The sequence below is a fragment of the Coptis chinensis genome, chromosome 5 (genome assembly GCF_015680905.1).
Source record: "Coptis chinensis isolate HL-2020 chromosome 5, ASM1568090v1, whole genome shotgun sequence".
Classification (NCBI taxonomy): domain Eukaryota; kingdom Viridiplantae; phylum Streptophyta; class Magnoliopsida; order Ranunculales; family Ranunculaceae; genus Coptis; species Coptis chinensis.
The window spans coordinates 62,804,015-62,876,103 of NC_141460.1; the positions used below are offsets into that span (position 1 = coordinate 62,804,015).

Here is a 72,089-nt window from a genome sequence, read left to right on the forward strand (position 1 = left end):
ATTGTTCCCTTCTCCATGATAATATTAGTCTAGAAATCTCACATAGTACTTGAATTAGGATTTAATTTTTGAAACTTAGATTAATATATAAGTAATAGTCGTTGTATCTTTTCATGAACATCTTGCATGAGCATTTATGATTGTACTTGGTAATATTTTTCTGAGACTTAGGTTAGAGTAATTAATACATATCCTGTGAGCATCTAGCCAAAAATTCCATATAAATTAATATCTGAGTGATGACACAAGGGAGAAGTCAATTCTGAGTAGAGAAATCACACATCCACTTGCTTGATCACCATACCATATCTTAAGCGAGAATTTAGGCCCTCTTTGAATCGATATATCCAGAAATTCACACCTATATGAAATTTACTATCTGCTAATAGTCGCCCCACTGAGCCTTTCATTAGCCTTTTTAATAAACCACAAATCCTTTACCCAATAAAACAAAATAAAAAAATAAATCAGCCTACGTATCTGGATAAGTCTGAGAAATAGGATGAGTGAAGAAAATAGAAGAGAAAAACCTGTGTAAACAAAAATTAGTTAGTTACTTCGAAAGAAAAATAAATATAAAAAGAAAAGAAAAGAAAGCTTCCAAAAGGAAAGAAATATAAAAGTTAGAACTCCAAAAATAAAATCAAAATGAGTCAAAAGCCAAAACAAAAGGCTAAGGATGGAAACAAAGTGTAGAAGCAAAATAAGAACGAGGTTTTCTCTAGTTACATAATATGAATACCCTATTTTCTCAGATTTGTATTTTTGAATATCCATTTCCTTCCTTCTTTAACAAATACCTACGCCCTATATCACCTAATAAAGACATTTACCTCAATTAGGAATAGGTTAGTGTGATAGTAAGTGGTAGATGTGTTTGATCGACCTCGGCTTTCTTGGATTGTCATTGAGATTGTAAGAAAACGTGTGCCCACTGCACACTGGAGTTAGCAAACTTGAGTGGAAAAATCAGTGTTATGTGTCTTAACACATTCCTTGTGAGAACCTACTTACGCACGCTACACAAAAGTTTTAGAAAAAGATATGTCATTGCATTTTATAGCATAGTTCATTGTATAGTTGTTTATCTTAAGATGATTTGATTATTATGCATGTATTAATTTAGGAGTTAGATTGATGATCCTTGTTCAAATGCTAGTTAGATGTATAGATATCTAAGATAAAATTAGGGGACATATACTTTTATTTCTTAATCGTTGTAGTATAAATGAAGTTTGTGAGTACCTTCTCTAGAAAACTCTCACGAGGCTATAACTCGTCCACTAGAGAATTCTTAGTGGTTTAAGGCCTTATTACATATGATCAATGCAGTCGCACTCAGCGAAACGAGAGTAGTTAGAAATACGTTTTTGGCCACTTATTTTAATTTCACATATTTGCTTGAGGACAAGCAAAATACTATTTGGGGATAGTTTGATAAGAGCCCAAAACTATAGTTTCAACCCCTTCATAGTATTATATTTAGACCAATTATGTTTATAATAAATAAAAGTTAGTAATGTTTGCGTGTTTTTGTGTATTTTAGGTCTCTGAATCAATTTTGTGAAAAAATACGTCACTTTTGCAAGAGAAAGGAGTTAAATTGGTTGCTAGAGAAATTATATGATTAAAGCCCAAGTTTCAAGGAGAAAAAACATTTTTAAAGCCTAGTCAAAGTCAACGCGAGTAGAAAAAGAGCAGAAAAGTCAACAAAACTTCCGCATGCCATATCTTTGGACTCATACCTTGGAATTAGGCCTATTATATGTCAAAACGACCGTCTCGGAAAGAGCTTTCTAATGGTCTAAGGATTGACCAAATCAGAGTAGGAAAAGTGGATGAAAAAGGTATTGTAGTAATTTCCTATAGAGAAACCCTTTCTAGACTTAAGTAATTAGGTTTTGGGCTTGATTTAGTGGCCCAAAACACAGCTCCAAAGCCCATGCATGAAATTTTAAACCTAACCCTCTCCTATGTAAAGAAGATTAAGGCAAAACTCTATTCTCTCTCCCTCCCATTAGTTAGAATAATTTAGCTCTCTCTCTCTCCCCTTTCTTTAGTTTAGTTTAATTAAGTAATTAGGGTTTATAATTATAGCCTCCATAAACCTCCATTAAAATACCTTCAAGTTATTATTATTATTTAATTCAATTATTTTTCTTTCTATTATGTCTTCTTCTTATTATTTTATTCATGATAGTCCCATGAATCAAAGCTAAACCTCTATTAGAGAGGGTTTCAATGAAGCTTTGATGATGACTTGATTTGTTAGTATAGAATTGTTAGTTAGAATTTCAAGTTTAAGTTTTTCTTGACTTAGAGATAAGAAGAGTTTAACCTAAACTAGAGAATAGTGAGTTTGCTATGAGAATGGGAACAAGCTTTCTCTCATGCTAATTAGTTTATGACTAGAGATAGTATAAAGTAATTAGGGATCATTAAATATCTAGTCTTTATATTTTAACCTTGTGTGAGAATATCTAGACTAGGGTTTTCTATACAAATCTATGCTAGCATGTTAAGAAATTAAAAAGTGGATTTCAATCTCTCTCTATTCTTCTCCATATTTTATTCAAGTCATATTCAATTGTTTTAATTAAATTAGTATAAGTTAAATTCATATTTTTAGTTTCTTTGTATAAATTCACATCCATAAATATTGCTCTCACCATTGTTTCCTTGTGTTTGATTAGTTGAATTCATTTAAGTCTAGAGAGTTAAGAGTGGAACGATTTCGTACTCTATATATTGTATGAATATATATGTGAGAGTAGAAAATAAATAATTGATAACGTAAGAATAGGTTAGAGAAATCTAGTTGTGGTTTTTATGGAAGATCAGTAGCAACAACAAATATTAGTCTTGCTTGTTAGGTATTTAAAGATTTTAAACTATCTTTTTTAGTTGTACCTTAGTGATTCTTTAGCTCTATATTCAAAAAAGAGAACATACAGTAGTAACCAAACTGTGCTACTTTATTGTGCAAGAGTTTACACTTTGCATGATATGGCAAATAAAGCTCCAGTAGTCTATGATACAAAGTACTTGAAAAGCATCCCACTACAAAATCGAATGACGATGGATTCAAATTCTATCTGCAGGAACACAGTTTTGATAAATGAAGGTGTTGGCATCCAGATATAGATAATTGTAGAAAAATAAACTTTTCATTAAAGTTGTACAAGCTAGGAGTATCTATCAGTGTTGGTCAATCTGCTATAAGTCTGTAGGAATTTAGTTAGGTTCATATATATGTAGTTTGTAAGTTAGTAGCGCCTAGGAACTCTCACTCAATAGGAGTTTATGAGAACCAAGAAAGATCCTAAGAGCATCTTCAATGCTACTCTATAGTCATACATGCTGAATGGGCAGCTCAAATTTTCCACACCAACCCATGCTCTATATCAAGTTGACAACTCACCACATTCCATTTTCAAGGTCAAATATAGAGTTTGATTTGCTCTATCATCAAGTGCCACTCTATACTAGCTAGTTGCCCATGCTGCCCCAACTTGTCATATGTGCAAACAACCAATTTTATTACTTTTGTATCACTACGTTTCATTTTAGGGGTCAAATATTGAAGAAAGATTTGGGGTGTTAGCCGGCAAGTAGAGAGTGGTCACAATATTTTAGCTTAAGTGTCCAATTGGTCTATAAGATAAGTTTCATTCTATAGAGTGTGTGTGTGTTGGTGTCACTACTAAAACAATGGCTTGTTGTGTCACTTCTTAAAAGTCTAATATAAAAGTGACACAAAAAAGTCTGTTGTGTTGGTTTCGTTTAGAGAAGGGTTTGTTGTGTCATTTTTGAGATGAGTGACACAAGATAATTTGTTGTTGTGTCGCTTTTATATTAGACGACACAATATAAAGGAGTTATTATGTCGCTTCTTCCTGGTCTCGTTTGAAGTTTTTGCAAGTATTTTAGCAAACCAACACATCAAATAAAGATTATGGGCCAAGGCACAAATAAACTTAAGGGTCTTCAAGGATAAAAAACAGGGAGTAACTCTCAAGGACAAAAATGCCGAAAAAGTAACTCTCAAGGACACCTTTTTATTTTTGTAACTCTCAAGGACCGGGTAGATGAAAGGTCAAGTATACCCTTGACGCGAAAAAAAAATGGATCGGGTAGATGAAATGTCAAGTATACCCCTTACGCGAAATAATTAACGGCCTGGCCCAGACGAAACGACCTGGTGTATTTAGTATGAACATTGAATGTTCACAGTCATTGGGTATGAATATTGATTGGGTATGAACATTCAATGTTCATAGTCTTTTGGGTATTAATATTCAATGTTCATAGTGAACATTCAATGTCCATAGTCCTTTGGGTATGAACATTCAATGTTCACAGTCCTTGGGTATGAATATTGATTGGGTATGAACATTCGATATTCATAGGCCTTGGATATGAACATTCAATGTTCATCGTGAACATTCAATGTTCATAGTCCTTTGGGTATGAACATTCAATGTTCACAGTCCTTGGGTATGAATATTGATTGGGTATGAACATTCAATGTTCATAGTCTTTTAGGTATGAACATTCGATGTTCATAGTCCTTGGATAGTGAACATTCAATGTTCATAGTCTTTGGGTATGAACATTGATTGAGTATGAACATTCAATGTTCATAGTCTTTTGGGTATAAACATTCGATGTTCATAGTCCTTGGTCCTTTGGGTATGAACATTTTGGGTATGAACATTCAATGTTCATAGTCTTTGGGTATGAACATTGATTGGGTATAAACATTGAATGTTCATAGTCCTTTTGGTATGAACATTCAATGTTCATAGTCAATATATTGTATAAGGTACATTCACCTATTTGGATATGAACAATCATTGTTCATACACCAGCAGAAAGTATGAACACTCATTGTTCATAGTAAAATGACAGAAAGGGTAAAATTGGAAAATATTTATTTTAAATCCGGGCCATTTGTCCTTGAAGATTATTTTTACGAAAGGGTATAACTGGCATTTAAAAAAAATAAAATGGCCGGGCCAACTTATTTTGTCCTTGGGTTACTAAATTTGAAATCGTGGGTCTGGGAGTTACTAATTGCTAGAATTTGTCCTTGTGAGTTACTCACCTAGACTTCATTTTCTCCAAAATTGGGTGTTAGGCCCAATTTCTTGGATAAAAAAAGTGAAGTGGTCTTCTGCCTCCGACTTCAAGGATTTGCAAGTAATGTTCTTGATTTCTCTTTCTCTCTCCTCTCTTAGATTCTGCTTTCTGTATGAGGAATTCAATGTCCGGATCAATACCATGGTTAGACTATGCAGGATGGAACCCCATGGTCTGAAAATAATGTTAGAGATCACCATGGAATGATTCAGATGTACATTATCCGACTTTTGTAATTCTTGTTACAAATTTTGATTAGTTGTTCTAATATTCGTCTGAATGCACAACACTCTTCTCTGTAAAGTTGGAAATGAATTGCCTCGTCTAGTGTACGTATCTAGAGAGAAGAGGCCTGGATTCAATCATCATAAGAAGGTTAGTTTGTCTGCTAAACAATCCAAAGGTAGATTTTTTTTTTTCCTGTTTTTAAGCTTAGAGTTAAACAATTAGTTAAACAATGAATGCTATATGTTCAGTTGTTTCTTTACTTGGTGATTGACTTGGATTGGACAAATTGCGCTCATCATGCATGCAGTGAGGTAGCCCATTCCCCTTTCGTCTATATTTAGGTACCAATAGTTGGGAAGGAGTTTTTGTAATTACTGATTTTTATCTCTGTTCAGATTTATGCTGGGCACTTAAGTGGTGGTTGCGTGGATTCATGAAATTGTGGGGTCACGAACAAGTGAGTTCTGGTTCTTCTGAAACTTAAGCCAAAAAAAATTGTTCTTCCATAATGCTTGTTCATTGGAAAGTAGTCTACTGTAATTCAGTGTTCGCAAATGCGTCGACTAATTGTCATTTGAGTTTTCCTCAGTGCAATTTTGATAGCAAACGTCTTGGTGCTTACTGAAAAAAATAGTTAATTGTCATTTGAGTTTTCCTCAGTGCAATTTCGACTAATAGTTTGGCCATCCCTAATAGTTAATTGGCTGAAAAAAATTACTGAACTCATGCGACCTAAATTGACAAAGTATGTACTAAATCTTTAGTCATGCAGTTGTCTTTAAATATTCTTATTTACTGGTTTAATTTAATGGATTAGTCTTTGTTTAGGCAATGCTAGGCTCAACAGAATGTTAGAAAACCTATTATATAGTTGAGCAAATTTAAAGATTTGAAATGTACTCGGTTGAACTTGAAGAACCTACTTTGGGGTCCCTCCCTCGAACTTTTCAAGGTTAGTGGTGCTCCAATTGATTGCTTAGGTTCTAATTATATGACATATTTGTATAGTGATGCGTTTTTTGAGTATGTTATGGAAAAAAATTTCTTATCCATCAATTTTTTTCTTGACTAACTTAGGTGATGTAGCTGGCTAGAAAGTACAAGTACAAGACCAGTGAAATAGTCAAATAGGTGTACTTCATCATGACTTCAATGACTTTATTCAACAATTTGTATTATAACGAATTTTGTCGCTTTACGATATATTAAACCTAATTACTTCTTTTTTTTGTTTTTTTTTTTTTTTTTGTAAATTGAACTTAATAGAATGCGGCGATGAAGGCTAGATGGATGGCTTTCATTTTCTCACATGGTGTTAGACTAGGCTGATTAGGTTTTATTTTGTGGGTTTTGTGAACGTTTTGTATTTTGGATAGTTGGTTGGTTGGTTGTAAAGTGATGTTGGATAATGAAATTGTTTTTTAGATTGTTAGTTTTGTTATATTTATGTGGATGACAATGCTTTTATATAGGTCAATTGTTGTTCTACATTTTTTTTTTCGAAACAGGTGATCTACTAAAACTAACACAAGAAAAACTAACACAATAAGGGATCCAATTTTGTGGGGTTTAAAGAACCGACACAACAGTTTTATTTCTTGTGTCGATTTGTGTTTTCCCCAGAGCAAATTTATAGTTGTGAAATACTAAAACTGACACAAGTAGTATACCTGTTGTGTCAGTTTATACTTAAAAACCGACACAAGTATTATATCTATTGTGTCGGTTTGACAAAAACCTGTTGTGTCACCACTACTTGTGTCGCTTTATAAATCTGAAAAACCCGACACATCAGACTTGTTGTGTCACTTTTAAAAAGTGACACAACAAGCCTTTTTTTAGTAGTGTGTAGATAATTTTCAATACTTCAACTAACATCATATTTTAACTTGATGACATCACTTTGGACTTTAAATGAAGTGTATGCAAGGGGTGGGCAATGGGCCGAGCCGGGCTAGCCCGGCCCTAAACATTTAAAGCCCTTCAGATATTAAGGTCGGACCGGCCTTGCCCTAAAGTCAGCATAGGGTTGGGTCGGGCCGGGTCATAAGTCTAAATCTCAAGCCCTGACCCTACCCTAAGCCCACTTTAAAGGCTTTAGGGCCGGGCTTTAGCCCTCTTTAAAGACTTTAGGGCCGGGCTTTACGGTCGGACCTATATATTTTCTTCTTTTTACTGTACCAGTTTTAAAACTCATTTATATTACAAAAATGTACAGAAATCTACAAACTCAAAGTCCCACCAATCTAGTAATAATCCCGGATAAGTTCAACAATTTAAAATGCACATCCACAATATAAAATGTTACAATCTATATCCATTTACAAAACCGAGTCACAAAAAGTGGGAGAACCTTGTGAGATAGCTACAAAATAAATAAGTTCCAAGTCCAAAAGATTCTCCTACGCAAAAAAGGATCGCTGCACATACAAAATTACAGGTCCTGATCTTCCATTAACATGTGTGCCTCGAAGTCTTCCAAATCTTCATCTTGTAACCCTTCCTCAGTATGAAACCAGTCTTTTAAACAGTTATTTATTTATTTTTGAGTAATTAGTTTTGATGAATAAATATGATCTCCACAGTTATAACAAAGTACAAACAAATACATGAGAGAACTTGGCTTGGATGTGAACTTGTTTTCACATTAATTAAGTAGAAAGAGATAGCCATGTGAATAAAGATATAATTTATAAGAAGTAAGTGGGAAAAGAAATTGAGAATAATAAGTGAGAGAGATACCTTTTAAAGAGAGTGAAATAGTAGAGTATAAGGGATCAGGAGATTTGATGATCAAAGGAATAAAGTCTTATTTTTTATTAGGCTAGTGCTCATTGTTCTTTTTGGCTGCTATGTTAGATTGGGAGTTCTGGAGTTGTGAGATAGAAACAATTAGGTTGACAAGTTTTTGTTATATAAGACAAGTTATTGGAAGTACCCCCTCTAAGTGATAAATTACAAAGGACAATGTTATTTTAATTGAAAATATTTAACAAAGAGTTGGACAATTTAGTATGTATATTTATAGTTAAAGTGTCAAACTATAACTAGGGCTTGGTTAAGGCTAATGAGGGCTGAATTAGGGTCAGACCTATGTTTCAGAACCTTAGCCCTAGCCCTGTCTTAGAAGGAATTAGGGTCGGGCCGGCCCTGCCCTAAACTATGTGAGGGTTTTAGTTGCAAGAGCTTTATAGGGCTTAGGGCTGGGTCGATCAGGGTTGGGTTAGGTTCGTTAGGGCCAAATTCTCACCCCTAGTGTATGCATTGAAGATGATCTAAGTGCTTTAATTAATATATATACTCCAACAAGTAATTTTATGTTACAAGGAACAAGAAAATGTCAATAGAAGCTATGTTCAACATAGCTTCTTAAAGCTCGACGAGTTAAAGCAACACAAAAGCTTGTGCATTGGCGCCTGTCCCATACCTTCCGGGAGGCCAACTTTGGCGCTGATACTGTTGCAAAGAGAGGATCTTCTCTGATCCAGGATGAGACTCTTTGGAGCTCGACTAGACCGAGTTACATCAAGGCCATCGAAAGCCCATATAGGCCTTATTAACGGTTTAACTAGGCTGGATACATTAACTTAGTATCTCTCTAGCTGTATTCCTTCTCTCGATGTAACATTCTTTTTATAAGTAATAAAATATCCCTACTTGCATGCCAAAAAAAAAAAAAAAAAAAAAAGCTATGTTTTTAAGTTTCATGTGATGAATTTACTCATTTTCTTTAAAAAAACTTAATATCTTATAGATTCAACAACTATCCCTACATAAAAGAAACTTCAATTTACAACAACCCATCGTCATTCTCAAATATAAAGCCCACTGTAAAAGAGCCCGTGGAGGCACCAATGGAAGCTCCTCCTCATACCTTTGCTTCCACAAGTCACTGTCTGATGAGAGATACCTCAGCTCAGAAGAAACACAACCAACTAACCATGGCGACATCATTATCACTTGGAAGGAATTCCAATATTTTTAGTTTGAGTTCAGCTGGAAGGTGCATGAAGCATGGCAGAGGTTTAAGTCCAGTTTTCTCATATAAATCGATTAAAAGAGGCAATGCAAGTTCATCCTTTACAATTCTCCAAAATTCAAGAACTTTACTTTCATGAAAAGATTTAGAACTATGGGGGACTAATATACACAACTAATGTATATTATACACGTGTCCAGCACAACTCATCACAAAACTATATCAGGACCTCAGCCAAGTCGCTCATATCAGACCTCATCCAGGTCTTGTAACGCTCAGAGAAGGAAAGACAGTCAATTATAACAATTCTGTAACAACAGCCATGCACTCATTTAAACTCATTCAAGTCCCACATCAAAGGGGCTTAACCAAAGGTCATGGGATATAAATGAGGAGGGAAGGACTAATCAGGGAGGGGGAGAAAATTCTATGCCTCTGCTCCATCTTTCATCTTCTTTCTAGGTCACATTCTCGACCTCCAAAATCTATCCTTATGAACTACATCCGACTTGATTCGGGTTCACTAAAGAACTCAATACGTAGGCAACTCGATCTGACCGAGTTCAGTCAAATCCACAATCTAATCCCATTTCATTGATTGTAAAGCTAATCACCAAATCTAACCTTTACATTGGCGCCGTGTCTAGTTTGATTTCTTGAAGAAATCAAAATTCAGTCTTTCCAAATTGATTGTTTCCAAGCCCACGAAACAAGGTAATCGAAAAAGTTGTGGATGAAAATCAAAGTTGAAGGCGGGGTATCATATCGTCTCATTTCATTCGCAAAAGTTAAGCACGGAAACAGTAAACAACAAGTTGGGTCGAACAGATACGTTTTCTTCTTAAACACTTTCTTTTGACTTCTTGAGTCGTTTATATCTTCTGGTCTAGCTCCATAAAACTATGTTCATTGCTTGTGTTGCTGAATTTAACTTGCTATATTAAATTGCATATTTTACATTTATGATATTGCTATTTTGCCCAAGAATTACCATTTCTAAGGAGACGTATCTCCTAGTATCTCCTAGAAACTGTATTTTATTTGAATACAATCATCTTTGTTTAAAAGAACTTGGTATTACATGGATTACTTAACTTCTTATTAGTTGGTATGTGAGGTCGCAATACGTACAGTGAGGTCGCAATTACACTTGGTATGTGACGACCTGAGCCATATGCATATATTTTATACCGCATTTATCACTAGAGGTATGACATTACGACCTGATTAGATTCCGAGCAAGCAATAATTTCTATGACAAATTATAGATCACTTTAGTAAATCAGTAATACCAAAAGTTCTAGCTTTCTATGTTAAATTATCATGAACAATATGTGTGCATGTTTTATTTTTCACATAGGCACATTTTACCATTCAGTAATTGACGCACTCCAGTTAGAGAGTCATTACCAATCTTCTGCAAGGAGTATTCCATGTTAGTCCTCTCTATGATTTGTTGTAACGCCCGCATTTTTCATATTTATATAATTGTTTAAATAAAATATATATTGTTGTAATATATTTAAAAACCAGTATTTTTAGCCCATATTAATGAGAAACCCCAAACAATGTTGGTATATGAACCGTGGGCCCTTTTTGGACCATTTGGAGGTTCATAATGACAAGAAAAAGGTGTTTTAATATATTTTTTTTATTGGTAAGCCTGTTTTTAAATGAGATCAATAACTTTTTGATGCTGGTGGGGTTCGAGCCCTAGATCTCTGGTATCATCACCCTAAGGTTTTACCGACTTTGCTAGTCGGCACCTGCGTGTTTTAATATTTAGGTTTTAATTAAATTCAAAAATAGATTTTATTATTATTTTTTTCAAAAAGTTGAAAACCCTAGCCTCTAAGAACAAAAAAAGAGAGGAAGAAGAAGAAGAAGCCAATAAGGAAGAAGAAAGAAGAAAGATAAAAGATTATTTTTATTGTCTTTATTTTGTATTTTTTCAACAAGGTGAGTTAGGCTTTTGGTTTTTCATAGAAACATGATATGTTGCTCGTATATTTATTGTTTATATGAATGTAGAAGTAGGAAGCCATATTAGAATGTATGGGTTTATATGAGGAAGATAAACAGTGATAGTACACTTAAAATCTGCATAGCGCAGTCTTTTAGTACTTTTAGTACTTCTTGGATGGAGACCTTCCCGAACTCGTACTTATCTCCAATTTGATCTATAGCTTTCCAAAATACTATAGTATGACATACTGAACTTATAGGTAGACCCAACGGTTGGATTCCTATCGAGGCATGTATAAGCGTGACTGGTCGTAGTATAAACTACGCCAGAAAACTGCACTGCGCAATCATAAGGTTAGGCGTAGATGAAGAATGACGCAATCATGGATTTTCCTCACCTTTGATTTGTATATTCAGCACACATAGTAGTTGTACCCAGTACGATTGGAGGCTTATCCGACGGTGGGATGTCAGTCGAGGCATGGAAAGATGAGCCTCTTGGTATTGGTTAAGTAGTAAATGGAAAATGGTTTATTATATGAGTTTATTTTTGTTTTCAGTTATTGTGCATAATTTTATACAACCTGAAATTTGTTATGTATCTATCTCAAGTGTGATTTTGATAATATTGGCATGTTGGCATGACAATTGAGTTAGTTTGTGAAAAGCATAGTTCTCTAGAGTGAAATAAGAAATATTGCACGAGAAGACTTTTGATCTTGGAATTTTATTTTGTTTGTTGTAATTAATATATTATATAGATGTGAAATCATTAGAATAACTATGACTTTACTAGACTAAGATGGACATTTCATATACTCGTGATGATAACGTATTTCATCACTAAGAGATGTGACGTAAACCTTGGTTATGTGGATTTATGTGATATTGGTATGTTTATTGTTATCATTGAATTAACCATGTTTTTGCAGGAGGGTGGGCTATCTAATCCTTATTATATGGATTAAGCTCACTCTAGGTAGTGAAGCGCTAAGATATTGTATATATTTATTTTATTTATTATTTAGATAATTGGTTACAATGTTATATTAATTTATGTAATATATTGTTATGTATTTCAAAGATTGCAAGTTAAGAGAAACTAAATTTCTCTTGTTGGTTGGTGACAAGGGATCGATGTCTCTAACATAGCCGAATGATATGATAAAGACATGGTATATGTATCTTCAGGGTGATAATGTGTGTTATATTGCTATGAGCTATCATGAGCATTGCATTTAGGACACTCGCACTAGCATATTCAATTTGCTGACCCCATGTTTGCTTTTGTTTTGTAAAGGGGATCAGTTCTTGGGAGTGTAGTTGGTGGAGAGCAGTGAAGTGAGACATTGGACTTGGATTCGCTAAGCCTTGGAGTCATATTTGTATTTAGTTTTTCTTTATTATTACCTTTGGAAGGATTGTAATTTGGAATACTAATTTACGTTGGTCAAAATTATGTAATGGACTATTTGGATAATGGAGGTGGAGCTTTAATGGATATTTATTGGAAGTTGGTTGTTTATTTATTTGAAGTTTACATGATTGAGTTGGTTATGAGATTACATTTGTAGTTTTAAATGCTTTAATTATGTTTATCTAGACGTGGACACATATGTGTCGTTCACAGTTCACACCCTAGGTCTTGAGTGATTAGATATTAGTCGGAAATGTGAATTTTTGATTGAATATCTGATTACTCAAAATTTGGTGTGTGACACTTGTGCTAGAGACGACCATACTAAAAATTCTAAACTTGATTATTTTGCACGCCGACTAGAACATAGCACTCGACCTGATGGCACTTAGCTAGCAATCTATGACCTGGAGTTCAACTTTCATAGGCTCAATTATTATCAACTCAATGATGAAAAATCCCATGAATCATCATCTTTCATGACTATGGTGTCAATCTGAAATCAGAGCATTTTCGAGTATCAACCAAGACCTTTGACTCGACTTGACGGTACTCACAGAATACACAATGTTTATTATACACAACATCACACAAGACTGAAAGACTATAGATCAAGTGATTTAGATCGCAAGTGATAATCCAAAGCGAATTACAATTAGTGGCCTAGTAGATTGATCTTGAACAGCTTGAAAGCGAGTTGGGAGTTACCATTTTCATGTTGGAATGAGCATTCTAATTCATGACTACTACTTCTTTTTTTCTGGCATATCTAAATTGTTACAGGTTGATTACAATCCAAGCTGCCTAAATTAACTCAGATTAATGGATAAGACCTTGGTGGATTTGAACCACCGCCCATCACTTGAGATGTATTTCTATTGAACCACCATCAATTAAGTGCTCTTCCATTGAACTAAAGATCCAATTTAAGATACATAAAGTATAATATATACGACAACCAATTTAAAAATATTAGTCCTAGACAACCCTTACATAAAAAATTAAGATAGACACAATTAAAGCGCTATAGCAAACCAAAACAAATACAAAAGGCAGACAATTGACTAACTTTCTTCATTATAAGAGGAAAGAAGAAAGGGAATTACATTTTGTTAAACTAGTATAGAACTCGACTTTGCTCATTTAGATGTGGATGCTACCAATTGTATTTAAATTTAGGTAAGTAAAACTAAAACTATTAATTGCTTTAGTTCATAGTATCTCTAAATACAGCTTTATCGACAAAAGCTTCAATTGATATATCATCTAATGTGAGAACAAATAACAAAAATAAGTCTAGAATTCTAGTCTAGAGCTCAACCTTAGGATTCATTATTCATATTACAAAATGATGCTAAAAGTGAATTTTGTTGGTAAGATGTTACCTCTCAAGGTCAATACAAACAGTTGAAAAACATCATTTTCATAACCACACCTTATGTAGATTGAAATCATGGAATTATAGAGTGTCATATCCCATAGGAAATTAGAGGTGCAACCGAACGACTTAAAAGATAACACATTTAAAGGCTGTGCTAGATACAAAAGAAGAAAAATAGGAAATACATGAACAGAGATAATGCATAACTTCTGAAAGAAACCAAAATACATATATAACATCAAAAAAATACGCTTCTAAAACCAATATATATACATATATCATCGAGGAAATGTCTCTAAAGACATAAGAAAAAAAAAACTTTTGCTTGAATCAAAAGATACTGCTAGTAGATCAAAGATTTCCCTTGATAAGGAAATCTCACATATACTTCTATGCTTATGAAAAAATTATATAAAGTAACATAACACTGGTACTAAAGAACATAGAAGCATAACACAAAAATGTAGTCAAAAATTGAATTCTGTGATAATATTTCCCCTTTGCCCACTATTGTGGTTATGTACTTGGGGATTTTTGATGACACTCCTGAATGTAAGATGTTGAGGAAATCGACTTCTGAATAGCAAATGGTGTTATGATATACACAACTTATTGAGTGATGTCTCGAGGAAGCTACTCACAATTAGACTTTTGGCATGTAGTAGAGATTTAAAAAGAAATCAACATCATAGGCTGTATTGTTAACATTAAATTGCCAATTCCACAAACAATGAGCAAGCAAATCTTTTGGAGTTAAGGAAGTTGAAGCTAACCATAACATACCTTTTTATGACGATCAAGTAGATAGCATCCCGCGAAGAATCTTTAGGTGTTGAACTACAAATCTCGGACCAAAAAAATTGATAGAAAGACACCGAGAGCGAAATTAATTAGTAAAAGTGAAAATTACAACAAAAGATCACATAGAATCATATATGATCAAACAAAGAAATGGTGAATAGATGTCCCCATATTTCCATTGTACTTTCAGCTATAAAGGTTACGCATAACCCAATATATAGGTTTTGTCGCTCCTTCCACATCTTCCCTATAGGTCTACTTAGCCACAGCTATAGCTCCTCCCTGTCACTGCCAGAGAAAAAATGTGCTATATATGCTGCATGATGAGGCTCTCACGGTTGTCCCTGACTTTCCTATAACTATTTTGGACAGTTATAGGAGTCAGTAAATTATTAACCCATGAATCTATAAGAGTATGGTGGGTATTGTCCTGGTAAACAACTAAAAGTAACAATGACTAAATAAACAAAGAAAGTTGATTGAGTTAAAATTGACAACAAAAAACAATAGAAAGACTTCAACATGACACCAAATAAAACAATCTAAGAGCTGCTTAGGTTCCAATGGAATATGTCTAGAACTGGAGGTACTTTATTTTAGTAATGTTAAAGTAACAACAGTTTTTTATGGTGGTATTTAAAGGCACATAATTTTTTCATTATAACACTAATATGGTTAAGCAATATTTAACTAAATTATGTATACTAAATGAATGCGAGTGATCGTTAAAATACCATTTTAATTTAGTACTTGATCCCTTGCTTATGGCTGCAAAATTTTGGTCATTTTCATGTCAATATCATCAAAACCACATCGTTGTCTACCGTTGCTCACAAACATCTGAAAAAAAAAATCAAATTAGAAGTACATATTTGTAAACATATTTGAAAAAAGCCACATCGCTAATAGATTAATATTAAAACCCAAACCTATACCAATAATGAATCTTGAAGATAACGTTGTGTCTTATGGATTTAATATCTAAATCAATAGAAAATGACATAAAGCATACTTGCGGAGTATCTGTCTTCAGTTCCAGTAATCATTACTTGATGAAGAGGTGAATGTAATTTGCCATTACTCCATGCCAAAGAAAATTAAGCAACCGGAGTTACAATGGAAGTTAAATTACTATATGCATTTATATACCTACTTACATACATTTAAATTTAAGAAACTAATTGAAGCTTACCACGAAAGCATTGCCAGTCTTTACAATGAAAGAGTTTGGAGAGAGTTTAATTGTATCCAGTGGCCATCCTTGGTCTTGACTTCCAAACCTTGAACTTGATTCTGAGACAATATTGTCATTAAGTTCATGGCCGTCTGAGCCTTCACACCAACCTTAGTTTCATTAGGCTGATCAGGTACATAGTACTTCTGAACACGGGACCAGTAGTCACCAGATTCAATATGGTCATCATAGTACTTTTCAACACCCAAACTCTCAAAGACCATCCTCCTCAACAGTTTATCCAACTCTAGCACTTGTTTTGCATTACTGGACTTGGGGTGTTATTGTGTAAACAGAGTGCCTGGGGATAGAAGAATGCCTCTTTCATGAATAGCCTTGCATAATGACTTTATGAACATGTCTTTACTGTCTTATGAAGATTGATCGAGAACATAGTTTTTTCTGAAATCGCATGCAATTCTATGTAGTGAAACTAATAGGTGGACTCTTTTCTCTTTTTCTTTGAATTGAATGAAACACATTTATCGTTCTTTCAGTTGATGGTGTTATGAAGGATGCTTTGGTTCAGTCGGGTTTGTTGTGCAATAGAGTCTAAGATTCAAAAGATAAGCACAAAAAGTAGTAATCACAAAAGACAAAATCTTCATCAAAATCCTACTCGATGTATGCACTGTAAATTATGAGCATCCAGGGATAAGCCAAGGTTTGTACATTTACCAGATCCCCAAATAGAGCTCATGCCCAACTATCTGCTCTTCTGTTGTGGACTCAAGTCTTCAAGAGTAAAAATCTTTATATATGATCCAACTGTACTACTTGTTTTGCATAAGAATGTATTGATTTGCTGATCAACAAAAAGAAACATATAATAGTACTGGAAAATTAAATTAGGCTATAATAATGGCCGCCCTGCAGGCCAATGGAAGTGGGCGCTTACTTTGGATTGTTTCTGATCGTCATCCAGTAAATTAATCTTCATGGGGATGGGAAGTGTAACGCCCGCATTTTTAATACTGATATAAGTTTTTTTGGTAATTTAGTAATTAAATATAAAAAATAGAGTTTTCAAAATTCGATTTAGTTAAAATATGAGAAAATCGTAGAGAATAACAAACTCACGTATCTTTCTCTCCTTTCTCTCCCATGTTTCTGAAAAGGAAGAGAGAAATCCTACTGTCCAAAGAAGAAGAAAGGATTAAAAAGAGAAGAAGAATAGGAAGAGGAGGAAAGAAGAACACGTTGGCTTGCCGTAACTACTTCTATTTTCAGTTGTCTTCGTTCTTTCTTTAAAAAGGTGAGTTAGAATTTATGTTCTTAGTAGAAACATGATATGTTGTACTTTTGTGATGTTCATATGATGATAAGTAGAGACTAGATTAAGTTTATGCGTAAGTTTATGTACTAAGTTATTAGATTAAGTTACCATGCTTTCTTTTGATGATTTGGTGATGGTAGATGTTTTAAATCATGTGTAACTGTTTTTATATGAAAAAATATGACTAGGAAGCCATTATCAATTGTGGAGAATCATTAAAGAATAAGGTGAACAGTAAAAGGAAATAGAAAACTGCATTGCGCAGTCAAACGTTCTGTATTAGATGGAGGTTGATCCATTATTGGATGGATCTAAAATTTAATCGTAAGTTGTATTAGACTATGTAGTTTAACATATTCGAATTATAGACAAATCCAATGGTTGGATTTCTGTCGAGGCATGCATAAGCATGACCGATCGAAGTATAAACTACGCCAGAAAACTGCACTGCGCAGTCATACGTTTAGGCATAGATGAAGGATGATCCAGTTATGACTCGTAGTATAATAATATATTAGAATTTAAGATAGATCCACTGGTCGGATATCTATTGAGGCTTTCATTAGCCAGACTGATTGTAGTTGAAACTACAGTAGAACACTGCAGTGTGCAGTCGTATTATTTTGCTTAGATGGAGTTTTATCCATTACCGGATTGACTTGAAATTTAATTTGTAAGGTTATTATACATAGTGGTGTGACAAATTTGAATGGTAGACAGATCCAACAGTTGGTTATCTGTCGATACAGTATAGAAAGACAAGCATATTGATATTTGTTAAGTTGTAATGGAAACTGTTAGATGTTTAACTTAAGGGTTTTATATAGTATTTGTAGCCTACTTTTAGACTATGGTTTTATTTGAAACCGACATGGTTCATAAGATCGTTTTCGTTGAATCAAAAGTAAAGAAATATCTATTTTTGAGTTTTTAGATTTAAAGGTTCATAGTGTATCTCTAGGTATGAAACTTTACGTATATGATTGCAGGAGTATTTAAAACTAATTGTATGTGATTCTATATGGTATAAATTGTCGTTTTCTTTAAAGGTACATATAAAGATATTGATATTTATTAGTTAAGAGATACGTAATGCTTGATTCTAATCTTGAAAGAGTGGATACATAGGCAGCCTTATGTAAAGGTGTAGCCACCATATTATATATTATATATTAGTTTTAGTGATAACTATATGTGTACAATATTAGTATTAAATTGTATACGTGATAGTGGTTGTTTAAAAAAGGTATTCATTGAATGTGGCGGGAATGACCCAAGATATTCATTAAATGTGTCATGAATGACCTGTTGGTGTTATGATGGGTATTCCTTTAATGTGGCAGGAATGACCCAAGGTATTTATGAAATGTGCCATGAATGACCTGTTAGTGTAATGATAAATGGTATTCCCTAATATGCGGGACGAACCATGTGGTATCAATTAGGATTCAATGTATTAGATGATGTTTTGATTATGAATGGAAATTTGACTGGTTGAGATAAATCTTTTTATTGTGATGTCTAACTCTATTTTTGCAGGAGGGTAGGATCCGTTAATCTTGTATGCAGGGACGTGAATATCCTACCATAAGACGACGTGCTGGCACGTAAAGGTAAAGTGTATCAAACTCATATTTAAATAAGTTATCATATGTGCATTTAATAAGTGGAAGGTAAGTGGTATTTATATTATGAGTTAATTTAGAAAATGGGAATGATGAGTACTGTTATATGAGTTTCTTAGAAATGTATATTGAGATTGAAATCTTACTTGGGAAGAAACTACATGCCGTTTTGAGAAAATTGAACTAACTTGTCTTCTAAGTTGAAATGATTGTAATATTTTTATTTGTGAATGAAGAGTTGTTCCTTTTGGTTTCATTTGATTTTGATTTTGATTTTTTTTTTTTTATATCGTGTTTGATAACCTACAGGGTATTGGGTTTTCGTTTCATCTTGGGTTTCCAGATTATTGAATATCATTGTTTTCATTGGTTTTTTTATTGTCTTGTTTTAAGGTGATGGCTAGAGGTGACAATGACATTACTAGTATGAGAAGTAATACCATATCCGTTGATTTGGGAGCAATATTAACTTAGTTAGTGCAAACTGGTCATAGTTGTCTACATGCTAATCTAGGGGATCCTTTTGATAGAAGAAACAAGGATTTTGCAACTTTAGGAGGGCAGAAGTTAAATGGGGAGAAAGGGACCATTGATGTTGAGAAATGGGTCACTATGTGTGAGTTCGTGTTTGTTAAGATGCAACTCACTGAGGCGCAGAAACAAGAGTTGGCTTCTCACCAGTTGAAGGGGTCAGCTTTATTTTGGTGGGGGTCTATCAAGGATAGTGTGGATGTAGGAACTATGACTTGGGAGGTTTCCAAGTAAGATTTGAGGGAAGGTTTGTGCCTAATGTTGTTAAAGAGCAATTAACTGAGCAATTCTTTAATCTGACCCAAGGAGGGAAAACTGTTACGGAGTATGTGACTAAGTTTAATGAACTATCGAGGTATGCTCCTTATCTAGTGGATACCCGAGTAAGGAAGAACTAGAAGTTCATCCGTGGGCTAGAGCCATTTCTATAGAGTTATTTGATACCCTTTGGTTCAGAAACTTTCGTTCGCGTGTTAGATTTGGCATTAAAATACGAACATCTGGATAATGAATCCCATGAAAAGATATTTAAAGAGAATGAGAATGCCCCAAAACAAGCTAGCTTGCATCTTATTTCTAGTCAACCACGTGAAGGGCAGAGATAAAATCGACATCACCCTTATAATAGGCAAACATTTAAGCATGTACGAAGAAGGATGTTAGTACTTCGCTAAAGAAATTTGATGGTAATTGTCTGAACTGCGGGGAAGTTGGGCATACTATGTGAAGGTGTCCTAAACCAAATGAACTAGTAGGCAAGTGTTATAAATGTGGACAGTTGGGACACCATGTTAAGAACTGTACTAGTTAATGTTAAGGGCGTCTGAACTTATTATTTACTAGTTTCTTTATTGGTACTGTTAAATTGCCAATTTCTCCATAAGGTCGAACTTATGTGAAGGTTCAATCTATTAATATATTAGAGGCTCATATATGTTAACACTCTCTCTCAGCGGGACACGCTGGAAATACACAGGTAGAAGGACTGGACATCTTCACCTAGTAGGAGTTGAACCTGAGACCTCTCAGAAACCAGTGGTTCTGATACCATGTTAAATTGCCAATTTCTCCATAAGCTCGAACTTCTATGAATGGTCAATTCTATTAATATATTAGAGGCTCATATATGTCAACAGGTACTTAGCATGTATGAATTTATCGTTTGATTTTATGATTTTAGAAATAAATAAATAAATAAAATGCTTGTTGTTTTACTGGTTATCTTCTTATGAAATTTATACTCGAAATTGTTCAACATGTTATAGTGTTATTTTCCTAACAGAGTTTTCTATTTAAAGTAAGTATTGGCTAAAGAAGAAAATGTTATTATAAAATTTCATATTTGAGTGATTTGGAATTATTCAAGGATTAAAGAAACCCTTTTGGTAAAGGCTGGATTTGTAATTGTTGATATTGTCTAAATTATATATATCGTTGGTGTGTGATCCAATATACATAACACATCTCTGTATGCATCGTTGGTGTTTGATCCATTGTATACATGTACATCGTTAGAGTGTGATCTAGTGTGCATACCACACATCGTTGGTGTTTGAACCTATGTGATGGTAGTGGACTTGTATGTATCGTTGGTGTGTGAACCAGTATATACTTGCACATCGTTGGTGTGTGAGCCAATGTGCATGCATCACATTGTAGGTGTTTGATCTTATGTGATAGTGGACATAGTGTAGGTCGTTGATGATATGAATAAGCATATACGATTATATTTTTATTTTTGAACATGTGGTGTTCGTGAAACACTAACAGAAATGTTGATATATTTGTAAACACCAAGATGGTGGATGAACTTGTGAGTTTTGAAATGAACTTTTTGACTGAGAAGATTAATGAGAAATGATATTATTAGAAGTATATTAAATGTAGAACGTCTTGGACTAGTTGGGAAATACTAAAAAAGGAACTAACTTTCTCGGTGTGAGAGGAACTACCTTGCCTTCTTAGTATGATTTATGTTGAAAAGTATGAGTTTTGTTATATTGATCGAGAAATAATTATTCTAATTAAGTGATGGCAATTGAAGAAAACTAATTACGTTTATTCTTTTGAGTTGTGTATACTAGCGTATACACGTACTTCTTGGGTTTTATACGTTTATGGACACACTTTCAAGGTTAGTATATACACACATATGATGTTAGATATGTTACACTAATAGAGTAGGTATGTCACTTATATATTTTTTTTGTCATTTCTACTATACGACTAAGTTGCTATGATATTACTAATTGTTTGTTTGCTTCTATCTATTTCGATTCTCGGGACAAGATTCCTTTTGAGTTGTGTATATTGTAACGCCCGCATTTTTCATACTGATATAAGTTTTTTGGTAATTTAGTAAATATAGAAAATAGAGTTTTCAAAATTCGGTTTAGTTAAAATAGGAGAAAATTGTGGAGAATAACAAACTCACGTATCTCTCTCTCCTTTCTCTCCCACGTTTCTAAAAAGGGAGAGAGAAACCCTACTGTCCAAAAAAGAAGAAATGATTAAAAAGAGAAGAATAATAGGAAGAGGAAGAAAGAAGAACATGTTGGCTTGCCGTAACTACCTCTATTTTCGATTGTCTTCGGTCTTGCTTTAAAAAGGTGAGTTAGAATTTATGTTCTTAGTAGAAACATGATATGTTGTGCTTTTGTGTTGTTCATATGATGATAAGTAGAGACTAGATGTTAAAGAGATTTGAATTACGACGATTCATGCATAGGTGTATGTACTAAGTTATTAGATTAAGTTGACATGCTTTCTTATGATGATTTGGTAATGGTAGATATTTTAAATCATGTGTAACTGTTTTGATATGAAAAACTATGACTAGGAAGCCATTGTCAGTTGTGAAGAATCATTAGAGAAGAAGGTGAACAGTAAAAGAGTAAATAGAAAACTGCACTACGCAGATAAAAGTTTTGTATTAGATGGAGGTCGATCCATTATTGGATGGATCTAACATTTAATCTAAAGTTGTGTAAGACTATGTAGCTTAACCTATTCGAATTGTAGACAGATCCAACGGTTGGCGTTCTGTCGAGGCATGCATAAGCGTGACCGGTTGAAGTATAAACTACGCCAAACAACTACACTGCGCAGTCATACGTTTAGGCGTAGATGAAGGAGGAACCAGTTATGGATTTTCCTCAAATTCCATCTGTAGATATATAACTCTTATTATAATAACATAGTAGAATTTAAGACAAATCCACCGGTCGGATATCTGTCGAGTCTTTCATTTGCAAGAATGGTTGTAACTACAGGAGAACACTGCAGTGTGCAGTTATACTATTTTGCTTAGATGGAGTTTTATCCATTACCGGATTGACTTGAAATTTAATTTGTAAGGTTATCATACATAGTGGTGTGACAAATTTGAATGGTAGACAGATCCAACGGTTGGTTATCTGTCGATACAGTATAGAAAGACAAGCCTATTGATATTTGTTAAGTTGTAATGAAAACGGTTAGGTGTTTAACATAAGGGTTTTATATAGTATTTGTAGCCTACATTTAGACTGTGGTTTTATTTGGAACCGAAATGATTCATAAGATCGTTTTTGGAGAATCAAAAGTAGAGAAATATCTATTTTTGAGTTTTTAGATTTAAAGATTCATAGTGTATCTCTGGGTATGAAATTTTACGTATATAATTGTGGGAGTATTTGAAACTGATTGTATGTGATTCTATATGGTATAAATTGTTGTTTTCTTTAAAGGTACATACAAAGATATTGATATTTATTGGTTAAGAGCTAAGTAAGGCTTGATTCTAATCTTGAAAGATTGGATACGTAGGCAGCCTTATGTAAAGGTGCAGCAACCATATTATATATTATATATTAGTTTTAGTGATAACTATATGTGTATAATATTAGTATTAAATTGTATACGAGATAATGGTTGTTTAAAAAAAGGTATTCATTGAATGTGTCATAAATGACCTGTTGGTGTTATGATGGGTATTCCTTGAATGTGGCGGTAATGACCCAAGGTATTCATGAAATGTGCCATGAATGACCTGTTAGTGTAAGGATAAGTGGTATTCCCTAATATGCAGGACAAACCATGTGGTATCAATTTGGATTCAATGTATTAGATGATGTTTTGATTATGATTGGAAATTTGACTGGTTGAGATAAATCTTTTTATTGTGATGTCTAACTTTGTTTTTGCAGGAAGGTAGGATCCGTTAATCTTGTATGCAGGGACGTAAATATCCTACCCTAAGATGACGTGCTGGCATGTAAAGGTAAAGTGTATCAAACTCATATTTAAATAAGTTATCATATGTGCATTTAATAAGTGGAAGGTAAGTGGTATTTATATTATGAGTTAATTTAGAAAATGGGAATGATGAGTACTGTTATATGAGTTTCTTATAAATGTATATTGAGATTGAAATCTTACTTGGAAAGAAACTACATGCTGTTTTGAGAAAACGAAACTAACTTATCTTCCAAGTTTAAATTATTATAATATTTTTATTTGTGAATGAAGAGTTGTTCCTTTTGGTTTCATTTAATTTCGATTTTTTTTTATATCGTGTTTGATAACCTACAAGGTATTAGGTTTTCGTTTCATCCTGGGTTTCCAGATTATTGAATATCATTGTTTTTATTATCTGGAAATTTGGGGTGTGACAGGAAAATTAAGTGTTGTTTGGGTTTTGGAAAGAGGTGAGGTGGGTTTTAGATAGTATTTTGTTTGCCGTGAATTCTAAAAAAAAAAAAAGATTCTTTGTTAGATTTTTTTTTGTTGCTAAGTAAGCTAGGGTTAGGCAGACCCTCACCTGCATATATAATTAAAGTCTTTGGTACACCATGTTCTCTGTTAGATTTATTTTTTGCCAATTCATTGTTTCCTTTTTTTTTTCTCCTGATTTTCCATGAGTAAAATTTGACATGGGCACCTTGAGAGAGCTCCAAATGGATTGCATATATATATATATATATATATCGGGTTGGCTACGTCGGCATACAAAAATGACATACGAAATTGACATACGCAATCTAAAAGTGGACTTGCACATTAAACTAAAGGCTGATTTTTGTTAGAGATGACTTACCTGCCATGGGTAACATCTCCACAAAAAATCAGCTCAATTGGATGTGAGTCTTGTCAAAAAAGTGTTTAAATTTTGGACCGTCAGATAAATTTCTAACTTTAACTCAACTTTTGGTAGGGTTAGATATGTTCAAAGGAGCTGATTTTTTGTGGAGATGATCTACATGTGGTGAAGATCACATCTCCCAAAAATCAGCTTTTAGTTCATTGTGTAAGTAGGTAGAATTGCGTATGTCAATTCCGTATGTCATTTTTGTATGTCGACGTAGCCAACCCATTTCACTGGGTTACCACCAAAAAAGTTTTAATCATACCGATGATGGTAAGAAGATTGGAGTGAGGTCTTTTACACAAAAGCCAATTAAGATTATCAGCAATAGTGAGATGTGACAGAATAGTATCTTGCAACTAGAATGTCCTAAATTCGAATGATGAGTTGAGACTTCGATCAACTGAAAGAAATAAAAAAAACATGATCTTCACCACGGTTTTAATTGAGGTGGTATAATTACCTGTTTTGATGGTCACCCATGTTCTTCATTATCATTTTATTGGTGGTGGTTTTGCTACTAGTCACCATGTATATATTAGTGTTAGAAGATAGCCAAGCCAGACCTAATATGAAACAGGGACTAAGATAAGATTTCTCAAAGTATTGTTTGAAGCTTAATTTCAAAAATTTAAAAACTTTGGAAACTTAGTTTTACTTGACAGCTGACACTATTGATGGAATTTCAATAAAAAATTAAGGGTGTGTTTGTTAACTGGAAAATGGGGGTGGCAAATATGATTTTCCCACTAGAAGCACCATTTGCCAGTGTTTGGGTGTATTTAAAAGCACTGACAAATACTATTTAGAATTAGCCGGCAAATCAAATTATCCCACTAGAATTGGGAAAATAGAAAACACCTCCCCCCCCCCCCCCCCCCGAACTATTTTAACACCCGGTATTTTCTCACTATGGCAAGGAAAGATCATTCACTCATCTCCTTCTCACATTCACTCACTGTCGCCCTCTCTCACTCAACTCGCTCTCATCTCTCTTCTCTCTCAAATCATTCGCCAACATCATTTGCCACCCCCATTCGCTCTCATCTCTCGTCTCTGTCTCTCAATCTCTCTGTCTCTTTGTCTCACATTTTCTGACTGTTGTTGTTTTTTTTTTGTCTCTGTCTTTCTCATATTTTAATATTCGTTCTCACTTTAATCCCTCTCCAGCTCTCGCCGCCGTCAGGTAAGTTTTGGTTTTAATTTCATTTTTTGGGTTTTAATTAATTTAGTTAGTTTTCATTTCATTGTCATTTTTATTTGAATGTATTATTTGTTTTGCTTTGCTTTCATTTTGGTTTTAATTTTAAAATTTTAGTATGTAAATTTTTAAGTTATGGTTCTGGAAAGCTAGAATATTTATATGGTGATGAGATCTTGTTTTTAGTGAAAGAGGATACATTATCACTACTAACTTGTACTTGAATGCTAGTTTGTTTTTGTAAGTAGTTCTATATCTTAGAACAAGTTATTTGTGTATGCATCATGTATTAATATGAACAACAGTACTTCAAACTGAATAAGATTTTAGTTTGGGATAATAGAGATAGGATTTTAGTTGATTTTGTCGATAAATAATTATATACTTGTACACATTGAAATAATTAGTTTCAAAAGTACTAATGATATGGACAAGGAAAAACAGGAAATAGAATCATTTCCTCCTTTTTATATTCATTGTTGTTTTCTATTACTATTAATTAAAATCTCATTATGTAATTAATTACTATTGGTTTTGTTTTGATTTATGGTTGTAATTATTTTTAGAATGATTCATTGTTATTGCTTTGTTGGTTGAATACATTAGATGTATGGATTGTTGTTCATGCATTTATGTTTGTTTTGTTAATTGAGTACATGAATTTGTATACTTCATTATTTTTTTTTTCTTTTTGAGATATTGTAGAATGATTACCGAACGTTAGCGTAGGTTAGTGGCATTTCTACTTATAGTTATAAGTGCACATATGATGATGACATGGTGGTATAGGAGAAGGTATATGGGGAGGTATAGGCCTGGGCGTAGGGCTCCCCCCGCTCTTATTAGAGGTCCTCGTAGGAATTAGGATCAAGTGCATAGAACTATATTGGGTAGGATGTATACAACCACTGACAGATTCTGCCACGAGCAATTAAGGATGAGACTATCAATGTTTCGTTGCTTATGCACTCGTTTGCATGGTCATGGTCTACGCGAAAGCAGCCATGTTACATTGGAAGAGCAAGTTGCCCTATTTCTCAACACTATTGGGCATGACATGCATAATCAGAATGAAACATTTCAATTCTTCCGTTCAGGAGAAACAGTTCACCGTGATTTCCATCTTGTGTTGGATGCAATCCTTTGTTTATTCAAAGAGTTAGTAACAAATGCTACCGCTGATAACTCTACTCGCGAGTGTACCAACACACATCATTGGCATTGTTATTTCAAGGTCAATCAACTTTTTAGAAAATGGTTAGGATCATTATGAAACATCAAGGTTCGATAGTTCAATCAATATTTATAAAGTTTTTTATGTTAGGATGATGTGGGTGCGGTTGATGGTACACACTTTCCAATCAATTTACCACTGGTGCAACATGCTAGGTATCATAACAGGAAAGGTGTCATGACCCAAAATGTGTTAGTAGCTTGCACATTTGACATGAGGTTCACATACGTGCTAGCAGGGTGGGAGGGATCGGCACACGATGGACGATTGTTGAGGAGTGTTGTGGCTCGTCCAGGGCATAAGCTTCTTATTCCAAATGGCAAGTACTATCTTGCGAATGCTGGATTTGCTTTAATGCCAGGGTTCCTTACGCCTTACTATGGTGTACGGTACCATCTTAGAGAGATAGGTGAAGTTTAACCTCAAAATCATAAAGAATAATATAACTTTCACCATTCGTCTTTGCGTACTATTGTTGAAAGGACAATCGGTATCTTGAAGAAGTGATTTGCCTATCTAAGGCATGCAGTTTTCCACGATGTCAAAACACACACAAAGGTTATCCTTGCATGTTGTACATTGCATAACTTCTTGTGAGAAGATCCTGATAATACATTGAGTGACAAGGAAGAGGCTGACTAGTCTCTGAATGCTCCAAATATGAATATTGATATGCAACCAAGAATTTGGTAGACTAATTTTAGGGATGAGTTGTCAATTTCAATGTGGGAAGATAACGAGTGATGTAATAGATATTATGATATGAGTGATGTTTTTGTAATAGACTTATGATTTTATTAGAGTGTTTTTGTAATATACACTATTATGTTTCAACTACTTATAATGTTTTAATCATATGCAATCTTTCTTATTTGTTACCTTGATATGTTACTTTGCTATGTTCTTCATTGGTTATTGCTTCAAACTAGGTATGGCTGGAAAACGGAAAGAGGGCGTGCGAAAACTAGATCGTCCCAAATTAGATGGTATCCCAACATGGAAGCCATCTTGGTAAAGGTGTTGTTAGAGGAGTTAGCTACTGGAGGCAAGAGGGCAGATAATGGGTGGAGGAAAGAGAGCTTGAAGCGTACTGCTGATGAGATAAATACGCAACTTGGAATGAATTTGGTTTCAGACAATGTTAGGTCGAGGTTGAAAACAATGAGACTTGTTTGGCAAGTTGTGAAACATGCAGTTGAGGCTAGTGGGTTTGGTTTGTCTTTCAACAAAGAGACCAAGAGAATTGATGCAGATGATAATGCATGAGAGAGTTATGTAAAGGTAATAAAATACTCTAATTTTTTTTATTAGGATTTATTTTGGATGTCATATTAATTGGTATATTGTGGGATGTAAGGCTCATCCAGAGGCAAAAAATCTCAGGCAGAAATTGTTTCCTTACTAATAAATGTTGTCTCATTTTTAGTAATGACTATGCAACTAGAGAAGGGCGCAATAGTGGGTTCGATGATGACATGGTAGATGGAGGTTAGTTAAATAGATATAAATAGAGTTCAATTTTGTGCGTCTAACTAGTTTTGAAATTTACGTTTTGTTTCAACTACTTGTTTAGATAATTCTAGGCAAACCCAAGGAGACAGGGTGATGATTTTGATGCTGGTGAGTCCTCAGCTGCTACTGCTGCCTCAGATGCTACTAGGGATACTTCTCAAATCGAGGGTGCTCCTAGAAGTACTACACCTACTTCTAAGAAGACTAGGAAGTTTCGATTATTTGGGGATATACCCGAACCCCCTTCATTTAAGGTGTTAACTGAAGTGGTGGCGGAAATTGCCAAGGCCCTCAAACTAGAACCACGAGAAGAAGAAGTAGACCAAATAGATTTGTTGAAGGATGCTTTGCAATCTCTTCTTGATATGAATCCTGAGCTTTTCTTAAGGTCGTTTGACTTGCTAGTCGAGAATGATAGGCTTATTAAGGTCTTCTTGGGCCTTAAAGAGGATATCAAGGCTTCATGGTTGTTTAGGAGGCTAGAACAAGCAGGGCGTTGATGGGACCTTGTTTTTTGGTTTATTTCTATTTTTGAACTATATGTTTTTGTGGCATTGTTGTTAAGTGGTGGACTGATATGTTATTGTTAAGTGGCATTGCTGTTACTTTTGGATATTTTATTGTGTATGTCTGTGATATTATATGTGCTTGCTGCTGCTGGTGCATTAGGTTATGTGTGTGCTTATTGAGTCTCTGTGTGCATGTGTAGTGGGTTGGTGTAGGTGGTGTGTGTGGTGTGTGGTAGTGGTGGATTGTTGTGTGTGTAGTGTATGCAATCAGGTGGTGTGGTGGAGTGGTGGTGGTGTGATGCTGCTGCTGTGTTGCACTGCTAGTGTTGTTGTGTGTGTGTGTGTGTGTGTGTGTGTGTGTTGTTGCGTGTGTGTGTTTGTGTGTGTGTGTGTGTGTGTGTGTGTGTGTGTGTGTGTGTGTGTGTGTGTGTTGTGTGTGTAGTGTGTGCAGTCAGGTGGTGCGGTGGAGTGGTGGTGGTGTGCTGCAATGCTGGTTCTGGTGCTGCTGTGTGTGTAGTATGTATGTGTGTTATGTGTGTGGAAACTTGTGACTTTGGCCTAAGACTAAATTCAAAGCTTTACCAAAATCGGGTTGATTGTCGGGATGGGTGGACTTGTTGCTTGTCATGTTCAAACTCTAATTTAGTGAAATATATTTCATTCACATTTCACAAGTTGTTTTGGGACAAAAACCAAGCAATCCCGAGAATAAGGAGGTGAGACGGCTTCTTTGTCTGCTTTATATTTACCAGATAAAGAATGAGTGTTTATGAAGCTGGTAGTTGCTCTGCTCATTGGTTTACTTTATTTTAATATTTGCTTGATACAGAGGAAAGGCACAAATGTACAATCATTGTCGTAATCTCAAATTGGTAGGAATTTTGAAGAGCTGAAAAGTGAAAACTAGTAATTTGGAGAAAGGTTTCTAGAGCTTACTAGAATCCAATATCTATCCAAAGTTTCTAGTGTGTGTGTGTTGCTAGTTTTAAAGGTTTCTAGTGTGTGTGTGCTGCTATGTGCGGTGTTTGCATTCAGGTGGTGCGGTGGTGGTGTGTTGTTCTGCTGCTGTTGCTATTGCTGTGCTGCAATGTTGTTACTTTGCTGATGCTATGTTGCACTGCGACTGGTGCGGTGTTGTGTTGCTGCTGCTGCGGTGTTGCATATGTGTGTGTGTGTGTGTGTGTGTGCTACGTGAGTGGTGTGAGTGTGTGTGATGCGTGAGTAGTGTGTGTGCTGTTGTGGTGTGTGCTGATTTAGTGTGTGTATGTTGTCTGAATCCATATATATGTGTATCGAGTATCAATTATCTTTGTTTTATATGTAAGACATGTCCCTGACATTTGGCTAAGCTTTAATTTCCGTTGGGAAGTTAGATGATGATGGTTTTCAAAACTCGTTTGGTAATGGGGTATGGAAACTAAGCAAAGGTTCCTTTGTGGTAGCCAAAGGGAATAAGAGTCGTTTGCTTTACAAGACATAAACTAGTTTGTGTAAAACAGAGTTAAGTGCGGCACTAAAAGAAACTTCCACCGAACTATGACATAAGAGAATGTGTCATATGGGAGAGAAAAGCATGGAAGTTCTTGCCAAGCAAAAAGTCTTGCCAAATATGAAAGGTACGCATTTAAATAGATGTACTCATTGTTTGGTTGGAAAAGCAACATATGATGTCTTTCCAAAGATTCCCCTCTCACCAAAAAGAGAATATCCTTGAGCTAGTACACTCGGATTTATGTGGTCCCATGAAAGTGAAGTGTCACGGGGGAGCTTTGTACATCTTGACTTTCATTGATGATGCATCAAGATATATATGCGCATATAGTTTGAAGACCAAGGATGAAGTTCTTGGTATGTTCAAGACTTTCTATAGCATGGTGGAAAGAGACACCGGGAAACCATTGAAGTCTATCGGTACAGACAATGGGGGAGAGTACATTAGGCCGTTTGAGGAGTATTGCAAGAGTCATGGGATTCGTCATGAACAGATAGTGCCCAAGATATTGCAACATAGTAGTATAGCCGAGAGGATGTAGTGTATCAATGTAGATTGGATGAGATGCATGTTGTCTCATTCTAAGTTACTAAGAAGTTACTAGGTAGAAGCAATGTGCACAGCCGTATATGTGATCCACCTATCGCCTTCGAAACCTCTGAATAGTGATTATCCAGAGAGAGTATGGTCAGGTAGAGATGTTGGTTATGGATACTTGAGGGTATTTGGGTGCAGAGCATTTGTTCATATTCGCAAGTATAAGATATCCAAGCTTGATGACAAAGCCAAACATTGCATTTTTCTGGGTTATGGGGATGAGAGGTTTGGTTACAAACTTTATGATCCGATCAACAAGAAGGTAATCCAAAGTTGAAATGTTGTGTTCTTAGAATATCAGACAATAGAGGACTTTGAGAATGGTAAAAAGCTAGAAGCTTTTATTGATGACCTTGTTGACTTAGAACCAAAAGTTCTGGCATTGGAACAAACGATAGAATGGATTAAAAATGTAGAGAACCATGAGTTTGAGGCTCATGATGATAATCCTATTATTCATAAATAATATGATTGAACCTATTGAGATAAGACGCAGAAGATGTGCATGAACCACCACCTGAGCAAGAAGAAGTACATCCTCCAGAGCAACAAGAAGATGAGTTGAGGAGATATGATAGATAAAGACAAGCTTGTACCAGGTATCCACTACATACGTATATATTGCTATTCGATAGTGGAGAAACTATGTACTATCAAGAGGCTCTTGAAGGACAGGCGGAGAGAAATGGTTGGGAGCCATGCAAGATGAGATAGGTTCTTTACATAAGAATCACACCTACGACTTAGTTGAGAAACCAAAAGGAAGAAAATTTTTCAAGAACAAGTGGGTTCAAAGTCAAGCATGAAGAGAGTAATCCACATCCAAGGCATAAAGCTTGCCTTGTTGTGAATGAATTCGGTCAAAGGAAAGGTATTGACTTTGATGAAATTTTCTCTCCGGTGGTTAAGATGACTTCTATTAGGGTGGTATTGGGTTTGGCCACAAGTACGAATCTAGAGGTTCAGCAACTAGATGTCAAGACAACTTTTCTTGATGGTGATCTTGAGGAAGATATCTACATGAACCAGCCGGAGGGTTTTGAGGTCAAAGATAATGAGCACATATTATGCAAGCTGAGAAAGAGTTTGTATGAGTTGAAGTAGGCACCGAGATATATAGCAGTACATGAAGTTTGAGTCTTTTATGGTGAAGCATGGATACAAGAAGTCTATTTTCGATCACTGTGTGTTTGTTCAGAAGTTTCCATATGGGGATTTCATAGTGTTCATGTTGTATGTGGATGATATGTTGATAGTTGGCCAAAACATCAACAAAATATCCAAGTTGAAGAAAGACTTGAGTAAGTCCTTTGAGATGAAGGATTTGGGTAAAGCATAGCAGATACTTGGTATGTGGATCACTCGTGACAAAAAAGCTGGAAATTATGGCTTTCTCAAAAAAATTAAAGCTATATTGAGAAGTTGTTTAAGAGATTCAACATGGATCAAGCGAAGCCGGTGAATTGTCTGCTTGGTGGCCAATTCCGCATGACCAAAGCTAAGTGTCTGAAGGGTGAGCATGAGATGAAAGAAATGCAAAATATTCCTTATGCATCCGCAATGAGAAGTTTGATGTATGCAATGGTGTGTACAAGATCGGATATTGATTTCACCATTGGTGTTGTAAACTGTTTTCTGTCAAATCCAGGTAAAGAGCATTGGGAACGTGTTAAGTAGATATTGAGATATCTTAAGGGCACTTCCAAGGTATGTTTGTATTTTGGTGGGAGTAAGATCTTACTTGAAGGCTACATTGACTTGATGAAGTCCACTTCTGGTTATCTGTTTATATTTGCAGAGGGAGCAATTTCTTGGCAATCAAAGTTGCTGAAGTGTGTTTCCCTCTTTCCACTATAGAAGTAGACTATATTGCAATCACTAAGTGTTGCAAAGAAATGTTATGGATGAAGAAGTTCTTCAATAAACTAAGGCTAAACCAGAAACAGTTTATGGTACTATGCGATAATCAGAGCGCCATCCATTTGAGCAAGAATCTGAGTTTTCATTCTAGATCCAAGCACATACATGTGTGTTATCATTGGATTACAGAACTTCTCAAAGAGAAGCAATTATATGCATTGAGAAGATCCATACCGACAAGAATGGGTTGGATATGATAACCAAAGTTTTGTCGAAGGGCAAGTTCGATGTTTATTGTGCTACCGCCGGATTGGTAGCACACTCCTCTATTGATTTGGGAATGTGTGGAGGTATCCCCCCTCATGGCTCAGGAGGGGGAGAATGTTGGGTGGTCCCTCACCATGTGAATTCGGTACTAACTTGTTGAGATTACACATGGGGCGCACGCCCTTAGATTTGCATTGTGTGAGGGGTGCACGCCCTCATGAGGTGAATACGCCTAGACATGAGGTTAGTATGCCAAGACATGAGTACTGACTAATTGTTCACAAGGGGTGGACACCCTTGAATATGCCTGGCGAGAGGGGCGCACGCCCCCATGCTCTTGCACAGGTAGAGTTCCGATTTTTCGCAGATAAACTGAGATTATTCGGAATTTTATTTTACACTAAAATTTTGGAATACTATATAAAAGAAGTTGCGGTTTTGACCCATAACATGAGAGAGAGAGAAACCAAATTTGAGAGCAACTAAAATTAAGAGAAAACCCTTGCAAAGAGATAAAACTTGTAAGGAGAGAGATTAGTGAAGAGAGATCTAGTAAGTGTGGAGATATGATATTTGAGAAGAGTGATTGTAATTTTCCTTCCCACTTTTATAAAATGATTTGCTCTTGTGGAAGTAGACATCATTAGTCAAACCACGGTATATCTTGTGTCTCATTGTGCTATGTTTTTACTTTACATTGCTATTGCTTGTTTGTGATAGTTAATTCCATGGCTTAGGTTTGTCGTTATTGGTTGTAGTGAAATCTTAGATTTTGATTGGAGCTTAGAGTGTCCATATACAAACTATATCTTAGCGGGGATCGATTAGTATCGTTTTCCCCAACAAAATGTGATAATGTCAGAGGAGACAAAATTTGTGAGGATAGAAGATTGTCAATGGCCTTTCAATTAAGAAGTCTTACGAAGATCATGAGGGTTCGAAGAATTATGTTTTTTCACAACTCTTGATAGTTATGCTGTTTTGATAAAAAGCTCTCCTTCAAGCTGCTTTAGACATCCCAGAGGAATCCAACAGGGTAATACTTTATATCCTTATATTTTCAATCTTTGTGCTGAAGTTATCTACTTAAAGCTGCACCATTTGCAATCTAGCAAAAGCTACAAGGTCATCAATTTACTAATTACAGAGCATTCTTTTCACACACATTGGCAACATTCGAAATACCACTTCTCTCCTTTGATTGGAAATTGAAAGGTTTTAGCATACATTGACAACTTGAAAATATACTTTCTTATCAAAGGACAGTTGACTTACGCTTATAAATAAATTATGTTTAATCTACACTCCCCACCTAAATCATGTCTTTTGTTCGATTGCCAGTGAATATCATTGAGAAGCTTGATCAAGTTTGTAGGTCTTTTTTCTGGGGCCATGCCACTGGAAAATTAAAATTGCACTACTTTTCATGGGATCTAATATGTGGACAAATGAGTTTGGATGTTAAAGATTTGGAAATTCTGAATGTTGCAGTACTAGGAAAACAAGCCTTGTCTTTGCTACAACAACCTACTTTACTTCTTTAGAGCATTCCCAATGCAGGTGACTTTGAGGGGAAATAGCAACTTGTCACCCTTATACAATGGCCCAATGCAAGGGTGACTATGGAAGTAGTTCTTCACTAGGTAACAGTGAGGGTAGCACTTACTACTGAGATAGTTACTGAGTTGTGAACTTTGGATAGAACCTTTCCTCGCAAGTTTTTTTTTCTTTTTTTCTTCGGATGGGATGTTTCATTCCGTCCCTTGTGTTTTTCGACATTTGTTTTGGACGTGATGTTTCATTCCATCTACACACGTTTTTCTGATATTTTTTCATTTTTTACATTCAAACGGGATGTTTCATTCCATCTCGGTCTCAAAATACAGTCAGACGAAATAAAACATCTCGTCTGAATTTTAAAGTCACATTTGCATTGTGCATCGCTTGGTAGCTTTTCACTAACAAGGTAGCTATGAGGGAAAATAGTCCTATGTGGCGCCTATGTGGAGATAACAAGTTGTTTGCATTGGGAATACGCTTATGGGCTTCTACTATGAATATGAAGACAAAGTGTATGTTGCCCACATGGTACTTTCATGAACTTTAGAATTCCAACAACTGCTTCTTTGGTTTGAAAATCTTTACATAATCATTTGGCTTGCAATGGCATGGCGTGACTTGTGGGTTCTTGATATGCACCTTTATTGTCATTTGGTGCCCCATCCTCTAGATTGTCATTTGGATAGGTCTCCGCCTTTATTGTCCCTGCGGCTCGATGCTAGAATGAACTCAATGAAGATAGTATATATATCACTTCCATTAATTATAAACGCACCCCAAAATTTCATTTACTGGGCACCAAATAATTAGGTCCGCACTAATCGATTTATTAGGCTTTGCTCCTAAATCATCTTAACTAATAGTTAGGAGTGTAAAAAAAAACCGTTAACCCATCATCCAGTTGGGTACCCGGTCTTCACTCACCACCCAAATCCGCACCGACCCGAAAACAGACCCGCCCCGCCACCGTTTTTACGCGGTCGGGCTATGGGTGTAGGTTCTATGCTCAAACCCGACCCGTCAAGCCGTCCGACCCGCACCATGTCAAAAGCTGTTGACCCAACCCCGTTGACCAACACAATTTCAAGACTATAACTCTAATATTTTTGTATTTTGTTTATATTTTCTTTTAACTTTTGTAGGAATTTGAGAGATATGAATATAAACTTATGAGTTCAACATCAATTTCACGTATTCAAGTTTGAACATTGGGCGACATCAATTTCACATATTCAAGTTTGAACATTGGACAAATATCAAAAGTTCAAATTCAACTTTCGAATTTTGGAGAAGATGAATCGTTCGTCCTTGTACTAATTTCGAATTCTTTTAGTTTATATTTTATTGTTTTGTACCATAGATCATCGCTCCCATATTTATTTTATCATGCTATGAAAAATAATCAATTTACAAATGGTAAATCATGAGAAAAAAGTTTCAAATTTACATATATGGTTTTGGGTTCAAGTTAAAGTTTTTTTTTTTTTTTTTTATTGATTGATTCCATTTTTTTCTCTATGTTGTGAATTTAAAATATATATTACTTGCAGAATTAGAAAGTTTTTTTTTTTGTGAAATTGGGTTAAAATGATAATTTCCACCCGACCCGGATTACCCACCCAAAACCCGCCCTGTAAGCTAACCCAATAGGCTAGGTGATGGTACTAAGACATAACACTTCAACCCGCCCTGTCGGGGACCACTGCCCACTGGATTTGTATCTCCTAGACCGGCCCGACCCGACCCATCACTATTTGACCCACGGTTGACCCACCCCTCCCCGTATTACAGTACATCAAAGCTTAATAAGTCGATTAATATGGACCAAACTCCAAATACCCATTATTTAGGAGGACCAAAACCTAAAAAAACCCAATAATTAAGCGTTGTCTTTATGCGGTAAAGAGTGCATATTCTGCGCGCGCTATCTATTCACTTTATGCTTGAAGCAGTTGTTCCATGTCATCGTTATTAAAACGGGAATTCCTTTCCCTATTAAAAAGAGAAATTCAAGCAAAACTAAAACGGGAATTTTTCTCCTACTAAAATGAGAATCACAATTCTAAATTAGGTCAACTATTACAACGAGATCTCTTCCCAATTAAAAGCGTGGGTTTTTAAAGGACAGTTAAACGATTTTGTCACAAAATTTGTATATGTTCTTAAGCAAGTTTTCAAACCTACAAGCTAGTATAGAGTATAGGGTAGAGTGGTAGACAGTTACTGGGGTAAATCTGAATTCTGAGCACACAAACGGGTAGACAGTGCAGATCGATATCCTTTGAAAGGCAGATTATTCAATTCCAAAGTGGTTGCAAACTTGCAATGGCCGGCTCAATCAAAATTGGGGGACACCACTTCGTAATGGCTTTCACTTCGTCGTATTCAATTTTGTCCATCAAATTAAATTCAATTTTGTCCATCAAATTAAATTCAGTATTCACGAAGCCTTCGGACTCCAATAGGATAAGTGGTTCATATCGTTTGTTATCCATGTTGAAAACTCCCAATTCATGATTCATATTTCCATATCCATACGTAGAGAAGGATGCGACCAAATGGATGCAATTCGGTTTCCATCCTGGGAAGTCTGAAGCTGATAAGGAGAATGAGTAAGTATCACCAACAAACACCATACGATCGCAAAAGCTCTTCATCTCAACCCACTTAAGCTCAACGAGGTCCAGCTTGAAGACAAGAAATTCAGGAGTAAAATCACTATCGTCTCTGTTATAGTCATTGTCATCGATATTGTCATTGTTTATGCCCACATCCCTAGCCCTTTTCAATAGGAACCGATCCAAGTCACAGTAACGAAGTTCCATAGCCCTTGTAATCAGTATCAGATCCCCAGCAGACTCTGCAAGATACTTGGGGGTAAAAGTCTCACAGCTAAAAGGGCATGCTGCGACGGTTGCCAGCATGGGCTCGCTAGAATTGTTTAGGTCACAAGAAAAAACATCTCCTTTTTTATCGACAAAGTAAAACTAATCTTGATAACAAATAATGTCTTTCACTGGTTCATAATCCAAGTTTACGTGGGTCCAAGCATTGTCACCTGGCCTGCAGAAGACTAATCTGCCTTCGAGACCAGTGATTGCCATGACTAGAAAGTTGGGATCTGATGCTGGGTTGGCAGACAAAAAAGTTTTTTCAAGACAGTCTGTCATAGAAGAGAGATGGATCTCATTATCAACAGATAGGAACGGATTGATTAAACAAACATCACCGTGGTTGTCAACAGTTACCAACCATCCACGGCTAGAACCACATATGTGCAAATTACGGGGTACATGTAACTTGGAATTGTAAACTCTTTTCTCATTAATGTTGTACAAACTTTGTGTTTTAATGTCGTCGAGTTGAGTAGGAAGCATGAGCATAGGAACTTGGCGGGGTATATGGTGACGAATGTTGTGATAAACAGATTGCCATAACTTACAAACTGCACCAAACCTGATGTAATCCTTGGCATCGACCAATTTACGCCCAATTTCATAGAAAATATGGTCAGGAAGTTCCGACCAGTCAACCACTCTAACAACATCATCACATGGGTTATTGGGCAGGAAAAGAGCCGCACTTCCAAAGCATGTTGCCTCTCCATCCTTAATCTGATCCATTAAGACAGAAGATCGGAATCTATATATGTTCTGATAATACTACTAAGATATTATTATTAGAAAGGAAAGAGGACCTAAGTTCTTCTACAGTATCACAAGGCATAATATATATAGCTCGGTGAAGTTAAGAAGAAGCTCCCTAATCATGCACAGACACTAATTCCCTAATTGTACTATAGTAACAAAACTATGATACTTACATCCCGACTAAAGTGTAAGCCACATATACCGTCATACGAGAAGACAATAAGCAAGCCTACCTCAAAAGACCAAGGAAACGGATCCTCTTGAATCTTGATTGATCCCTTGGTTGGACTTAAACACACTAGGCCTTGTGGGCTTCCCATTAAGAAAATAATCCCATGGTCCATTAAAGAAAAATAGCTACAGCTCGGTCAGAACTACGTGTATTTCTAATCTCTCTATTTTAAGATTTTAGAACCACCTCTCTCTTTTTTAAACAATTTACAAAAAACTCCTCCACTTATTGAAATTAGAATTAGCTTCATATTATTTAAAATAATTTAGAAAACCTCTTTCACATCACTTGAAATTATATTCAACTCTTCATAATATTTTTATATTATTTTTTAGATTAGAACTAGAATTCAAAAAATCATACTATTTGAGAGATGTTAGAGCGACATGTTTAAAGACTTGAAAAAACACCGATGCATAGCACAGTTCTCATATTTGTTCTTATAGAATTATAAAACAAATATGAAACCGTACTGTGCATCCCCCTCTCCCCCCAGATAGGGCCCCGACCCATTCCCCCGAATGAAGTTTATGGATCAAACTATAGATATGTGTTGCCAATATACTATAGATATAAGAGAAAGGGAAAAAATGAATTTATGGGCATCAAACTAGGCTTTACTATAGAAATATGCAACGTACTTAGGTCTATTTAACACTTGTATCAACATACAATTTTTTTTAACAAACGAATCAATGTATTATGCCTGATTTCACAAAAATAGCAATTTGTTAGCATCCCTCAATTAAGTGATGATGTGTCCATTTTTTTTCAATTTCGTTTTATTTGTATTTTTCACTCGGCATATCACATCAGCATTTCTACCACTACTACACCATTTGGGTGATTTTGCAACATTTGGGATTTCTTATTTGTAACACATATTGATCCGTTAGGTAATTTGTCACACTTTTTATCCGTTAGTAATGTTTTTAACCGTGAGTAAGTATCTATCTAAATACTTGAATTATTTTGTAATATTTATTGGATATTTAGTAAGGCTCAGTAATGTGTGACAAAGTTAAAAATCAAAATCAAAATCACACTGGAATTAAAAACAAAAACTTAAGCGGGGGAGGGTTTTCAGTTCTCGTGCACATCTTAATTCTAATCTAACTGGAGAAACATAACATGTGCCCTCAAAAAGAAAAATAGAAACGAGTTGTTATGCCGCCGCCGCCGCCGCCGCCGCTCCTAGGGTTTTGATTTTGTTACCATTTTCTTGGGTTCTAGGCACAATATTCCAGCAATCTTGATCGGAGTGTAGCTTATCTTGCTATAAATTACCTTGACCGGTTCATTTCGAAACAGAAATTACGGTAACTAGCTTAAAGTTTCGGTTTTTCTTTACTTTGACTTATTTGCATATACATTTCGATATATTTTCTTATTTGCTTTTGTTTCTTGCAGGAAGGAAAGCAGTGGATCTTGTAGCTAGTTAGCTTATCATGTATTTCACTAGCTTCAAAAAATGAAACAAATGGACTTCTCACTTAACGATGTTCAAGTAAGATTTTTTTTTTCTCTATCAACGATTTCTTGTGAAAATGCAGCATTGTTTGATGACTTGGTTTAAAACACAGGGAGAGGAACAGTTCATATTCGATTCACAAACGATTGAACAAGCAGAACTAATGATACTTGGAGCATTGAAATGGTGAATGTGATCAAGTACTCTTTCTTTCTTTCTTTATTCAAACTTCAAGATCCACTATTACAGCATGATCTTAAAGCTCGAGCTTCAGATATCATCTATAAATCTCAACATGGTACATTAAACTAATTCTTCATTCCCATTTCTTTAAAGTACTTTCAATAGCTAATCTTTTTGTTCATATATTTGTCACAGAAATCAAACTCCTAAAGTCCACACCATCGATTGTCATGGCATCGACACTTCTAGAAGCTTCTCATGAACTATTTCCATTGCAATTTTCCAATTTCAGAAATACCATTTGTTCTCCCTCCTTTCTCTTCTCATATGGTCGGTACAAGTTTCATGGTTCCTTGCTGGAGATTGTGAGATTTGATTGAATTAGGCTTGAATGCTGATAGAATATTGTCCATTCGTTCAAATCTAGATCGATGGAAATCGCAAAGCTTTGAATGGATCCATAAGATTTTCGATTCTCAAAAGAGTTCAATTTGCTCAAGGTAACAACTTTATATACCGATTTATTGAAATTGGGTTTTTAGCTTATGGGGGTGGTTACACTTCAAATTATCAGATCAAAGAAGTATCTTTTATGGTTATGGTTATTAGTTGTTTTATTTGAAAACAAATTTAGATTTGTGTTTGCCTTTTCTTGCCTTTTCACCGTTTAGTTAGCATTTTATGAAAGTTTTCTTCTAAACAAGAAATGCCAGGAGCATGGTCTTTTAAGGCCTCACCACATTTTAATCCTTGTGCTTGCAAATATGGCTTTTCCTTTCTTTTTTGTTTTTTTACTGCTCCTTGGTCATTGCTAAAGTTTTAAAATACAAAATCCTTTTTATCTGATGCTAGGTTATTAGTCTTAGAAGATAAAGTGGCTTCTCTTATAAAAAGCATTTTCTTAGTTTCCAATTTACCCTTAAAAGCCTTCTATCTTACCCTTGATACTCATTTAGTCTTCCATCCTCGCCCGAGAAAGTAAGAAACCTGATTTTAGGTTATTATATGGTAATCTATAATTAACAATAAAATTTCAAATATGGTGAAATTAGTTTAGCACTCTTCCATGTTTGTATATATATATATATTAGGCAGGGGGAGGGAGGGGCGATATGTGAGGGATTTATTATACCCAAAATGAACATAACACTCGAAAAGTAGTAATTCTAAAAATTGGATGGACTTGGCTGGGTGGTGCTGCCTGCTGGGTGTTACTGCCTGCCTACTGCTTGTTGTTGCTGCTGGGTGTTGCTGGTGCCGCTGCTGCTGCGTGCCTGCTTGTTGTTGCTACTGCTGCTGCTGGGTGTTGCTACTGCTGCTGCTGGGTGTTGCTAGTGTCGCTGCTGCTGTGTGTCTGCCTACTGCTTGCTGCTGTTGGGTGTTGCTGCTGCTGCTGGTGTGAGAATTAAGAGTATTGAGAGTTACATGGTTTTGAAGTGAGTTATAAGCCACGACTTGATGCTTGGGAAAAACCACGATTTAAACCAGCAATTGTTGCATGCGGCCTTGGGCATTTAGGGCAAACTACTCATGAGCATGGTTTGGGTTTAGGGCAGACAAGGGTGTTATTAGAACTGGGCATGATCTGCTAAAAGTCTGCACATGTTTAGTTGTTGCTTGAATATATTCAGAAGTGACATCTCATTCTATTCATGTTTTTGAATCTATAGATAAGTATGTAGTTGATCATGTTGTGTAGTATGTTCATATTATGTAAATCGAGATTATTCCTAAAGGTAATCACTTAGAACTTATATAATTTGGTATTGAGATGACGTAAATGGCATAAATTTGGTATTGAGGTAATAGGCACAAATTGTATATTGTTATTGGATGGTTTCAAGTTTAGTTGTTTCATTGACGATACTTAGTGTAGTGGGTGTTTGTGGTTGGCTATGTTTACGGATTTCAAGCTTTGGTTTTACTTGATTTTGGTTTTGTTAGATATTGTTCTTCTAATCCTTTATTTTTTGGTCAGGATGCTAAAGGAGATAATGTGTATCTAAGCTTTTGGAAGGGATACGTGTTACTGATTGTCAATGTTGTTTCTCAAGGTATTTCATATTCTTATTTATTTATGTATTAAGAAATTTACAAGTATGCAACTTGATTCTACCAATACTTTGGATGACATCCGTGAAAGTTCTATATTTTAAAATCGAGTTGTGTTTGTAAATTCAGACATTTGGTGACACACCTCTACTAAGGAAGTCCCGACAGATCTAGTGGCTACAATGTGTTGATTGGGTTTGGTTAGTTGTACAAGGTATATATTTCTTATTGCAAAATTCAGGTTCAGTTCGGGGCTTACCACTCCAATCTGTAGATTAGTTTGTCATTGAATGTTCACTACTGAAAATGTTTTTATTGTAATTTGAAGGGTTCTTCTATTCTTCAAGGCAACATGCCAATTAATTGAAATGGTTCAAGTGCAGTAGTTCTCTCATCTATACTAGGCCCAATTCTTCGCTTATAATCTGTTTTAATATCTCATCCTTAATATTATGTTGTGTTTGTTTGTTTACTGATATTTTTGTCATCTTTATTTGTACCGTGTCAGCAACTTTTTGGGTTAGTCCTTGTAACTAGTTTATCCCTTTTCACGCTAAGGGCTTTACCTACCCTTTTTGCTAGAGTGGTAAGTAATTTTTTGAATCATTGTACTTGCAGTTGGTTTGTGTTATCAATTTTCTTAACTTATGGTTTAGCTGGTCCCCCCACCACTTAGGTAATTGGGAATTTAATAGCTTTGTCATTGGTACTGGTGAAACATTATCAATCCTAGGCATAGCTACTTAGAAGTTTGGAGTTACTTTGTAAGAATTTGATAGTAAAGGAATAAATGTTTGTTTCTTGAATGTGAAAAACTGTGTATTTTGTGTTAACAATATGAGTTTTGATCTTTGGCTTGGTTAGCATCTTTAAGTTAGCTATTCTTTGTGATAAGTCTTATTCTTTTTACCTATTGTTTATTTTTTTCATTGTACTTTGTTTTGTTATCCTTCCAACCTTGTTGATGATTATTTATGAATAATGAGCTTCATATGATTTTTGTAAACCTTGTTTTTCTTCACTGACCACTTATTTATACAATGTTTTCTTTAATGAAATAATGAGCTTTTGTGAAAATACAAGGTTTGATGTCTACTTTTGTTGTTTTATTATGTTTTGTGTGACTTTGTTTGCAAGCATGACCTATGTTAGAAGTTGTTTTTCTTCACTAGTTACCACTCGGTACGATATGAATATATATACAATGTTTTCTTTAATGACTAGAATTTTTGGAACCCAAGTGTATGGGTGTCAAGATTTTGTGAAAATACAAGGTGTACTTGATTCGCACATGAGTCTAGAGTATTTTGTTGTGTTCTTTTTATTATGTTTTACTATTGATGAATGGAATGATTTGATTATTAAAGTCCACTATTTTATTTGGTTGGCACGGCGGGCGTTTAGAACATTATTGTTGTTTTCCATTTTGTTTTGTTGTGTGGATGAATGGAATAATTTAATTGCTAGAGTTATAAGTGAATGGAAGAATTCAGTTGATATATTGTGGAGTAAAAAAAGTGCAAGTGCAGGTACATGCAACAGTACAGGTGGCCCTACATAAATGGGTTAGAAAAACCAATTTTTTTTATATAATGAAAATTTATTAGTAACGGATGCAAAACCGTTAGCAATTGAAAATTAGTAACGATTTTAAAATGTTAGAAAGGGAATATTACCAACACTTTATCAATTGCAAACAAATTATGTACAAAATTAATAACCGTTCCTAATAAATTGTAATGGTTTTTATGCGTTGCTGAAATTAATTTAAGTAACACTTTTTAATCGTTAGTAAATTTTCTAACGGATATGAAGCGTTACTAATACTTGTCAAGCATTTGTATCAACGCAAGATAACTGTTACTAATATTTTTTGTAACGGATATATGTCCGTTACAAATAAGCTATTATGGTGTAGTGCGGCCTCAGTGCCCGAAACTAACCCATATAACCCATTTTTATCATCTCTTTCACTCATTTTCGAACCCATTTACCTAAAAAAAACTAAACTTGCCTTCATTTGTTAGCACCATAGCCGTCTTTAATTGAAATACTTCAGTAAAAAGCAACTTCAACTATTCTTATCGGTCCTTGCTTTCAGTGTGATTATTATTCTAACACGTCTTATATAAATTATCGGTGTTCACAAGTTAGAGGGTGATTGCAATCACACGGTTTCTTTTGAGTTTGGGGGGGGGATTGTTCAAGGAGCGCTTTAAATAGCCAGCCCCTTTTTAAGACAATATCAATAAATTTGTGCACATAATACATCAAGACCAGAGCAAGAAGCATTAAAAGAACGAGAGAGAGAGAGAGTGTTACACGTAAAGTGAATGCAAGTGTGCACGTTGATGATTTCTTGTTTTGCATTCGTGAATATCTACTATTGCTTCTTGCCATTGTTTGATTTTTTTTTTAGATCTGGTTAAGTGGTGTGTGCGTGTTAGAAAAAAAGAGAGGAAGGAAGTAACGTTTACATTTCTCATAGAAATATATTCTTTGGCTTGGCTAAGGATACGGCGACACGGCAAAGTATGTGGGAATTCAGTTTACGTGAACGGTTGCACAGACAAATAATGATGGCTACGGTGCCAACAAATGAGGGCAAGTTTAGTTTTTTTTGGGTAAATGGGTTCGAAAATGGGTGAAAGATATCATGAAAACGGGTTATATGGGTGAGGTGCTAGAAATGCTGAGGTGGTATGCCGAGTGGAAAATACAAATAAAACGAAATTGAAAAAAAATGGACACATCATTACTTAACTGACAAATGCTAACAGATTGCTATTTTTGTGAAATCGGACATAGTACATTGATACGTTTGTTAAAATAAATTGTATGTTGATACAAGTGTTAAATGGACCTAAGTACATTACATATTTCTGTAATTAAGCCCATCAAACTATGGCCAATTTCACATAGTAGGCAACCAACTTTTTTTGTTAACACTTTGGGTATCCAACTTTTCAATTTTAACAATGTGGGGATTCCATTAGTTTTCCATCCAAATTAACTTAACAGTTGCATTTTTTTTAAATCATCAAAAATTAAGAAATTAATCTACGTGGCAAAATTATAATGATGTGGCAAATGTGGGAAAACAGAAGTGAACACCTTTACGTGGGAAAACACCCAATTTTTTGTTCCTTCGTAATCTTTTATCCCCAATTTGGAATTCCCCCCAATTTTGCAAAACTTAAAACCCTAAAAAACGAAAATCTCAATATTTTATCTCTAATTAGGGAAACCGCACACAATTTGCTATGACTTCAAGTAAGTGGTTATTCTTTTGCTCTCTCCTTTTATGTTAGTTTATTGTGATACTATTTAAACTATTAGTTTTAATTGAATTCTTTATATTAGGTGATGAGTTTGTGTTAACACTGTGGCATGGGTAGATTTGGTATTTATACCAAAGAATTCTATAATGGCAACAAGTTTGTGAAGAAACATGTCTAATGCTATAAGCATGGAAAAATTGAATTCTACACAGAAATACACCTTGATAAGATGTCTTACTTTGAGCTAAAAGGTATGGTTGATGACTTGAAAATAAAGAACATGACTAATATGTACTATTGTGATCCTTTATTACTTTTGTTGCCTGGTCTTACATTGATTGGAGATGACACACAGAAAAATGAGATGATGAATATTGCCAAACTTAGAGGAAGAGTTTGGGTGGACATTGAACACTACATAGAAGAGGATGATTTGAATGAAGACGATTGTGTGGGAAGTGTATTGGAGGGTCAAACTGAATCTGAAAGTGAACCTGAAAGTGAGGCTACAAGTTTGGATAATGTTTCTTTTGATGATGAGGAGTTGATTGAATGTTGGATAAAAAACCAATCAAGGAAAAAAAAAAGGAAAAGAAAGATAAAGGGGTGGTGACTGATGATGGTAATGAGGTTGGTAATGATGGTGTGGTGGGAACTATGGATTCAGGACCATGCATTGACAGTCAAAGATATGAAGATGCCCTGGGGAGACCAATTGCAAATTTGCAACTGGATTGGAGTATGAGTCAGACTATCTAGCGTCAGATGATTATGATACCCTTGAATTTGATTCAAGTGATGAAGATGAAGATGGTGTTCAAGTACGGGGTGAACTCAAGGAAGAGCTATCCTACATTTAATCCCAAGACTGACATGAAAAAAATTGAACTAGAGGTAGGGTTGAAGTTTGCAGATTGTGAACAACTAAAACAGTGTATTAGGAATTTTGCTGTGGCATTTGGATATCCACGTAGATTTAAGAAGAACAATTGCAATAAACTATTAGTTAGATGTGCACCTAACTGTGGATTCAGGTTGTGGGATTCATACATGAAAGATGAACACACTTTTCAGATTAAGACACTCAAGACTACACATGCATGTGTGAGACATTGGAATATCACAATTGCTATATAATTCAGTATGGTTGGCAACAATGTATTTTGAGAGAATACTTGATAATCCCAAGTGGAAGTTAGCAGATTTCCAAAGAGATGTGTTACACAACTATTTTTTGCATGTGAATTTAATGACATGTTCTAGGGCTAAGAATAAGGCATTATGTGAGGTTAAGAGCACTTTGAAAGAAGTTTATGCTAAATTGAGGAGTTATGCAGCAGAGATCTTAAGGTCAAATCCTGGAACAACATGCAAATTTGAAGTAGAATCTAATCCTAGAAATGATGCTGAGGTAAGGTTTTAGAGGATGTATTTGTGTTTTGATACAATCAATAAGGGGTATAAATTTGGTTGCAGACCTGTGATAGGTCTTGATGGGTGTTTTTTGAAAGGATTTTGCAAAGGTCAGTTGTTAACTGTAGTAGGAAGAGATGGGAACAATCAAATGTTCCTAATTGCTTGGGCAATTGTAGAAACTGAAAGCAAGGATAGTTGGAAGTGGTTCTTTGGGTTTCTACTGAGTGAGCTTAACATTACTGATGGGCTTGACTTGACAATTATTTCAGATCAATAGAAATGACTTATCATTGGAGTGGAAGACCTTTTGCCTCATGTTGAGCATAGAATATGTGCAAGACACATTTATGCAAATTTCAGAAAAAAAAAATATATAGGTATAGTTTAATTTTTTTGTTCCATTAGTTTTTAATTGAAAATGACATTGTTTCTTCATTCCACTATATTATATATTGTATAGGCACCCAACTAAAATGCTTGTTCTGGAGAGCTAGTAAGAGTTCTATACCTCAAGAGTTTGAAACAGTCATGAACGAGGTAGAAGTATTGTGTCCTGAGGCTGCTGACCTTCTAAAGAACAAACAAAATCCTATGTGGTGGTGTAGGGTTTTTTTAGTTTTTGGAGTAGGTGTGATGTTGTCGAGAACAATATGTGTGAGACTTTTAACTCTACCATTGTTAAAGCAAGGCATAAGTCAATTATTGGAATGCTAGAAGAAATAAGGGTGAAAAACATGGTTAGAATGCAGAAGAAAAGGGAGTTGTTCACAACTTGGGTTAACACCATAACTCCTTATGCTAGGAAGAAGTTGGAGGAAAACAAATATGAAGCAAGGTTCTGGCAACCCCTATTTGTTGGTGATGGACAATTTGAAGTGAGAAAGAGTAATGGTGATGGTTATGTTGTTTATATAGAGAAGAGGAGTTGCACCTGTAGAATGTGGGAACTTAGTGGTATTCCATGTGCCCATGCCATATCAGCTATGTTTCTTTCAAAAGAGAATCCTGATACTTTTGTTTCGAGTTACTTTCAGACAGAGGAATACAAGAAATCATATGGACATTTCCTACAGCCTATGAATGGAGAGAGGTTGTGGCCTACAACTTCTTATTCAACAATTCTACCTCCTAAGGCCAGGAGGATGCCAGGGAGGCCCAAAAAGAATAGAAGGATGGAGATGCATGAGGAGAAAAGGAAGACTAGTCATATGGTCAGTAGAAAGGGGACTCAAATCAGGTGTGGGAGATGTCAAGTACTTGGTCATAACAAAAAGAATTGTACAGCTGAACCTATTGCACCCAATCGAAATGTGAGTAATCTAATTCCTAATGGATTCCTAATCTAATAGGTAGTTATATTTATTTAAGACTATCATACATAATTAATTTTTTTTGGCTGTCTATATTTATATTGTGGTTGTTTTACTTTGTTATGAAGGAAAAAAGAAGAAACTATGCAAAACCATCAAAGACAGGAGGTAATCAACAAAGCAGAAAAGGAATTCTAAGATGAAGAAAATTAAAAGCACTAGCTGAAGAGCCTAGCAATACAACACCAGCAGAACCTGACAATGCTCTACTACCAATTGACAATGCACCCCCAGCTGACAATGCACCACCACCACCAGACACTGCACCACCTCCTAAAAGATCAAGGAAACGTAAGAGACCTACAAGTCCACCACCACCAGACAATGCACCACCACCACTAGTAGACACTGCACCACCTCCTAAAAGATCAAGGAAAGGTAAGAAACCTACAAGTGCACCACCAGTTGACAATGCACCCCCAGCTGCCAATGCACCACCATCTAGAAGAGGTGGTGGGAGAGAGGTGATTCCATAAGGATATGGGTACTACACATCTCTTTTCACCGGTTCCTCATTTATAAGGGTATGTATATTAGTTTATTTTCCTATCTTATGTGTTTATTAAGTTATTATTTTAGATTTTTTTTTGTTGTTGTCTTAGTGTCAATTCTTTGCAATGCTATTCCACAAATGCCAGACTAGAAAGAACTTGTCATGTTAGAAAAGGGAAACAAGTACAAACCAAAAGGAAAAGCATCTTCCACAAAACTGAGTTCAACACCATCTTTGTCTATCTCAAGTTCTGCACCAACATTGTCTATTTCAAGTTCTGCACCACTAGCTCCAATTGTCAATCCTCCAAATGAAGCAACTACAAATGAACAATTGGCTAAGAAGAGTAAGACTAAAACAGTTGGGTTGAAGACTAGAACAAGCCCTAGAATAATGACAAAACCTGCTTGGAAATGAAGACAATGTGTTATTTGGATACTTTGTGCTCTATTTTTTTAATTAATATATGTTTGTTCCTTTTGGATTTCTAGTAGGGTACTTAGTCTATATTTTGAATTGTCAAATAATATTTCCTTTTGGATTTCCTTTTGAATTGTCAGATAATATTTTGCCTCTATTTTGTTCCTATTTTGTCAGATAAATAATATTTTGTACCTATTTTGTCTATATTTTGCTCCTATCAGGTAATATATTGTTCCTGTCAGATAATATGTTTTGTCTATATTTTGCTCTTGTCAGAAGAAAGAACAATATTTCAAAGCTCAAGGATAATGATGGTAGCTGGAAAGACACTAGGAAAGCTAGCCTATTTCACAGAACTCTTCACCTTTGACCATCCCAACCCTGACACAATACCCTGTTAGTCTTGGCAAATAGACTAAATCCCTTTCTTCATAGAATCATCTCCCCTCCCAAAAATCTTTCCTTTTAGAGGCATTAACTAGACAAGGGGATCCTCTATCCAATTATCTTTTTATCTTAGCTTCTGAAACTATATCATGACTCTTAGTTGAAGCTGAATCTGTTTGGACACCTTCATGGTATTAAGATTAAGAGAAACACCACTCCCATAACAAAATTACTCTATGCAGATGATATGATAGTATTTTGTACGGCTATTGCATGTTGAGGAATCAATAACAATGAAACAACTTTTACTGAAGTACTCTGAGATGTCAGAGCAAGCAATTAATTCTGACAAACACATAGTTGATATTCCAATAGAAAACTAAGACAAAAAATTGGTACAATACATAAACATCCACAATCACAATCATAAAACATAAACAAAAGACTCTTAAAAAAAAAAAAATAGACTAAACAACAACAATACTAAACACCATCACTTCTTGGAATTCCTCACTTCTTAGACACCATCACTTTTTCTGCAGAGTTTTCATGCACACACCTGCAGCTACCAGTGATAAAACAATTTCTTTCATTTTCTTTTTAGATGTCCCTGCTTCTGCTGCTGGGGCTGGTGTGCTTAAGGTGCTTGCTTGAAGCCTAGTCGATCTCCTCTATGACACAGTAGACTTCTGGAATCCTGGTGGTGGCTCATCATCATCATCTGGAACAACATCTTTCGCTTTCACTACACAGTAGGGAAGACATTTTTCTGCTTTTCCTTCTTCCCCAAACACCTCAATGTAGCACAACTTCTCACACTTATGACAGACTCCAATATGTACGTCTCCATCTTGGTACACCATCTCCATGAACACTTTCCTTCACTGTGTTGTTTTCATCATTTCACATAGTTTATCATAGGACTCCTTTAACTTGTATGTGTCCATCTGAACAGTCTTCAAGGCTCCTTTCACCATTTCAAAAAAAGAGTGATCAACTAATTTCAAATAATGGTGAGAGTAGAGGCTGGTGTGAGTAAAGACTAGTGTGAGTTGAGAGCGAGCTGGTCTTATGTAGGAGATGAGCATTGGCATTGGTACAAGTAAAGAAATGGCCTAAAGAAATTAATACATACTACTACTCAACAACACATTTATTAAGCACAACTTACAATGTAACAAATATCAGATACAATCTATCCAAAACAGATCTAAGTCTTAACTCAACAATATCAGATTTCTAACATTAATTGTTGCAGTTCTCTTATCACATCATATCCGAATCAATATTCAAATATAACCTAACAAAAAACCAAAAAATGTAACCCAAAAGAAAAGCCTTGGACTTACATTCAATTGATGTTGGTTTACTAGCTGCCTTGGTCTTATTTCCAGCTTGAGTTCCATCTTGAATTGGCCTTGCTTATGTATTGTCAGATAGAAAATGGAAAAAATGAATTTATGGGCATCAAACTATGGCCAATTTCATATCGTGGCAACCAACTTTTTTTGTTAACACTTTAGGCATCTAACTTTTCAATTTTAACAATGTGGGGATTCCGTCAGTTTTCCATCCAAATACACTTAACAGCTGCATATTTTTTTTAAATCAGCAAAAATTATAAAATCATCAAAAAAAAGAAAAAGAAAAATTATGGCTGCAAGTTTGGATTTTTTATGATTGTTTGATGATTTCTTAATTTTTGTTGATTTTTTTAAAAAAAAATGCAACTGTTAAGTGTATTTGGATGGAAAACTGACGAAATCCCCACATTGTTAAAATTGAAAAGTTGGATTCCCAAAGTGTTAACAAAAAAAGTTGGTTGCCACTATGTGAAATTGGCCATAGTTTGATGCAAAGAAATTCATTTTTTCCAATAGAAAATCAAGCACCTATGCATCACTCCATTACAATCACTTAAAAAAATAAAAGAATATGAAACAAGTAAGAATAACAATGATCATTTTCTTCATTTCATTCGCCTTCTTCAGCTCAGAAACTTGGCTCTACAGTCTTTCCTTTTTTGTCTCAAGTGCTTTGATCTTTTCTTTCTCCAGATCATCCTCCCAAGTGAAGAATTCACACCTTTTTGGATAGTATCTACACCTGATGAATTTTCTTCCTAGATTTTTCAGTGTATTTGACGTTCTTATTTTTGTCTCAACCCCATAGAAACAAGAACCTACTGAATTCACCGATGCAGTTGACATCTTTGCAAAAAACTTGAAATTGAAAACAAAATGGAAGAGATTTTGAATTAGTGATAGAATTGATAAGTGATAAACGGTAATTTAGGGTTTTGATTCTTTTGAGTTCGAAGTTCGAAGTTCAAGTCCAAAGTCCAAAGTCCGTAATCGTCAAATTAGTCAAGTTACCTTACTCACGTGGGTTGGTAGGATAGGTCGAGTAAGGAATCGTCCATACCTTAGGGCTAGGCAAGGTTCACAACTAGATTTACAACTTTAAGTGAGTAGGATTTTAGGTTATTTCTTATTTAAAACTTGGAATGCAAGTATCATAAAATAACAACGATTGATTTGTACGTAAAATAAATAGGGATAAAGATACAGGTAAAGGGTTAACCATACTCATGCAAAATCCAATTTCAACAGTTATAGTACCATATCACTACAACTCTAATCCGTCTCGAGTTTATAGACAAACCCGTAACGGCGTTGAGCAACGATCCCTAGTGAGATGCACTCATCTCTGAGCTCATCTCACTAGCATAAGGAGTTCAACTAATATTCCATCTCTGGAATATCATTTCAGCTCCTAGCTTGATTACACATCAACTGAATAAACAAGAGTGATATTTGCCACCATAGGGTCTCGCACGAGACTGGACCTAGTGTAAATTGGGTCTCACGTGAGACTGCACTGGAGCATCAGCACTCCAAACTTGGCTAGTCTCAATTATTTTGGGACTGGATGCATAATCTACACCTAATTCCTAAGTAGTGGTTCTGGAACATTAAAGTGTCAATCATGATCCTCACTTGAGCATCATTAACCCTCCCTTTGGGAGGATTTAGCTCATGGTCATTGGATTCTTAATTGATCTTACTGTATACAATAATTAAGTAAATACAGAACAAAAATTTAACTTGAAAAGAAATGAATTTTATTAAGGTAAAGACTTACAATACTTGATGCTTGAATGAAAAGCTACTAGAAGGAGAAAGCAAAACAACAGAATGAAACTAATGCAAGAATATAAGTCTAAGTCCTCAAGTCTAACCAAGGTCCCCTTCCTATATATCTAGTATATAGCCCCTCCTACGTGAAGCCTTCTTTAATTCCATTTCGTCCTTTCTTTACTTTGTTTTTTTCTTACTTTGTATAAACTTCCAAAACTTTGTATACAAAACAAAACTTGCATTTAATGTTTTGTTTGTTCCTATAAGCAAGGTGCCACCAAGGTGTATGTGCCCCTAACTTGCCACCTGTGCCTGGTGACTCATCATTTCTTGTGGGCCCACAGAGTGGGTCCACGTGCTGTGTCCAGTGGCGGCTCAGATTTTGGCATTTTTACAACTTTTTGTCTTTGCGTAGAGCTCGTCGCCCTGGATGCTATGGCAGTTCACTTGCCGAAATCGGCATCCAGGTTTGAAAGATGTGAGCTTCGGAAGTTTGCTGCTTCTTTACACGTGGACCCGTTCTGCACTGGTTTTGTCCCTTTGGAAACTTAGGCTCTAGTCAGGCTTTGTTGGGCTTCACTGGGGTTGAGTGGGAAGGCTTCAAGTATGCACAATATTCCCGTACTTTGATGCAGGTTTTATCATCATATTCACGTTAGTTAACTGCGAAAACATGCACAAATATAAAAATATAATTATTTCATGATTATTAAATACATAATTAACCAAAATGCTATGTCTCTCGGGGTTTAGTATTATAGTTTTGGGTGCTTATCAATAAGAAAGATAACTGGTGGTGATAGAATTGTGTTGAAGAGAAGATGATGGCTAAGGTTGGAGTCAGAGAAGAGAGTGTTGGAGATTATGACCGTTGTTGGGTTTAATGGGTTTAATGCCAGCTTATGACTGTTGTTTAATTTCTTTTTCTTTCTGTGTTGAAAAACTTGTTTCCACGTAAGTAATTTAGTGTTCACATAAGCAACTATTAAGTTAATTTGGATGGAAAACTGACAGAATCCCCACATTGTTAAAATTGAAAAGTTGGATGCCCAAAGTGTTAACAAAAAAAGTTGGTTGCCCACTATGTGAAATTGGCCATAGTTTGATGCCCAAAAATTCATTTTTTCCTAAGAGAAAGGGACCAATCTAAATTATGCATGGTTAACCAAACTTTGTTTAACTGTGTATAATTTGGATTGGGCATCAAACTAGAGATCCACTTAGTTCTATTTTTTCCGGCCCTGTGATTACTCCAAGACTCTAATCTAATTAATTTAAGCTTAACGTAAAAATAAGATAAATTTGCAATAAATACTATTACTTTGTGGTGCCTATTTTTCTTCATAAAAGAAATGCACATGAATTTGCAAACCATAATGTAATTAAGTCCTTTTTACATATTGAGCCAATACTAATTTAAATTTTTACATTTAAGTTTTCATATTTTATTCAGAATTGTTCTATTTCATTTCACTATCATTTATAAAGTTTTATGTATGACAAAAGAAATTGATATAGTGCACACAAAATTTAATTTATTGATATGAGAAGGCCCATTTTTAACTTTTGCTTAGGGCCCCGGAATGGCTTGAGCCACCCATGGTAGCCTGGTTTCTTTGGATTCTAATGTTAGGGGCTAATTATATATCTTCAGTGACATAAGGACATAAGGAAGACTCTTGTATTTTTTAAAAAAAATTGGGGGTGTTTATATAATTTCAGTCACTTGAGAGAGGTTATTTTAAATAATTAATAAAAGGGGAGTTTGTTATAATTTCAGTGAGGGAGGTACTTTTAAATTGGACAAATAGGGAGATCCAAAATTGCCTACTCGATAGTGAGGAGGGTGTTGCGGGAAAGTCGGGTATCATATAGTGTAGTCGCGTAGAGATTAGTTATATAAACTGACTAGTCATGACTCATGCCTACGACACTCTGCTTTTACAAAAGTACATACAATATATTTTTGCACTATTCAATTTCGTGCTAAATAACTATTTTAAGCATCTCGAAAAAAAGATCATCATCAGCATCTCCTTTCACCAAATGATGTTCTTTAATAAGGGAGTTCAAAAGTTCCAGTTTAATATCACTTGCAACCAAGACCCGCTACTCAACACAAAAAGTTTTACCAAATATATATGTTCTCCAACCTTGTTATAGTGCAAGAGAATTCATCACAGTTCCAATAATACATAATAATGTTGCAACTAAGGGCTAGGGCGACTGAGTATCAAAGCAATTATATTGGAAATGCATGCATCAACAGTGGAAATAATTAATTATTCTAAAGCCTTTACCCATCATAAAGTAACAAACTGAACTATTCATGCTGTACTTGATGGAAGGAATGTACATATGTAGATAGATGGGTGAGTGTCAAAATTCAAGAAAACTTACTCAAGAGAAAGAGTAGGTAAAGGATGTGAGAACCCTGACACACAAAGGAAGCCTATAACCGCCATAAAAGTTTAACACATTATGAGTTGTGTTTCTAACTTTAGCACTTTGACTATGAAGGAGGGGGTGAGGGAGCAATGGTACAACTAATCAATTGAGTCTCTTTTTTCTCTAGTTGCTTTGTTTTTTATATGGGGAAATGATATTGAAGCACCTGTGAACCTTGACAGACCAATTGCAAATATCCATTATGGCTTTTTATACATGACTTTCTATACTAATAGGATTGTAATTAAGTAGTGTTAGAGAATGTTGTTCTAACATAAGTAGTTCATTACTGCATTATCCATGGAATTCTTGAGAAATACTGAGATCATATGCCTATACGTACAAATCCAAATAGGAATGAATAAAGGCACAAACAACTACCTATTACTGTGAATGGAGAAATTGGACGTAATGGATAACAATTGAAGAAGTTAGCAATGGACTAATACATTTTCCAAAATTAAGAACTATCTTTGTTTCAATTAAATAGGTTTCTACACTTAACCCCTTGTAGAATGCGTAGTCTCTACATAAATCTACCACTTAAATTACTAAGTAGATGTTTCACAATGAAACTTGGTAGATATTCACTCATAGGTTCACGACAGTTCTTTTTGCAAATGCTTCACCAAAGCCTTGTCAAACATGATTACATTGACATGTATATTAGTAGCCACTTCCTTCGCACAACTTGCAAACAAAAAGGTGTGTGTTTCTTGATTGCTCTGGGTGACTTCTTGCAGGACTGATTATGCAAATTATGGTAGTTCTTGCATGGCCTCCCAAGGAACTCTGCAGAATGCGTGGAAGCTTAAAATCTCTGTAAGGATGTACATTTCATCCTTTGCTACATGCAATAATAGAATTGCACAACTAATTACATCATATTCGTATCATTTTCTTTGAGATCAGATTTCCATTAAAACTAAAGTGAAGCAAACAAGACAGGTTAAACAACTAAAATAATTTCCTAAACAAAGTCATACACTTAAACTCTCTTCAGACTAGCTAGAATGTCACATAAAGAGATGAGAAAAATGAAATATGACTTGCGCAATGACTGAGGTAAGAACCTTTTGACAATCAGAATAGGGACAAATTAAAAACTAGGAATGTTACAACATTAAGTTCCTTATGTGAACGTGGCTCAAGGCACCTATGAGACTTGGCAACAACCTTAGCAATCAGTGATCGAGTTGGGTATTAGGCAATTAATTGTCGCTTTGGGTATCAATTAGTTTTAGTTTGGGTAGTCCAACACGTCTACTAACATTAAAGAAACATATTCACTGCAGCAATGTTCTCATATTGGCTTTCCTCATAGTTCTACCATTTGTTTGGTATACGAATATGTAAAAAATTATCATTCTTTTGAAACTAACAATTTCATATTGTCCAGCAGATTTACCATCAACTATCAAAAAAAGTTAATGCCTTATAAATAGCGTGTAACAGATTCCCATGTGTAAAAGAAAATGCATAATCCACATATTAACACCTTATAAATAGCGTGTACACAAAACAATATCTACTGAATTTACTTGGAATAGCAGCAGTCCTCACACATTTCAATCATCACCAAACACATTAGTTTTAACCGTTACAGCACATTAAAGAGCTTGAACATGAAGTACCTTAATGATTGGATTGAAGGGGGCCTAATCGGAAAGAGCGGCAAATGAAGAGATTGGCAAGGCAGAGTAAAAGTTAGTACAAAGACTTCATTTCCAAAATGAAAACTATTTCTAAAGGAATGCAATGTAGAAATGAATGGCATGCATAAACTCTTAGTCAGATTCTATAGAAAGCAAAGATGGTTTAATATGAAGAAATTCCATATTGACTATTACTGCAATATGAGCAATTTACATAAATATTAAAAATATCAAACAAATCATTCCATCATCACACAACCAATTAAATAATGACCAAATTAAAATTTATCAATGTTCAAGTTGTACCCCCACATAAACAGGAGTGCTTAGTCTTCACTGATCATGCACACTCCTTAACTTTCTAGTGCATACACCTTTGGATACCAACACTCAGGAAAATTATATGATAGACTTGTTTTCACATATAGCGAGAGTGTGAGTATCTAACACCATGAATTAGAGTCAAAGATTAAACATCAATACCTTAGTGTGCATTAGTTTGTCATCTTAGAAGCAACAATAACTTGTGACCAATAATTAATAATGTGACCAAGTAAATTGCAGAGTTAGTAAACAATTGTGTAAGCTTAATTGCATAGTGACCAAGTAAACGAAATGTAAAGTAACACTGAAAAATTGATAACATTACCTTTAGAGCAACTAAAGTAGCACTTCCGGATAGACAACGTTGGTTGTTTCGTCTAAAAGATCTGGTGGAAGGATGACACTGATTCTGTTTGAAGAAGTACATCTAGAAAAAGGCGATGTATAGCTGGCCATGACTAAACATAGGGTTCAGCAAATCAATTCCGACATACTTAGCAGATTGTTCTTGCGATTTGTTTAATGTCATTGCATATGAAAGGCGAATTTGAAATTAAAGTCTGCTAATTTAAAATGGCAATTTTTTTGATGACGAAGTCAAAGCTATTCTGGGGATGGAGCAAAAGTTCCTCGCCTTTTCTCCAGTTAGAATTCAGACTTGGATGACAAGTGGCTTGCAACTCACAACCATCAAGCGGGTGCCATTACAGAGACCATCTCTCGGTGCGATGTTCCTTAGCAACATTATCGGGCATCCTTCCTTGATTTGAAGCTAAAATGGTGGCAACCTTGAAGGATCAAGAGAGTTGAGGTACTCATTTGGATAATGGTTCACAGTAGCACAGTCGCTTAAGCTTTCAGCTTTCAGCCCCTAACTTGTCAGCAGCCAAATAAACAATAAGTTCTCCACGAAATAAATCTAATGCAGCATAATTAATTACTGCAACATCATCATTGTGTGTAGAAAAAAATGTTCACTCAGTAAGAAAATTTTGGTAAGTTTTAGTCATGGATAAACTGAAGATATCAATTCTTGAATATCCCTGCATTTATGAATTGTTGAGGGCAATTGAGCAACTTCTTGCGAGCCTGTCCCAACCTAAAAAGTCATAATAAAATGGAAACTCTCAGGTTGATGAATGTTTGAAAAAGAACATTTATAATGTACAGTATATAATGGACAATTAAAAATAATTGGAGGAGTTTATGCTGCTTTACCTCTATTAAATAATTGGCAAACGCCACATTTTCAGGTAATGAATTATCTAATCTCATATTCTGCACCAATGTCAAAACCTTTACATGTTTCCAGAGCGATCTCAAACATTCATCACCAAATATTACCAGGGATCACAGTCGTACTGGGTGGTGACCTTTACATGTTTGCTGATTCCAAAAGATATTGTTCCAAAAGATGCAACCCATAATCTCTACTTGCTTCTCGATCTGTCGGTTTGGGATATTGATTGGGGAAGATAGTGCATATCTTCTGCGCCAAATCGTCACATATACTTGCTAAGAATTTTGCCCATAACTCATGAGGTTGTGTTGGGTGGCACTCTAGCAAAATAATACTGAATAATCTTCTCAACTAGTGTCCTATAGTCATTATAGATGCTTCCTCTAAACATTGTATCCACTCCTTATCATCTTCAAGAAGTCCACGTGCGACACATGTTGACTTGAAAGTAGAGTGGGGAATACCATTAACCGTTCACAGATTTTCAAATGATGTTGGCCCATTCACAACAGATAAGAGTAAATGTAGATAGAACCTCTCCCCTTCATTAGGCTTAGCAAAATACATTCGGTCAATTGCATATCCCTTGTTTTGTTTCCGTTTGGTCCATATCCTTGTCTTGTTTCTGCCAAACAAAGTGCTGAGGAAATTCCTGGTAAGTATAAAGCTGGGCTTCAAGATCTAAAGCACAACACTCAAAGAATGCAGTTAGACTTGACTTTTGGTTTTTTGCTCTAGCGCGAATCTTCTCAAGTGGATCTTTTGGGTTATACACAACATGATGCATTCCTTCTAAATGAAGGGGTACCCGTACAACAGTGGGGAACTCTTCATGTAATGAATATCCATATATCTTCCAAGCAACTTCGGATGGTCTGATATATCTAGCATCAATGTACTACTGAATCTCACCTCCACCAGCCAACACTAATGTTGTTCGATCATGATGTTTGTATATGTACTTCAGTACTTGTGGATATACCTCACCTCACACAATGCAAACTAACACAAACTTCAACATTGATATGACAGTTAAACATTCTTGCTAATTGAGGATTATATGGAACGATGACCCCATTGTCAACTTTTTTATCATTCACGTAGTAGAAACACTTGTCATCACGACATATATAGAGGGGATATCTATTTTCAGCTATAGTTGTCACATCGTCAAAGCGCCAAATCTCTCGTAAATTTGTTTTCTGATTAAAAGAGCTGTAATTAGAGCACACTCTCATTCAAAGGGCAACATGAACAACTCTGTGGTGGAGCTCAAAATCCTAAGTAAGTTGCGACTTCAACATAAACTGAAAACAGCACCACAAATTTTAGAATGTTATTCGGGAACACCTCCATCTGACATAATCAAAGCTAATACTGATAGATGCTATAAGGGCAACCTTGGAAGCTCAGGTTGGGGCTTGTACTAAGAGACCATAATGGACATTTCCTGGGTGCTTCTGCTGGTGGTCTTTGAGTAACAACTAACTACATAGTAGAAATAATGGAAATTATTCATGCCACTCAAAAAGCATTGGAGTTGGGATGGTTGGGAATATGGATAGAAATTGATTCCACAGCAGTAGCAATGGCTTCCCAAGGAAACACAGCGCATTGGAGGGCTCGGGCAGCATGACTATCACTTAAGTCGAGAGTCACTTGGATCAATATCACTATGGCATGGAGAGAAGTAAATATAGGGGCAGACAAGTGTGCGAGACATGACGCAACTTTGGACAATGGAATGAGTGTGTGGTGGGATGCGAGGCCAAGATTTTTGGGCAATATCGAAAATCAACATAGCACCTATTTCCGTTTTGTTAACTAATGCATAAGGCCAGCCTGTTGGCCTTTTGCTTGTCAGAACTATTCTTCTTTCCTGTAATCCTCTTTCTTTCTTTTTAATCAAATCAATTACCTTCAAGCTAAAAAAAAGGTCATGTCAGCAAAGTCATGGGGGTAATGCTTTTTGCATTTGCCGTTTTCCATACACGGTGAGCTCAGCTCATGTTTCTCTCACCACATGGATCGTGTATCATGCAAGTTATTATCGTTTCAAAAAGCATTGGATTTGCATTTGGATCAGGAAGTTCCGCAGACAGGACATTATCAATCTGAGCTGGAGTACGTATTTTGTCTTCATGGTGAAGGAAAAGGATTGCAAGCTAATAAGTGTTGGTTTTGATGTTACTCTAACTCACACTTAAGTCAAGTTCTTTACTCTCGATTCATGTTAAAATTTAGTTCGAGTAAGGGAATCAACCCATGCCTAAACACTAGAGCACTTGTTCACACCTTTGCTAGATCGACTACTTAAGAGAGAACTTAAATGAGAGAAAGATTTTGTTTGGACTAAATTACTAAGCTTAATTAAAATGCTAGTTAAAATATCATAGAAGATTAATATACTAGATATAATAACATATAAGATCTAATTTAAAGAGATTGAGAGAAAAAGAGATTGTGGAGAGTTAAATCCACTCATGTAGGTTACTCGTACACTACTTACAACTTGTCTTGCATCTCTAATCTCTCCTTTAATTCATAGACAAATCAAATGCGAGTGTCGAGTCGTGATCCCTAACATGATGAACCCATCTCTGAGAACATCCTGTTAGCATGAGGAGTTGAACAAATACCTCATATTCAAGAGTACTTTTCAACTCCTAGCTTAACCTTACACCTATAGTTCAAAGATGGGAGTCTGATCTTGCAAAACCCGCTACTGAATTCCGAATCGAGGACCTCAAATTTGGCCGGTTGCTACCATTTTTTGATAGGATGTAAGATCAAGCTTGAACGCCCTGAGCAAATGACCAGAAGATAGAAACATAGTCGGATTCCTCACATGAGCTTCATTAGCCTTCCATAAGGGAGCGTTATACCTTATGATCTTAGGAAATCAAGAACTAAAGAAGAAAGAAGATGAAGAAGAAACAGAGACATAAACATAAATTTCTTTTTACACTATGGAGAAGACTCCATTGATGAGTTACAAGCTATTCTAAAAACTAAAACATAAAAACCAAAAAACATATGTTTGGAAAAAACTAATTTATGAATCAAAGAATGGAATGAGTGAAAATCACAAGTGCTCCACTTTGGTATTGCTCCACTTGGTAGTGATCTATTTTGGTAGTGATCCACTTTGGTAGTACTCTAATAATGGAGAAACCACTAAGTGATGGGCCCACGTGTTTTGACCAATGGTGGGTCCATGTGGGCCTCGGTGATTTTTACAATTTTACGTTTTTGCGTAGATCTCGCTGCACTGATCATTTTAACAGTTCACATGCCAAATTCGAGTCCAGAATTAGAAGATATGATCGTCAGAAGTTCCACGACTTTTTTGCATCATTGTCTTGATTTGACCCGGAAATGGTCAGTGTTGAGTGCATGGGATTTATTTTGGTTTTTTTGAGCTTCAAATGGGTAGGGAGAGAAAACTTCAAGTTCAAGCACTATTCTGTACAACTTTTTCATGCTAAAACGCAGGTTTTGCTACAATTTTGTCGTTAATTGCCAAAACCAGTGAAAACATGAAAATACAATTAATTTATATTCATTAAACACATAATCAATCAATATGTAGTGTCTTTACGGGGTTTATAACACAATTTTAAGTGCTTATCACATGCATTTGTGGAAGGCCACATTTCTAAAATTCAATCGTATAAACATGTGCTACTTCATGACCAAACTCATTTTTATCTTTGATGAATTTCATTAAGGTTCTTCTCTTTAATTCAAACACACGGGTGCGGAAACCACCTAAGTTCTGTCTATTGCATTTTGATGTTTGTTAAGAGCATCTTGTATCTCGAGCCGACTAGGATTTGTCGTCATTGTAAGGAATATATATGGATGCTTGTTGTAAGGTGTTATTGATAAGTGCTCAAAAAGTGCTATTAAACCCTCGATTATGCCTCTTGTTTAGCCATCTTAGTGGACTAATAGTGTTTGTAAGTTATGTTTTATGATTTTACAGGTGAAAGAGAGAGTTTTGTGGAATATTAGAGAAAAAGGGGTAAAATGGAGCAATTCAGAACATTAAGGATCACATGGGAAGCCCGTGGACAATCATGGAGAAGGCCAAGGAATTGGAGCTATTAAAGATGTGACTTGGACCTATTTTAAAGCCTATTTGGATGACCAAGGCCAAAGGATTCGTTGCTTGGACCAAAGCCCACAAAAGAGGATAGAAGGATAGAGCAGAAGAGACAAAATATGTTAATGCGTCTGGGACGCATGTATCGAGCGTCCAGACGCATTGATCGTGTCTGAGACACATGAATAGTGCATCCAAACGCATGAATAGACACTGTAGCCAATTCCTTCTCAGTTTTGGAGACGAAGTTGGACTCTGAAAGAAGTGTATTTGTATTAGGAAACAAATGACGGTTTGGAATGCTTCTAGAGCTCATTGTAACCTTTATAAATAGAGGACCTAAGTGCCTCATGTAAATTGCCAATTCACTTATATTCTTGTCTCCAGAACTTGAGGCAGAGAGAGATTAATAATAAAAGATCGGTTTTAACTAGCTGAGTCTTAATAAATTAGTCTTTCTAGTCTTATGTTCTTCGACTCTTCTTCTTATTGTTCTTCCTTCTCTATGGAAAGCTAATCTTCTCCTTTAAGGGAGGAGATGAAGCCAGTGCTTAAGGTTTAATGATTCTTCTGGTTCATGGTGTTCTTCAATCAGGTTAGTTCTTTATGTTTTTAGTTATTAGTTTCATTGCCCACACCAGGGGATGGAAGTATAGAATAAGGTTTATGTTTTGCAATATTAATATCATGCTAGTGTTCTTTACTTTTCTTCTAGTAATATAATTCTTTAGAGTTAGGGAAGTATTCTTTGTGTTGCCTTAGAAGGGGTAGCTCAGGGAGTGGCTGCCTAGGGGAAGTATTCTTTGTGTTTTCTTTAAGTGGTGATTCATTGAATGGCCGCCCTATTAGGAAGTACTCCTTGATGTTGCTCTTGGTAATACATTGAATGGCTGCCCGAGCTTACATAAAAGGAAAGAAGATATTAATAGCATAAACATTAGGAACAACCTTAAGTAGAGTTAATTGTTAACGATGTTTCGTCCAAGAGGGCATCGGCACTCGCTCGATTGCCTAATTGTAGTCTACTTGTAAGAACAACCATGAAGCAGAAGGTCATATATTAAAAGTATTGGCGGATTCTAATCTCTTGAATTCCCTCTCTTATAAATTCTCAATAGTTTAGTTACTTTAGTTTAGTTTAGCATTAGAATCTAAAATCTCTACAATCATAGTTTTTAATCCCTTAAACCCCCTTTCCAGTCCTGTCCTTCACATAACATACACTTAAAAGTGGAACGATACCCTACTCATCCTTTACTTATTGAGGGATAATTAGGTTTTGACACGCTTCTGTTTTGTTCAACGACCATACACCATCTACATACACAAAAAAGAGGCAAGGTCAAATGGCGCCGCTGCCGGTTTAAGTTGTTTATGTTTAACATTTTCTTTCAAGATTAGAATTTTGGATCTTGAGGTAATTTTAGCCGCATCATCCATCCTTTTAAGAAAGAAGCTTGAAGGACATCTCGGAGACAAGATCTACCATCCAGGTTAGTCGAATCTTCATTCTTAGTATAGCTGCATCGTAGTTTAGTTTTATTGCTTTCTTAGTATAGTTGCATCATATTTTAGTTTTATTGCTTTCTAGTATAATTGCATTTAGGACCTTTTCAACAATTGAAGTTGTAAGCCAACACAGTGAAACATCAAACTTTAGTGTTTCTTGTATGAATCTTGACAAACGGACTATCGTCTGTGGGCAGTGGTATTTAAGCAATCCAAGTGATTCACCATAACCCTAGAAGAGACAGCTTTAGACAACGGGCGAGATACTAGTTGCAAAGCCCAACCCAGTTGAAGGAAAGTAGTTTTACATTTTAGTATAACTTAGAATAATTGCATACTATTCAAGCATAGTAGGATAGTTTTTTGTTATTTTCGCATAACATTTTATAGTGTATGCCCCGTCGTCCATATCATCGTCCGGTAAGAACACAACAATAGATAAGGTTTAACAACCGACTCACAAGAATACTAGACGAGATTGATACAATGGCCGCACGCAATGATGGAGGTGTTGTGGACACCAATAATCCTGAAGCTATCCCACCCATGCAAGCACAACAGAAGAAGAAGCTGAGTGATTTCTATTCACCAATCATTGGAGACCCACCATGCAGTATTGTTTTTCCAGAGACAGAAGCAAACCAGTTTGAACTTAGAACATCAGTAATCTCCATGCTTCCAAAGTTCAATGGTTCAGACAATATTCAGCCTTATGTTCACATGAACAAATTTCTATCAGTCCTCAGACCTTTCAAGAACCAGAATATTAGGGATGAGAGTATCAAGTTAATTCTTTTTCCACTCTCACTCGAAGGTAAAGCATCTGAATGGTTAACCTGCCATGACCGATCAAATTCAATCAACAACCGGAGAAGTTGAGAACAAAGTTTATGAACAAGTTTTACCCACCCCAGAAGACAGATGCCATGCAGCAAGCCATCAGCAATTTCAAAGGGAAGGTGACTGAAGAATATCATCAAAGCTGGGAGAAATTCAATAATTTGCTAGTCTCATGTCCACATCATGGTTATGATAATAGCACACTGGCTCATTTTTTCTTTCGAGGATTTTCTACTATGAACAAGCAGATGATACAGTCAATGCATCAAGGTAAGTTTACATCATTGGATGGAGAGGAAGCCTACAACTTTCTCGAGAATTTAGCTGAAGACACTCAACAATGGAGTCCTAGCAATGAGGGCATAACTAGAGTGGAGGGGGTGCCGAAGCAATTTGGCAACCAAATTCAAGAAGACCCAAATCAAGCGATGATATCAATTATGGCAAGCCTATCAACAGGACTTGAAACTCTGAACAAGAAGTTTGATCAGTTCTCTATGAATCCTCCAAAAGCAAACAATTTCCAAGCTAAACCTCAGCTAACCAAGCCTTGTTATGCAATTTGTGAGCTATGTTCTGATGAAGGCCACACCATTGAAGAGTGTTCGTCTATCTGGATACTAATGCAGAGACATGTAGTATCAACTCTTTAGGAAGAAATAACCAGTTCAATTAGGGAAAGAATTATTGGAAGCCACAAAATACTAATCAGAGGAATTTTCCTCCAGGATTCCAAAATCAGTCAAATCAGTTCCAGAATAACCAGTATCAATTCCAAAACTGCCAGCAACCATACAGAAATCAACATTCATACTAGAACCAGCAATACCAAGCCAACATAAATAGAGAGTTAGTACCAGATCTTATGAGTGGATATATTGACCCTACGCCTCAGTCGAGCAAAGCAGTTATCCCACATCTGGAAGAAGCTATCACCACCATTGTCAATGAGCTGAAACAGACAAATCAAAGAACCCAGAAGTTGGAGAGTAACTTTAGTGTCATTCAAGGCCAGATAGGGCAAATCGCTGCTGCTTTGACGGAAAGATCAAAAGGAGCACTACCAAGCCAGCTGGAGCCAAATCCGAAAGGAAGAGGTGTCCTGCAGGTGGATAACCTGGAGATTACTCAGTCGAATGACCAAGTTAATGCTGTCACCACTCTGAGGTCAGGCAAGAAAGTTGATAACAAGATTGTTTATGAACCAGGAAAAGATTCTGCAGAGCCTGAGGTAACTTATGTCCCCACCATCCCACCCAGTTCTAACATTCCAGATATATCTAGTGTTGTGCCACCTGCTGAAGAAACTATTGCAAAAGAAGTTGAAGGAACTATTGTGGGCGTAAGTAAGAAGAAGCCATCTCAAGTAACTCCACTTGTCACTCCACTATCTGTTACCAAGCCAACCGAAGCCGAAAGAAGAGAACCGATATTGAAGAATCCGCTAGCACCGTTTCCTTGAAACTAGTGAATACCAGAAAAGATGACCAGTACAAGGAGATTTGCGATGCATTTCAGAATTTGCATATTAATATCCCATTTCTGACCGCCATCAAGCAAGTTCCCTCGTATGCCAAGTTCGTGAAAGATATAGTAAAGAAGAAGACCAACATTCCGAAAGAAGCTTTTCTTGCTCAAAGATGTTCATCGTACCTACAGAATCTATCGGTTGTGAAACTGAAAGATCCTGGAAGTCCAACTGTTACATGCAGAATGGGAGATTCTTTGGAGGAGCAAGCTTTATTAGATTTGGGTGCCAGTGTGAATCTTCTACCATATTTTGTCTACGAGAAGTTAGGCTTGAAGGATCTTAAACCGACTGATGTTACTTTACAGTTGGCAGATAGATCAGTGATGATACCTAGAGGACTCATTGAAAACGTCATAGTCAAGATTGAAGATTTCTATTATCCGCTTGATTTCATAGTATTAGACACAGAACCTACATCTAGTAGGGAGATACCAATCATTCTAGGCAGACCATTCTTGGCCACTACAAATGCACTCATCAACTGTCGAAACGGTAATATGACGTTATCCTTTGGTAATATGAGAGTCGAGACCAATGTTTTCCATATGTTACAGCAACCACATGAGATGTGTGCTGTGAACGAGGTATGTATGATTGAAGCGTTAGCACAGGATTATCTGACTCATTCATATCCTGCTAATGAGTTGTTGAAAGCTCTGACAGACTCAGACTGTGAGGAACTTGGTGTCGAGGTAATCAATGTGATTTTGGATTCAACACCTATCATGGATGATAGCAAGTTCAGAGAAAAGTTTGAATCGCCTATGCCTGATGGACCATCTAAAGAGCTTAAGAAGGAGCCGCCTAAGTTAGAATTGAAGCCTTTGCCGTCTACACTCAAGTATGTTTTCTTGGGAGATTTGGGAACCTACCCAGTGGTCATTGCATCAGATTTGACTGAGGAGCAGGAATCCAGGTTAGTAGCACTTTTAATGGAACACAAGTCAGCTATAGGTTGGACAATTGATGATATCAAGGGGATCAGCCCTATGATAGTTCAACATAAGATTCATTTGGAAGAGGATTCCAAGACTTCTAAGCAACCACATAGGAGGCTTAATCCAAAGATGAAGGAAGTAGTTCGAGAAGAGGTCGTCAAACTCCTTGACGCCGGCATTATCTACCCTATTTCTGATAGTCAATGGGTTAGTCCAGTTCAAGTTGTGCCGAAGAAGTCCGGAACCACAGTGATCGAGAACAAGAACAATGAGTTGATTCCAACCAGGATTCAGACTGGATGGAGAGTTTGTATCGATTACAGGAAGTTGAATAGCGCATCGAGGAAAGATCATTTTCCATTGCCTTCCATCGATCAGATGTTAGAAAGATTAGATGGACAAGCTTACTACTGCTTTCTTGATAGTTACTCAGGATATTTTCAGATCCATATTCACCCTGAGGACCAAGAGAAGACCACATTCACATGTCCTTTTGAGGATTGTCTGCACCATCTCTCCTTAGTCCTTAAACGCTGTTGCGATACCAACTTAGTTCTAAACTAGGAAAAGTGTTACTTCATGGTAAAGGAAGGGATAGTGCTGGGTCACCAAGTTTCAAAGGAAGGAATTCTAGTAGATCGAGCAAAAATGTCTACAGGAAGTAAGCATGTTGTCAAAAGATCAGTTTTGAGATGGAAACCTAAGTATTCCCCACCTGTTAGTTTATGGGATTAACTCCCTGTTGACCTTCAAACGAAGATTATTTCTATGGCTTGTGTAGGGTTCGGTAAAAGTCCATTTGCACATAAGAGGAGAGTGCGTAAGCTAGGTTGCTGTAAGAATTTCCATTCTGAAACTTGTCCTGGGGTACAGCCATTAAGAGAAAATTGTTGGTACAAGGTATACTTTTGTCAATCACATCTTTGAGAGAGATCGAAGAATTCCTACAAAGTGGAACCTAGTGGGTGGGAATATCAGTCTTGAGGATCCGACTATAAAGGACTCAAAAAGTCTTGAGGATCCGACTTTAAAAGACTCACATTACGCCTTGGGAACCCGGCGTAAAAAGACCTAAATATTTGTTTCTTGAACTAATTCTAATATTCGGCATCAATGGTAATATCCTACCTTTTTCTCATCCATTTCATTTACTTCTTTATACATTGAGGTCAATGCATGCATAAGTAGGGGGAGGGTGTACTTGAGAAATGAATTTCAAAAATTAGTTTTCAAAACAAAAATATTTTTGTTTCTATATCAAGAGTATGAGAAAAAATGAATTTTAATGATGAGTCTGGGATATATATTCTATACTGCTTAGTGTTGAGTTTGATAGATAGTTGATATTATTGATTTCATTACCGCTTAGACTATATATTATGCTCGAACATAGTTTTTCTTGATAGAATTCTTTATCAAGGCAGCACCATAATACTTGGTCAGTTTTGTGTACTTTTGCTAGAAGAGAGATTTAAACCCCTAGTAAACTGGAAATAGAATTTTTTTTACTTAACCCGTGAGACTTGAGCTTTATACCCGTTCTTTGGAGAGTTCTTACGAAAAATCCGAGTCTTAGTGACTCAACATCTTTCAGTTCTTTATGTCGTTGTAATATAGTCTCATTATTTGTTGATTTGGTTAATCACGAAGTGACATAAACTGGGGAGATAGCCATTAGGTCTTGTAGTCTATTCGAAACAGAGTATCATACTGATAAGTCAAGTAGTGAACCTATTCAGCCTTTATCCCACCTAGTAGGACCATCATGTTAAACCCTTTTGAGCCTTACAATAAGCTATTTTCTTTTATAAAACCCTTTACCCTTTACCCAACTCCAGACAAGGAGTATATCCAAAATCTTTATCAGCCATACCCATATGTTTTTGAGAATACGAGGGGCACAAAGCGGAAGAAATAACACAAAAGGAAGATTATAAGGAAATACCAGAGAGATACAATGAAGACCATCATTCTGTTCTAAGTGAAAGAAGCTAGTGCCAAACAAACATATCCAGTACTAATCAAGGATATACCACTGAGCTAAAAAAAAAAAAAAAAAATGTGTTGAACAGAATGGATGGAAAAACTAAGACAAAGGAAGAACTTTCTCTGCAATACAGAATTTGAAGAAATCTTCCAAAGGATGAAGCAAAATCCTTAGTGTTTTTCAGAAACAACCTTAGAATCCTTTTTACCTTTCTTTCATAAACCAATACCCAAGCCAAGTTATAACCCATGACTTATCACTACAGTATGGTACAAAGTCTAGAATAGGTGAGAGGATGCTAAAGTGAAGGACCCGACACTTCATATGTGATTGACATTCTTTCCATGAGACTACTTTTATTTAGAAGTCTGTTTTTAAAGGTAGTATGTGGGATTCTCGTATGAATTATTCTTTTCCCCACATACATGAGGTAAAATATTAGACCATCTTCTGAGAGATTTTTTTTTGAGAGTATGACCGGTGAGGATTGAAAGTCGAGATTATCTACCTATGATAAACTAGGGATTCCGTTTCTTGGATAGGAGAGTATAGGAGATTGACTAAGTACATATAAAAGCCTTAATTGAGAATTTTGTTAATTTTTACTATCTCCCATCATAATCTATGAGTCTTTGCAGCAATGTAGTTAGCAATGGAGACTGTCTGTTGGAGTAAGCACTAAGTGGGTAAGGAATTTCTCTCTTTGAAAAATACTATCATTCTTGAACATGCTATTGATTGATTTTGTGGGTATATCACCTGAAAACCCTCACGAGACTATAACTCATCCTTTTTGGGGAACTTAAAGGTTTAAAGTCTTGTTGCATATGGTAAATGCAATCGCGATGCCTGCAAAAATGAGTTAGGATTTTATTTTTGTTATTAGGATGTGATTTTGATCACTTATCTATTTTTTTAATCTTATTTGCTAAAAGACTAGCAAAAGGATAGTTGTGAGTTGTGATAAGTGCTCAAAAAGTGCTATTTAACCCTCAATTATGCCTTTTGTTTAGCCATCTTAGTGGACTAATAGTGTTTGTAAGTTATGTTTTATGATTCTATAGGTGAAAGAGAGAGTTTTGTGGAATATTAGAGAAAAAGGGATAAAACGGAGCAATTCGGAGCATTAAGGATCACATGGGAAGCCCGTGGACAATCATGGAGAAGGCCAAGGAATTTGAGCTATTAAAGATGCGACTTGGACCTATTTTAAAGCCTATTTGGAAACCCAAGGCCAAATGATTCGTTGCTTGGACCAAAGCCCGCAAAAGAGGATAGAAGGATAGAGCAGAAGAGACAAAATAGGCTAATACGTCTGGGACGCATGGATCGAGCGTCCAGACGCATTGATCGCGTCTGAGACGTATGAATAGTGCGTCCAGACGCATGAATTGACACTGTAGTCAATTCCTTCTCAGTTTTATAGACAAAGTTAGACTCTGAAAGAAGTTTATTTGTATTAGGAAACTGTTCAGGCCCCCACAAACGTGGCCCAATAAAAGCCTAATTCAATACAAGCCCATTCTCAGATCACATCTATAAAAAAGCCCACGCTCAGAGCCCATGCTCAAAGCCTACTTCATCCCACGAGCTGACAGCTGTCCCGCCAGTTCTCCAACTTTATCCTACGAAATGACAAATTGTCCCGCCCAGCCTCAACTTCATCCCACGAGCTGACAGTTGTCCCGCCAGTTCTCCAACTTCATCCCACGAGCTGACAGCTCTCCCGCCAGTTCTCCAACTTCATCCTACGATCTGACAATTGTCCCGCCAGTTCTCCAACTTCATCCCACAAGCTGACAATTGTCCCGCCAGTTCTCCAACTTCATCCCACGAGTTGACAGCTCTCCCGCTAGTTCTCCAACTTCATCCAACGAGCTGACAGCTCTCCCGCCAGTTCTCCAACTTCATCCCACGATCTGACAGTTGTCCCGCTAGTTCTCCAACTTCATACCACGAGCTGACAGTTGTCCCGCCATTTCTCCAACTTCATCCCACGAGCTGACAGTTGTCCCGCCAGCTCTCCAACTTCATCCCATGATTGGACAGTTCTCCCTCCAGTTCTCTAACTTCATCCCACGATTGGAATATTGGAGAACGAGGAAGTAACTATCACCAATCCTACCTATAAAATCCAACCTTCGTCATTTTTCTAGAACTACGCAATCGAGACTTGATCCCAAGCAATATCTTTGGGTACATAGGCAACTTCAAAACCGAAGTCCAATCTCATCTTTCCCCAATCACCATCTCCAAAAAACATTACTTCCAACCCTCAACTGGTGTGTTTTGGCAAATCTTGTTGAAACATATTTGGCGCCGTCTGTGGGGCTACCCTTGATATATGCTCTTAACTACTACTTAGAGTTTTGATCTCTAAGAATTGATGCAAAAGCACTCAAGGTTCCTTACTCACGATCTTCGTTTCGTAGAGTTTGAATAAGGATTCGAACTAACCTAAAGTTTAGAACAACT

General features: G+C 35.9%; 2 protein-coding genes and 2 long non-coding RNA genes across 4 annotated transcripts; 3 read left to right on the forward strand and 1 right to left on the reverse strand.

The window, feature by feature from the left end:
* Nucleotides 1–5,211: 5,211 nt before the first annotated feature.
* On the forward strand, nt 5,212–6,691 carry LOC147498276 (uncharacterized). Its single transcript, XR_015194264.1, has 3 exons — nt 5,212–5,517; nt 5,619–5,681; nt 5,766–6,691. It is a non-coding gene; the product is annotated as an uncharacterized LOC147498276 (long non-coding RNA).
* Nucleotides 6,692–37,233: 30,542 nt separating this feature from the next.
* Nucleotides 37,234–38,559, reverse strand: LOC147498277 (uncharacterized). The gene is made up of 2 exons (XM_086563192.1): nt 37,995–38,559; nt 37,234–37,796 (listed from the first exon to the last, which is right to left on the reverse strand). Exons 1-2 carry the CDS (start codon nt 38,557–38,559, stop codon nt 37,234–37,236), a joined length of 1,128 nt encoding a protein of 375 aa, XP_086419318.1.
* Nucleotides 38,560–39,830: 1,271 nt separating this feature from the next.
* On the forward strand, nt 39,831–42,909 carry LOC147498278 (uncharacterized). The gene is made up of 7 exons (XR_015195401.1): nt 39,831–40,137; nt 40,229–40,325; nt 40,402–40,587; nt 40,668–40,802; nt 40,900–40,972; nt 42,451–42,526; nt 42,654–42,909. It is a non-coding gene; the product is annotated as an uncharacterized LOC147498278 (long non-coding RNA).
* Nucleotides 42,910–47,955: 5,046 nt separating this feature from the next.
* LOC147498279 (uncharacterized) lies at nt 47,956–48,567 on the forward strand. The gene has a single exon (XM_086563193.1). It carries the CDS (start codon nt 47,956–47,958, stop codon nt 48,565–48,567), a length of 612 nt encoding a protein of 203 aa, XP_086419319.1.
* Nucleotides 48,568–72,089: the final 23,522 nt, after the last annotated feature.

Excerpts from the sequence above, each read along its gene's own strand:
- LOC147498279 (XM_086563193.1), top strand. The coding sequence starts at position 47,956 with ATGGTTAGAATGCAGAAGAAAAGGGAGTTGTTCACAACTTGGGTTAAC.
- LOC147498277 (XM_086563192.1), bottom strand. The coding sequence starts at position 38,559 with ATGGATCAGATTAAGGATGGAGAGGCAACATGCTTTGGAAGTGCGGCT. Across the intron at positions 37,797-37,994 it reads ATTAGTCTTCTGCAGGCCAG|AGTCTGCTGGGGATCTGATA; the intron begins GTGACAATGCTT and ends AGTATCTTGCAG.